At 46.1% G+C, this 52080-nt stretch overlaps 8 protein-coding genes, 1 long non-coding RNA gene and 1 pseudogene across 17 annotated transcripts; 4 read left to right on the top strand and 6 right to left on the bottom strand.

Moving 5' to 3' along the window:
* The window catches only part of LOC106865393, a 5190-nt pseudogene extending 64 nt beyond the window's left edge, over nt 1-5126 (bottom strand).
* A 12-nt stretch (nt 5127-5138) lies between these two features.
* LOC104583379 (wall-associated receptor kinase 2) lies at nt 5139-9576 on the top strand. Its single transcript, XM_014899637.2, has 4 exons — nt 5139-6203; nt 7125-7664; nt 7796-7951; nt 8058-9576. The coding sequence occupies exons 1-4, from the start codon at nt 5156-5158 to the stop codon at nt 9299-9301; spliced, it is 2988 nt and encodes a 995-aa protein (XP_014755123.2). The 5' UTR covers nt 5139-5155; the 3' UTR covers nt 9302-9576.
* LOC104582953 lies at nt 6538-10318 on the bottom strand. 2 transcript variants are annotated; one of them, XR_002963742.1, is made up of 4 exons: nt 10086-10318; nt 8965-9068; nt 7553-7656; nt 6538-7470 (listed from the first exon to the last, which is right to left on the bottom strand). It is a non-coding gene; the product is annotated as an uncharacterized LOC104582953 (long non-coding RNA). The 2 variants fall into 2 exon arrangements; XR_001406356.2 differs by lacking the exons at nt 6538-7470; nt 7553-7656 and having other exon boundaries at nt 8780-9068; nt 10086-10315.
* Nucleotides 10319-16774: 6456 nt separating this feature from the next.
* Nucleotides 16775-20197, bottom strand: LOC104582952. 4 transcript variants are annotated; one of them, XM_024458174.1, is made up of 8 exons: nt 20010-20150; nt 19802-19922; nt 19381-19719; nt 18436-18616; nt 18103-18325; nt 17406-17536; nt 17277-17315; nt 16775-17189 (listed from the first exon to the last, which is right to left on the bottom strand). In XM_024458174.1, exons 2-8 carry the CDS (start codon nt 19852-19854, stop codon nt 17100-17102), a joined length of 1056 nt encoding a protein of 351 aa, XP_024313942.1. In that variant the 5' UTR covers nt 19855-19922; nt 20010-20150; the 3' UTR covers nt 16775-17099. The 4 variants fall into 4 exon arrangements, with proteins under 4 accessions (XP_024313942.1, XP_024313943.1, XP_014753844.1 ...); XM_024458175.1 differs by having other exon boundaries at nt 19802-19916; nt 20010-20137; XM_014898358.2 differs by lacking the exon at nt 19802-19922 and having other exon boundaries at nt 20010-20197.
* Nucleotides 20198-22138: 1941 nt separating this feature from the next.
* Nucleotides 22139-24862, bottom strand: LOC104583378. 2 transcript variants are annotated; one of them, XM_014898842.2, is made up of 3 exons: nt 24636-24862; nt 23426-23816; nt 22139-23324 (listed from the first exon to the last, which is right to left on the bottom strand). In XM_014898842.2, exon 3 carries the CDS (start codon nt 23305-23307, stop codon nt 22297-22299), a length of 1011 nt encoding a protein of 336 aa, XP_014754328.1. In that variant the 5' UTR covers nt 23308-23324; nt 23426-23816; nt 24636-24862; the 3' UTR covers nt 22139-22296. The 2 variants fall into 2 exon arrangements, with proteins under 2 accessions (XP_014754328.1, XP_014754327.1); XM_014898841.2 differs by having other exon boundaries at nt 22139-23816.
* A 3061-nt stretch (nt 24863-27923) lies between these two features.
* Nucleotides 27924-30723, bottom strand: LOC112270530 (lichenase-2-like). Its single transcript, XM_024458163.1, has 2 exons — nt 30312-30723; nt 27924-29034 (listed from the first exon to the last, which is right to left on the bottom strand). Exons 1-2 carry the CDS (start codon nt 30406-30408, stop codon nt 28073-28075), a joined length of 1059 nt encoding a protein of 352 aa, XP_024313931.1. The 5' UTR covers nt 30409-30723; the 3' UTR covers nt 27924-28072.
* A 2087-nt stretch (nt 30724-32810) lies between these two features.
* Nucleotides 32811-34443, bottom strand: LOC100827257 (glucan endo-1,3-beta-glucosidase GII). The gene is made up of 2 exons (XM_024458193.1): nt 34292-34443; nt 32811-33955 (listed from the first exon to the last, which is right to left on the bottom strand). The coding sequence occupies exons 1-2, from the start codon at nt 34359-34361 to the stop codon at nt 33021-33023; spliced, it is 1005 nt and encodes a 334-aa protein (XP_024313961.1). The 5' UTR covers nt 34362-34443; the 3' UTR covers nt 32811-33020.
* A 684-nt stretch (nt 34444-35127) lies between these two features.
* On the top strand, nt 35128-38377 carry LOC104582951. 3 transcript variants are annotated; one of them, XM_014898244.2, is made up of 4 exons: nt 35129-35372; nt 35515-35699; nt 36536-36982; nt 37084-38377. In XM_014898244.2, exons 3-4 carry the CDS (start codon nt 36937-36939, stop codon nt 38124-38126), a joined length of 1089 nt encoding a protein of 362 aa, XP_014753730.1. In that variant the 5' UTR covers nt 35129-35372; nt 35515-35699; nt 36536-36936; the 3' UTR covers nt 38127-38377. The 3 variants fall into 3 exon arrangements, with proteins under 3 accessions (XP_010232802.1, XP_014753730.1, XP_010232801.1); XM_010234500.3 differs by having other exon boundaries at nt 35128-35372; nt 36541-38377; XM_010234499.3 differs by having other exon boundaries at nt 35130-35372; nt 36536-38377.
* Nucleotides 38378-39283: 906 nt separating this feature from the next.
* LOC104582950 lies at nt 39284-42793 on the top strand. The gene is made up of 3 exons (XM_010234497.3): nt 39284-39569; nt 39649-40018; nt 40900-42793. The coding sequence occupies exon 3, from the start codon at nt 40919-40921 to the stop codon at nt 42473-42475; it is 1557 nt and encodes a 518-aa protein (XP_010232799.1). The 5' UTR covers nt 39284-39569; nt 39649-40018; nt 40900-40918; the 3' UTR covers nt 42476-42793.
* Nucleotides 42794-43299: 506 nt separating this feature from the next.
* Nucleotides 43300-46220, top strand: LOC106866129. 2 transcript variants are annotated; one of them, XM_024459775.1, is made up of 2 exons: nt 43300-43727; nt 44448-46220. In XM_024459775.1, exon 2 carries the CDS (start codon nt 44450-44452, stop codon nt 45998-46000), a length of 1551 nt encoding a protein of 516 aa, XP_024315543.1. In that variant the 5' UTR covers nt 43300-43727; nt 44448-44449; the 3' UTR covers nt 46001-46220. The 2 variants fall into 2 exon arrangements, with proteins under 2 accessions (XP_024315543.1, XP_014754359.1); XM_014898873.2 differs by having other exon boundaries at nt 43303-43727; nt 44443-46220.
* The last annotated feature ends 5860 nt before the right edge of the window (nt 46221-52080 follow it).

The raw sequence follows: 52080 nt of genomic DNA, 5'->3' as shown, positions 1-52080 counted from the left end.
CTTCTCGGTCTCGGCCCCTGTCTTCCGGTTCTCGTTGAAGATAGCGAACAAGTAGGCATCGATGGCCCCAGGTCTCTTAGGCGTTCCCCCACGGACATGGTTGATGAGGTTCTGGTTGTACGTCTGCGTGTTAGCGACGGTGGCAGCGGTGCCCCCGGCGGACGGCCACCCGGTCTCGGAGATCACGATGGGCACGCTCGACCCACCGGCCTTCTCCACGGCAGTGTACAGAGCGTCCACCATGGCATCGAAGAGGTTGGTGTAGGTGAGGCCGTTGCGCGCACAGTGGTGGATCCGGGCTTGAAGAGCGCGTAGTTGAGATCGATGCACTTGGTGCCCGTGTAGGCGAAGTAAGGGTACACGTTGGCCAGCAATGGCGCCCCCGTGCTGGCCAGGATCTTGACGACCTGCGTCATGTAGGCGTCCCTGATGGCGCCTGTTGAGGGAGGCGAGGAGGCTGCGAGCACGTCCATCCTGACCGCCGTGGACACCTTGATGCCGCTCAGCCTGGCTGCCGAGAGCGCCGCGTTGAGGTTCCTCATGGCCGGCACGATGTTCTGCGTTGTGGAGCCGGTGATCTCGTTGCCGACTGCGATGTAGCGGAAGGCGACGCCGGGGTAGCGCTGGATGTTGAGCTTGACCCAGTCAGCGGCGACGGAGGCGGAGGAGGCGATGCGGGGCACGTTCTCGTCGGCGAACCCCGTAGCACACGCCGATGGATTGAACCCCTGCATATGCATGTCGTCGTCTCATCAGTTAACTCACGGCGCAAAATTAACTATTAACCAGGCAAATAATAGTACTTCTTAGCATGCATATGGTTCATATAGTTCATAGTTTCATACCAGTGATGGATGCAAAGACCCCGACGACGATCAGCATGGCTGCAAGCACAGAGGTAGCACCATCTTGCCGTGCCATTTTTATACGGAGAGCTGTAGTGCAGATCCAGTTCCTTTTGCTCCTTGCAAACTTGTGTATCTACCAAGCAGGCAACCAGGCCCTATTTAAGTATTTATACAGGATTCCACACTGGGCTGGGCCGCTTAGTTAATTAGTATTCCTAATTTGGTTCCGCTTGAGAGGGCTCAGGAACAGCTACACTGAAAACCTGCAGTGATCAAGCTATATTCAACTCATTTTCGTTAATTGCAAACTGGGTGAGCAGCAAAGGAATGAGCCAAGACCACGGCGGCAAAGCAGCCCAGGCCCAGGCAAGAGCACCCGGCTGCGCGCGGCAGTTTCTTCTTTTCGCTTTTAAAACTGAAACTGGACCCGGTGGCAGCTCCGCGCGCAGGGGTGCGGAATTTAGGATGTGTTTGGTTCAGAGGGTCGGGCCTAGTATTAAGAGCATCTCTAGCAGATACCCCATATACCTGATTCAAACTCCATATTCGGTTTTTTGCCAAAAATCCGTGAGGAACAGATCCCCAAAACAACCCTGCCCGCAAAACATGTGTTGGTTTACCCCAAAACCAGCCGAGCGGTCGCAAATATGCCTACTCAAGGGGCATATCTGGTGTCCACCCCCACTCACCCGCCGCCCAAATCCGCCGCCAAACCCTACCCCGCCACCCAAATCCGCCGCCCTTTCTCCTTCTTCTCCAACTGCGCTGGCAGGGAAACCCTAGCGGCGGCCGCGGCGGAGGGGACGACGATGAGGTGGTCCGCCGTCGTTCCATCGAGGCTTGGTGACGCGCCGCCCGCAAATGGGAGAAACACCGGTTTACCAGCTGTGTCGCTGAGCGCCGGTACCATCAATACCTGGCGGAGGAGACTGCGCGGGCGGTGAGACTTGGGCGGCGGGCGCACACCGCGTCGAGAGGAGGCCGAGTCCTCTAGTGCGGCCGTGCGCCGTCGCGCAGTTACGCCGACTCCCTTGCCCGAAGTCCCAACGGAGGAAGCAGCACCGGAGGAGGAGGAGGGGGCCCCGACGGAGGAGGACTCGGAGTTCCTCCAAGCAATGGCGAAAGCGGTGGCAGATAGCCTCATCACCAAAGACGACGAGGATCACCGCTGCAAGCGGGAGGACGAGGCGGACCCGAACATCCAACACGCGATTGAAGAGTCCAAGGGGAAGGGGAAAGCGCCGGCGCCTCGCAGGGAGCTCACCCGGGAGACACAGCTGGCTGCGAGAAGACAGTGCCGGCGGCCGGCGGCGACCACCAAGATGTATATTGCTATGTAGTAGTTGATGAACTTGTGAGATGGATGTTGAATACTACGTAGTATGAACTTGCCATGGATGAAGAATGCTAGTTTAAAACCGTGCGAAGCTGTTTTTAAACTTTTCAGTTCTCGATTCGGTTTCTGTTCTGCACGACGCGTTTCTAAACTGCATTTTCGGATTTAGTTGATCTGAACTCGCCGAATTTGGATCGGCCATATGGTGTATCTGCTAGAGATGCTCTAAGGTCTTGGATCGGATCGGATGTCTGGCCCATTTAGCTCAAGCACGAAATAGCTGAAATCTTCATGAGTCACAACTATTCAATGGCTGAAATATTCTCTATTATTACCACCGGCAGCAGCCGAGAAGATGAGGATAAACAGGAAGAAGATGCAGAATCAGCTTAGAGAAACTACCCGAGAATCTCATGAAAGGCTGCTAACCATTAGTTTTTTCCTCACCGAGCCATGCCGATATCGAGGTTCGCAACCTCTCCGAGGAATGCACAACCCATAGTTTGAGGAAATCTCTGATTATCTGCTTACATGGATCTTTGCTTATCGGTTGATCATGTGGTATCTGACAAAGTACATTATTGTTGTTCATGCGTTGCGTAGATTTGCGTGCTTTGAACATTTTTGTCTTCTCCAAGCACAAGTGTGCACTTCCATGGTTGGACCTCCAGCATATTTGGTACGTGGTAGCCTTAGCGTTATGATAAAGATAATCTGTCGCCTTGGGTAGAAGCATCTCATCGAGTTGGTCTGGGTGAACATTGACATGTGTGAGGTGCTGCTGCTTCTCTCCGTCAATCGCCTCTATCGCACAGTCGGCCTCACTTGCAGATTTGAGGTCCATCTCCCAAGAGTCATGAGGCAAGAATAGAATTCCGAGCTTCAAAGGTGGGAAGTTCTCCACAGGAGCAGACATGTCATTATAGCCAGTGGAAGTCTCGGTTGATGACATGGGTACCAAGTTATTGTACTCGGATAGTGAGATGTAACGCTGCAGAAATACTTGGTACACTGGTTCTGGAAATATGCTCGAGAGCCTCAAATTGTTTCCACTATCACTACTACCGCCTGCCCCATCGCTGTCACGTGCGCTACAAGATGGTACATTTCCTCGGTGCTCGTATCCTTGACAACATAATGGATCTGGACGAAACCATCCGTTCAAAGTTCTGCAGATGTTTTCCCACAACCTTGGCTTCCAATGGTCCATTTTGGCGTTCGCAATCTGTGACGGCACATATGCGAAATCTTGCGTGGGCAAATGGGTGATCTCCTTGATGACCACATCGGCCATGGATTTGAAGTGAGGCGTCACCAGTCGTAAACACTTTACTGCAGTTCCGATTATGTCTGTACTCTCTGAGAGACGCAACATGAAGCCGAGGCGAAAACTGTTCTCGAGCGCTTTGCGATCTGCATACACGAAGGACAACATGGCCTCCAGCCCACGCTCCTCAAAGTCCACCGGCCATATGATGAAGCACTACTGACCGCCCCGATGTGACACTTTATACATCAGTGAATTGCCTGCAAAAATATGCCCTATGAGAGGGTCGAAGAACAGATGCGGTCGACGTGGTGTTCCGCCGAGCTGCACAAATCTCATGAATTCGCCGGCACCATCCGCAAACCTCTCAAATCTTCTGACGGCGGCGGCGACATTGCTGCTAGCTGAGCAATGATCATTGTTGTTGTTGCGGCCGACAAAAGAGGAGACGAATGCCTTGGTGGCACCAGCGATCCGTCTAGGAAACGAAGATTGACTTACCAATTGTTCCCTCTCTTCTTCTTCGCGAGAGAGTTGCCTGCGTGTGCGTGCTGCGTCATCGCAGTCCCGGGCAGCGCGCTTCAACTTCTTCCGCCAGTGGAGTAGTGACACGTCGGTGATCTGCCACTTGCCGGAAGTCTCCAGCGCGGCTTCCATTTTGATGCGCGCCATCTCTAACCTCTCCAAGCCATCCCCGGCTATTTCTTGGTCTGATTTGTCCTCTCCTTTTCTGTTGGTTGCGGTAATACCAGAAAATACCAGGCTAACTGCTTCTCCTACAATAGCAGAACTAACAATCTCTGCCATCATGTATTGTGATTTTGTAAGAGAGACTGGCCGTAGTGCGCTAGCTGCCCAGGAAATGGTCTACCCTTTTGCTGCTCTTCACTGGCTCTCGCTTTGATTGCTTTTATACTACAGTACTCCTTCGGTGAATCAAGTGAGCGGCTGAAATATCAATGGGAATGTGCTTGACAGGACGGTTCGACACTTTCAATATTTCCAATACGACATCAGAGTCATCACTTTGCCAACATATTAGCATACAAGAATTACTCAAGGCCACTAATCTACTCGCAAATTAGCCACTTAGGAATTGGCACAAGAGTAAGATAAATTAGAATTGTCTCCTACTCCTCGTCAATTCTGTAGTACCATGATTCTTGTCTCCAATCTCAAAGCAAATTTAAATCCTTAACTGGTTGATTGAAATTCAATAAAATTTCAGGCAATTGTGCACTAGTACGTACTTGCATGCACGTCCAGGACAGGCAAAGTTGTTTACTTGTTTTTGCATGTATTTCGAAGACACTATAGCATGTTTTTACTACTCCCTCCGACCCATATTACTTGTCTCAAATGTGCTCAAATATGAATGTATCTAGCTTAAAAAACGTCCATATACATGCAATACCGGCCGGAGGGAGTATCTTTTCTCTTATTCCTCTGGCCTACGGTATGAATACTGATGAATACTGCTCCGTTTCTTGATGCCTCGAACTTCAGCTGCACTATACGACTACAGGTCGAGCCGTCTCTGTCTTCCACTACTCATTTTCCGTAATGAATTCGTGTCGTAGACAGCGATCTGTGGGTCAAAGAGCAACGCGTCGTGAATGTCAATATTGGAGTGAAGACCCCGGCGACGACCGGCCTAACAAACATCTGATGGGACTCTGCCTGCCCCTGATCAACAGTTGTTCAATGGGACTCTGCCTGCCTCTGATACTGCATTATTCAATCCTGAAACAAGCACGTCATACACTCACACTGAGTATCACAGAAAGAAGGACCGGCGCCGGAGCAGCCATGAGATCCACCGGAGCGTTAGTTAGCACCACCATGTTCTTCTTGCTGGTGTTCTTGGCGGCAGCCGGAATGGCCGGAGCGGATGAGGAGGGGATCTTGCATATCCCTTCCAAGGCCGAGCTGGCTCACTGCCCCTCTAGCTGCGGGTCAGAACGGGACCTTTCCTACGGCCCTATCCCCATCAGCTACCCATTCGGCATAGGCCCAGGCTGCTTCCGGCCAGGCTTCGAGCTCACCTGCGACAACACCACCGGGAAGCTCTTCCTGGGAAACAGTACTACTATTCGGATCTTTGGTGTTTCCCCCCAGGAAAATTCAGTTCGAGCAGCCGCTGTCCGCTTCGATGTCACAATGAAACCAGGCGTGGACGACTACAACGTCTCGTGGGAGGCCCCTGCCATGGGCGTCATCCGGGGAGGGAACTCTCTCTTCGTTGTTGGCTGCGATGTGGAGTTCTACTTGTTCGGCGGCCATGACACGGCTGTTCCCATCGGTTCTTGCATGACTATGTGCGTAGCTGACAGGGAAACCATGGAGAAGGCAAATGTGGATGGCGACTGCGCAGGCATGGGCTGCTGCGCCATTGCGTTGGCGCGGGACATGCCGGCATTCAGGTTCATTCTTAGCCGGCGCCACCATGCCGGCAGTAACACGGCAGTGCCCTCTGATGTCAAGGTTTTCTTGGCACAAAGTTTCTATTTTCATGACATCTACTCCAACCGGACAGACGATGCAAACAATACCGAATGGCCATCTTACCAGATTGCCATCACAGACCAGCCGAGCTGTGAGAGTGCGCAGAAGAACAAGGCAACCTATGCTTGTAACCACAAAAGCGAATGCCATGATCTGTTGTCTGGAGGAGGCTACTCGTGTTCCTGCCCCCCTTACTCGGGATTGATGGGACTCGGCAATCCTTACATCAAGGATGGCTGCACTGAAGGTATATCCATCTCTCACACTGCTGTATACTACTTAATAAAACTGTCTTTGCGTCAATGAAGTGAAGTTTTTCTCTGTGCGTTTTTTTTTTAAGTTTACTTAACTCAAAAGATAAAATAACCTCCACTGCAAAAGTTATTCTGAAAACAGTGACCCATCTTTCAAATCTTCCAGTATTATTTGCCAACCTATGAGCAATTGTAAAAAAAAAAAAGCTTCTGTTACTCCAGCAGTTTACAATGAGTTGATTCGAAGACTCAGCTAACACAAATAGGACCACTGCATATGGTTCAAACAAAGGAACATTGCATGCTTGATGTATATCCTGTTACCAGTGTGCAAAGGCAATATGAAATCTACCCGCAGAGCCTCACACATCTTTTTGATTCAAATTTTCAGTATAAATTTGTCTCCTGTGGAAGAGAGAACACAAAGTGCCTTTTGCACTTCCAAGTACATGATATGTAAAAGAATAATGAAAAATACATAGTTGCCTGCGCTTACAAGCTTTATTTCTGTTGTTCTGCTGGCTGATGTTTTTTCCAAGCTGATTACCTGTGATCTTTACTGATATTACCGTTTAAGACTCTGTTTGCAGACACCGTGTTTTGGCAGTTTCTCTAATAGAAATCGATGGGGACAGCCCATTGTTTTTTTTTACTTTATGTATTTGAATTATTTTCCCCAACATTGATATACCAAGAGTCCGTTTTTTTTACTTTACTTCATGTAGGCTGTAGCATGCTAATAAGTCTTCTTTTTTAATTATTGGGTCATTTAATTAGCAAATGCCCATGGTCCACCCCATAGGATTGGTTTACAACAAGCAGTACACACACTAATTTTATCCACTCAAATTCTATTTTTTAACTCCCATGCACCTAACCTTCCTTCTATCTAATGTCAATCTACCCGGTGAAAGATTACAACCCAAAACCAAGAGGAAGTTGTGAGAAAACATGTGGGAACACCAGCATTCCCTTTCCTTTTGGGATTGAAGAAGGTTGTTATGCTCTTCAAGAGTTTCGAGTGAACTGTACATCAGAAAACCTTGCTGTTCTTGATCGAGGGATACAATATGTCGTGGACAGCATTTCAGTAAATGAAGGGTATGTGAATGTCAGAACCGCGGAACAAAAGGAGACAACTCACACCAATATGGAGGTATCAACAATTTTCCCAAATGAACCTCTCGATGATCTTTTCTCTCTTTCTGAAGAATACCAAGTGAAGATGTGGACCATGTGGTGGGCTATTGCCAACTTAACCTGTCCAATGGCAACGAGTCAAGAAAAAAGGGCTACATACGCATGCCGCAGTCTCAACAGCACTTGTGTTGATGTTACCCACCAGGAAAGAGGACTGCGAAACTCAAGCGGTGGTATTGATCCGCAGTTTGGCTATCGGTGCAAGTGCTCTCGAGGCTTTGAAGGAAACCCATACATACAAGATGGCTGCATAGGTAAATTCACATCGCCCTTCAGCACATATTACTATATGCATGCTTTTCATGCATATGCCAGTAACCCTAGATAGAGTGGCTTTAACTTTTACACTCATCATTTTGTGCTCACGTATATGTGCAATTTGTAGATATCAACGAGTGTCTACTACCAAATGTATGCAACGGTTCATGCCAGAATTTTCCTGGAACCTATAGTTGCAAAAATTGCACTCATGGAGAAATGTTTGACCAAATAAATGGAAAATGTGTAACATCAGCCAGGAGATACCACCATGTTCTTCTAGGTAAGTCACATCGATTTTAGTCATTTGACTGCAAGGACTTGAATAGAACTCCAATTCAGAAAATGCATAGTTCTCTTGTAGCTATAAGTATATATTGCATGTATAGGTATCACAATTGGAACTGGTTCTGGCCTTGGTTCACTAATTCTTGCACTGGGTGCAACTGCACTCATCAAGAAGTGGAAGAGAGGCATACAGAAGAGAATTAAAAGGGCATACTTCAAGAAAAATCAAGGACTACTTTTGGAACAATTAATCTTAGATGAAAGCGCTACAGCAGATAAAACAAAAATATTTTCCTTGGAGGAATTAGATAAGGCAACCAACAACTTTGATGCCACTCGTGTTCTTGGTCGTGGAGGACATGGTACAGTTTACAAAGGAATTCTATCAGACCAACGTGTGGTGGCCATTAAAAAGTCGAAAATAGTGGAGCAAACAGAGATAGATCAGTTTATCAATGAGGTTGCAATCTTGTCACAAATTATACATCGCAATGTGGTGAAGCTTTTTGGTTGTTGTCTGGAAACAGAGGTGCCATTGTTGGTCTATGAATTTATTTCCAATGGTACACTATATGACCTTCTTTACACTGATGCAAGTATTAAATGCTTGCTGTCCTGGGATCATCGCATCAGAATTGCAGTAGAAGTAGCGGGTGCACTTGCTTATCTCCATTCAGCTGCTGCGATACCTATATTCCACAGAGATGTGAAATCTTCCAACATACTTCTAGATGGCAGCTTCACTACAAAGGTTTCCGACTTTGGTGCTTCAAGATTTTTATCACTTGATCAGACTCATGTGGTGACAAACGTACAAGGCACATTTGGTTACTTAGACCCAGAGTATTATCATACCGGTCAACTGACAGAGAAGAGTGATGTTTTTAGTTTTGGAGTTATACTCGTGGAACTTCTGATAAGAAAGAAGCCGGTCTTTACTAATGACCTAGGAACAAAACAAAGCCTATCTAGCTACTTTGTGGAAGCACTTCAGCAGGGAGTTCTCACTGAAATCATGGATCCGCAAGTCATGGAAGAAGCAGGCCAGGAGGAAATTGATGGTGTTGCCTCAATTGCAGAAGCATGCTTGAAAGCCAAAGGAGGAGAAAGACCTACCATGAAAGAGGTAGATATGAGGTTGCAATTCGTTAGATCTAGAAGATTAAAAATGAGGCAGCTTCTCCCAAGAAAGGATGGAGAGACTGAGCCTTTTCTATGCCCAATTACCAGTAGCCCTGTTGCACAGCGGAATTTTGTAAACAATGTTGATTTAAGATCAGGATGCATCTCTACAAAGTACAGTTTGGAGCAAGAATTTCTGGATTCGGCCAGTTTTCCACGGTAACAACATATGCAAGGTCACGATGGTCTACTTGCAAGGATCCATCTTAGTTACCTTATATATTCTATGGAGGAATATGTTATGTAATTCCGTTTACATGAGAGGATCTTATGTTGTTGCACTTCCCGTATATTTCTGTAGTATATTTGCAGAGCATTCACTTGTATGCTTTTATTGCCTATGATCACTATGAACCTGCTGAGTTACATCGTTGCAGCTAATTAAGCTATAGTGTTGAAAAGGGTAATCTACAGCATTATGAACATCTTCAGTCATAATTTCGCTCGCACCACCTGTTACCAATTGTCTTGCTTTGTAGAGGTTTCAATGATTGATTACCTAATTTATCCATATGATTTAACTGGTCAAGACAGGCATAACATGTTCTCATGGCATTTTAGCAACTGCAACACGGATAATTACTTCCATTGGATTGGGTGCCTTTGTATGACAATCTAGAATTGCAGGGTTAGAGACATCTTTTAAGCATGTGCTCACAGAATCGCATAGCAAAAATGCAAATACGATTACACGACTATAGCACTGCTCTTAGAACCTATACCGAATTTCGAAACAACCTCTGCTTTATTTTTGGGGACGACCTTGCCAAGTTTCAGATCGCAACCAGTTTTCCAACGCTGTGCGTGGGCCGTGGGAGCGTGGGTATGCCGCCTGTGCTGTGCCTAATCAAATCCCCCATTTTAGAACATACTAGATCGGCCTTGCTATCCACGATATGAGCTATGGCTAACTCGAGCAACAAATGCAGATCGGGAAGGGAGCGTACCGATTCCGGCGGATAGCAGGCGGCGAGCTCATGTTATGCGTCATGCGCCTCCCACCCTACCGGTACCGGTGGGCGGCAGCGACCAGATCAGGGCGCGGTGGTGATGGCGAGTATGGCTGGCGCTGCGGATCCCGGCGGTGGACGCGCCGGCGAGGCGACTCTGTTCTTCTTTCTTCTCCTTCTTCTTGTTTTTTTTTTCTTAAACGGAGACTAGTAGAAGGTAACCTTCCCGAGAGGCCCATTCCGGAACTATAGCCGGCCCAGGCCCGGCCAGCGTTTTAACAAGCTTGGCCCGGCCTGGGCCCCTCAGGCCCGCTTATAAGCGGCACGTGTCGTGCCCGGCCGCTACAGCGGAAAGCGAGAAGATGGAGGACGGCGGCGTGTGCCTCGCGAGCAAGCCGCTCATCGCCACCTGTGGGCATCGGGAACCCCAAAGTTCCTATTCTCCACATGCATTCTCGTCTTCTTCAACGGCCGGCTGTTCAACACCATCTCTCTTTCCCTCGCCGTCGAATCTCCTCATGTTTGGCACCCCACATGAGACACCTTGATTCAGGCCCCACCGACGTCGATGCCGTGCGGGCTTTGCCTAGAGATGGCGAGGGAGGGATAGGGAGGTGGCAGCGACTTAGGGTTAGTGGGAGGGAAAGGGAGCGCCATGATGTTATACATGACAAACGTCAAAACACATCCTAAGTCGAGCTTATTAAAGTTTGATCGAGTTTATAGTGAATTTACTAACACTTATAACTCTAAATTGATTTTATTAAGTCCGACGTGACAAATAATTTCATATTTTAGATTGTACCATATATTACTCCCTGCGATCCATAATAAGGAAGGACGAATTAGACTTTGTACTAAAACCCCAACACTTATTATGGATCGGAGGGAGTAGTATATTTTCCTATAGTCGTGGTCAAGCTTTGGGAAATTTAACATGCATGGAGCAAAGATAAAACATCTTATATCTAGGAACTGAGGTAGTACTATAGAACAACAAAATGGGTCAGATGTAATAGGATAGATTTTATTTTGCAGAGAGAGTATACAAATGATCGACCAGAAATTATATACGAAAACAACAAATTAGGCCATTGGACTAGAGAAAACCGAAATCGGTCGAACCCTTCCGTTGAGCAAATTTTTTTTTTGCCACCCACCGCTAGAAACCAACAAGACAAGAATGCATGCTTAGAAATTAGGCCATTTCATGAACGTCCCGGCCTCCAGCGAGCCTGGTTTATTATTATTATTATTATTATTCGAAAATAAGAAATTGCAGGTTCAAAATTGCGAAAAAAATGCATGCACATGTGTCTGTAAATTTTCATTAGAAAAATATTGTTCAAAACTAGAAGACACAGCTAATAAAATAAATAGCCTTGTTTGTCTTCTGAGACATATACGTTTTCATGCATGGACGGTTTAAATTGTAACTAGTAATGAACAATATAATAAACTGTGTAAACTAATTTATAAGCTTGCCTACAAATTGTGGCTAAATGAGATAGCGACAAAAATTAGTTGGTGCCGGGCATCCAGCTACTTAATTAGGAGCAGAAGATAAATAAGGTGCAGACTGCAGTACATCTATACTAATCCAAGAATGTAAACGCCAGCCACCGTCGGGCATGGACATATATATAGCAACAAGCGGAGTACTCTGATCTACTCATCGTGGAACCCGGTGCTGCGTGGACTGGTGGAAGACGAGGTCGGAGCGGCAGAAGAGCTCGGGGTCGTGGACGGCGAAGTGGGACCTGTGGAGGAACTGATCGGGGCAGTGGAGGACGACGGCAGACCGGTGGTGACAACATTAGTGGAGCCGGCATCAAAGGTCTGTACGGTGGAGGTGGTGGAGCCGACGAAGAAGCTCTGAGAGGCGGAGGCGCTAGAGGATGATCCGTCTTCCAAAGAGTGGCGGGTCGCAGATGGATTCATGAAGAAGGTCGAGTCATCGTCATGGAAGAATCGATGAATGCCGGAGGGACTGGAGAGCAATGAAGAGAATGTTGATCCGTCGTCGAAGTGAGGCGCCGTCGGAGCAGCGGAGGAGGTCGAGCCGACATCAAAGAACCTCGAGGTCGTGGGTGTCGACGAGCTGGGGCGGTCTTCAGGAGGAGTGGCAGCAAGAGTGTAGAAGCGATCATTGTAGACTGAGGTGAAATAGACTCTGCCGAACCCATTGTCGCCAAAACCAATTCCATGGCTGTTGGCCACGACCAACTAATCTCTCCCTGCTCGAACGCCAAAACCGACTATCACCCTGCATGTCTATCCGCGGTAGCGTCAGAGGATCGGGGCACATATTCGTATATTCCCCCTGCTCCAAGATTATCAAACAATCCACAATGTCGTATGATTCCAACTACGGGCCTTCTTTGCATGATCAACTCGGCTAACCTTGAGAAACTGACTCCATTTGGATCCTCATTTATTCCTTGCACATTCCGGTGGACTCGGTAACTCGAAATACGGAGACGGCGCTCGGCGCCCCCCCAAGCAGCGGACCGCGCAAGAACGCCGTCGCGCCTCAAGAGTTTCAGCCCCGTGTACTCCCTGAGGTATTCAGAAATCTGACCCGTTGCTGCCTGTAGATGTGTCTGCTGGGCCAATTTATGCCGATCTCTCTCTCTTAGTCAGCAACAAAGGATTCCACGTTGAAGGTGATGTCGGTGGCAGGCACCCTCCTCCTCAACTCCATCTCAGCAGCAAAGGTAAGGGCATGGAAAGCGCACGTATCTCCTTCTTGGTTGTGGATGGGAGGAATGGGATGTGTACCATCCAGCAGGGAATCCTCGTAATCCTCCTCTTCTTCTTCTTCCGTTTCCTCCTCCTCTTCCTGGCTGCTGCTCCCACCATCAGCAGCGTCGTCGCCGGACAAGACATGCTCGAAATCTTCCTCATCGGCCATTTCCTGTGATCCTGTCCTGCAATCAGCCAATCACCGGGTAGCAATTAGCAAGCTGGGGATCCTTATATGAATGAAATTCGAGTCCATGCACATGATAATTAACACAGTATATGAGTAAGGCGTTGGTCGCTTCCAAAACTGGACACAAGAAGAATAAAGGTGGCACATTTCTTTCACCTCCGTGTCGCCGGCGAGACACCGTAATCACTGCAGCCGGCCGGTGAGCATACATAACAACACAGAACAACTAAAGGAGTAAAGGTGGCACATTCCCTTTGCCGGCGAGTTACCTTCTCCCACCACCCGCGCCGTCAAACAGAACAACAAAGGCGGTAGCTTTCTTCTTGCGATTGCATCCCTAGCTGTACCATCGACTAAGGCAGAGCGCACAAGGATCGGCCGGTGAGGACGACGGGGTCATCGGCACGAAAATTAAAGGACACGCATTTCCTTTGCTGGCGAGCTATCTGCTCCGGCAGTCCGGCTAGCCGCGCCGTCGCGGAGAAGGAGAACACAACAAAACAAAAAGGCGGCAGCTTTCTTGCTCGCTATATACATCGATCACCAATCCATGGCAGTGCACACAAGGATCGGCCGGACACGAGAGATAAACGGAGGTCACTTGTTCCTCTCATGCTTAGGCAAAGTTCGATCTAAACTGGTCCGATTAAAGGTGGAAACAGGGAGATGCAGAGAGAGGAGAGGCGCTTGATGCAGACTGCAGAGAACTGAAGGAGGCGACATTACCGGAGTTAGCCGGAGCGCGCGGAGCAGATGATGGCGACGGCGGATGGCTGATGAGGGTTTCGTTCTTGGGCGGTGGAGTGAGTGCCTTGGCCCTTGCCGCTGGTCTGTTTTGGTCGGGGGGCACGGCCGCAGGGGAGACGGGACAAGACTACAGGAGAGTGTTGTAGTCGCCGAGGAACCTTGCATGACCACCCCTAACAAAATTACTATTCGCTCTCAAGTCCACGCCCAGCCGCCCACACACACTCAATAACCGAATTCGCAATTGACCCTCCAAAGATTACATTTTACAGCAACCATAGCAACCAATCCCCCTCCGCCGCCGCCCCTCAAAATCCCCAGTCTCGACGCCGGCGTAGACCCAAGGTGGAGCTTGCTTCGGCACCGCCTCATGGCGAGTTGAAGACGGAGGTGAATGAGGGCATCCATGCAGCATCTGGATAAGCAGCAGCAAGGCGACAATGTTGAGTTGTTGACAAGTGAGGTCGATCAAGGTTGTGAATCAACGGCCTTGCCGGCGGCCGGCCGTGTAAGAATTGGACTAGCTGTGGTGGGGATGCATGCATTTTGGTGTTCGAGGATGGATGCTTGGGCTGGGAGAGGAGTTGGTCTTCAGATCCTCTTACAATTGTGCATCTGTCTGGCATGAAGGCGAGAAACCTTCAACTTCCTGCAAATGCTCATGTTACTGAATCAGAACAACTCAAAGTTGCACCAGAGGCTACAATGACGGAATGGAACATGGGATAGACTAGTACGGAGTACTCCCTCCGATCCTAAACTATTGTCATGGTTTTAGTACAAGAATTTAGGATCCGAGGAAGTACTATTTTTGTTGGGGGGCTGCGTCAAGAGCAGTCATCACTGAGTGCAAGAAATTCAGAAGCCACGCTTCTGAGTGCAAGAAATGGAGCCTCAAAGCCAGGTTTCTATGGGCAAAAGATCCAAGATTTTCAGAACTTGGAGACTGCTCCTAATGCAAGAAATTCAGAAAATGCTGTAGCAGATTATTCCCTGGATGTCAACACTGAGGATTGCATGTTATGTGGAATGGATAGGACTTCGGTGTGCTGTGATTGCTGCCCATCGGCTTAATTATCACTCGCAGATATGTTTGTCCCAGCAAACCGTGCGTTACTACCCCAAGGTTGTGTTGTACCAACATCTTCAAGAATACTGTGAAGGCAAGAGGAGCCCAAAGCCACAAACTGTTCGGTTGTTATGTGCGGGAGGCTCTTCCTAGTATCCATCAACTATTTTTTGGTGCATCTTAATAATACACTAACTGGGGCTTATTAATCATTAATTCTGCATCTACAGTCTGCTATGATAAATACTTAAATTCATTCTGAACTCATACTAGGGATTTTTCTTTCTTTCTTTCTTTTCTTTCTAGAATGCATACTATATATACCTTTTTTCAGAGTAATAGATTCGGATATATTAAGTTAGCAGGGGAATAATCATTTCCTGTTGAACTTGACCATAGCTAAGATGCACAATAATTCCTCTAGTATCATATGGTCTCTATTTTCATGCAGTTCAGCAATTTGTTTCACCTTTACTCTTTCTCAATTATGTCGCTTATGTATCTTGTTCACGGCAGCTGACTCCTGATGCTCTGTTCTGATGTGTTCATAATAGTTTTGGTGCTACCCCAGCCCCATAAATATTTGCCATTTTCTCTCTTACCTGTCCTGGAATTTATTGTTGTTTTCATATATATTTTCTAAAATGTTAATTCTGTCAAATAATGCAGGATTGGAGCATCCAGGTCTTCCAAACAGTTGCCTCCGTAGATCCATGTACAAATATAAGAGAATGCCGGAGCACAATGGCAGGTAAAGAAATAGGCGAGGAAACTGGTGCAAGATATACTCCACAATCCTGCAATGTGAGATTGAAGTATTGGGACAACTTTCAAAGATGGTGGATCCAACAATAGTAGTGCTTTCTCTTGTACATGTTATCCTTACTTTTTTTTAACCGATGTGTAATGTCCTTTTTCCTCCGGTGATCACCGGGATGTCATCTTATTCTTACAAATTACAATACAAATGCAAGATGGGCCCAGCCTTGTTAGAAGAATTATGTCCAACTGCCTGCGACAGCTCCCAAAATGAAGGTGGAAACACGGAAAAAAATTGCCATCTAGTTTCAGCTCATAAAAATTTATTCTATTGCGGGCTTTAGCTGCTCTAGTGCCAACTTCTTTCAGAAAATGGTGGTTACTAAATGTTATTGGTGGAGCATGTCTGCAGGAGACTGCATGGTGTATCCTGGACCGCAGGATGGATTCTGCCAGTCTGCGGTCGCTCTCTCCGGCGATCTGGCTCTGCCACAAGCCCACAACACTCAGCTCCTCTAGGCGGCTTTGCCACTCCTCTGACCGTTGCGTGGTTGCTTGTTGGTATATTGTTCCATGATTCACTTTGGTCTGATGGTATCAAGGAAAGGAGTTGGTTTACTTCGCAGCACCTTGTTCTTCAGTTTCCTTGAATTTAAGCAGAAAAAGGTGCATATACTGGTTGTGAGCAATCCATTATGAGCATTTTGATTTCATTTCACTCTTCAACCATCTAACCATTTAAACATTTTAAGATATGTAAACTTTATTCTTTCTTATGTTGTTCAGTCCAGTGCAAGGATGTTTTTTGGTCTCTCCTGTGTTGAAATGAAGTTATTCCTTTGTACTGGAAGGGCCTAGTGCCAATGACAGATTCATCATCGTTGTCCACTATACTACTAAATTATTTCAACACGTTTTCTTGCTTGGTTGTACAATCAATAATAATGCAGTTGAGATTACATTTTAGTTGTGAATCTGTCTTGTTCGTTTGATATGTTGTGATAATTGATTAGTATCATGCTTTAGTTTGGAAAGAGTTCCTAACTGGTTAATCATGCAGACTTTGAATGTTTGCTTAACTGATTTCGAGAGTATTAATACACAAAAAGGAGGGGATTGTGATCCTCTGAGCCTGAGGGCGTTCAATTCGATGGCATGCATTCACAGAAAGATCCATTTTGAATAAGTCCTGTTATAATCCAAATTATGCAAACATTGTCAGCTGCATGCATCTACATGTTGGCTTTTGGAATTTAACAATCATTCTATGCGTTCCAATGCAGACCACTTCCTCCACAACGTCTGACAAATGGAATATGTAACAACCGAACAAAAGAAACATCTGATATGTAAACCAGATAGTCGTACATGTGTAGCTTAACCAGGTCCATCTCAAACCAAATTGATTTCTCGCAATGACACCCTGGAAGGTTAACATTATATTGAGTCGCTACAAGGGGCAAAGCGGTTGTGCCGTTTCATTCTGCCACCCTCCCTATTCTTATACTGGGGCGCCCTTCTCACTCTTGAGGCGTCTTTGTTCCTTCCTGAACCTCCTGAGTTTCTTCAAAAAGTGTGGATCATCATATTCCTAAAACGAAAAATAATACACAATCCAGGAATTAGAATCAATCAATTAACCAATATCATGTTATCGGAAAAATATGTCATTGATTACCTTGTACATTCTCCTTATCCTAGCCTCCTCAGTTTCCTCCTGTAGAAGAGGGGCAAGCACATGTACAATTAACAGTGTGGCACAAAAATTATTCAAAAAACACAATTGGCGGAAAATAAATCATCATACATCTTCATCGCTCCACTCTCTCTTAAACTTCATCTTTTTACATGCGTACAAGTGACCACCAGTGTATGCACCAGATTTGTTGGGGTGCTTCATATCAATACTTCCATAGGTTGTACAGCCATAGCAGTGGCCTTTATCAAAAAGAGAGAGAAGGGAATTTGTCGTTTACAGTCAGATAACCAATCAAACACAAACACCTAGCTAAATAATTTAAGGTAGGAAAACACATGTGTGCAGTCATTATTGGTTGTGCACGAACCAGTTTGAGATGTTGAAAATATAAAAAGCTCAGCGAAAATGAACGAGGCAATGGAAACATGACAAGAGGTGCAAAGTCATAGTAAGATATGAGCAGTGGCGGATTCATGCCAAGGGCAATCGGGGCTACAGCCCTAGGTGTGAGCTAGCTGCTACATGTATTATGCCATAGAGATTTGGCAAAAGAGACTGATTAACAATGGATTAGCCTCAGGCTTCCATACATAGCCTAGTTTAGCCATAGTCTGGACAATCCAGGATCTGCCACTGGATATGAGTATAAAATACCATTATCAATAGGCTTAATCATGCTTTCACTAAAATCATATGAAGATCATATACTGGTCTGTATAGTCAATATATAACCGACAAGTTTAGGTTAGTGCGAACCACAAGATGTATTTTAACAAATTTAATATATGATAAGAGTATAAAATACCATTATCAATAGGCTTAATCATGCAGAAACAGCTGACCACCAATTCTTCATGTTCTCCTTGTCGCTTACATTGCTGCACTTCAGCAAAGAATAGATTGCCACTGGTACCGTCAAAATCATCAGCTCCTTTATTCTTTGCCATGAAATTGAAATGCCAATACAACATATGTTTCTCAACAAATAATTTGTGATGCACAACATCTTTGAGTTCATATGCAATATCCTGAAATAAGAAACATAAATCAGATCAGTATTTCTGACATGAGTAAGACAATCAGACTTAGTACAACCCGGGTAGCAGGGCAAAGAGTGACAGCGGGAGAGAGAGCAAACCCCAAACAGGTTGTGATCCTTGTTATAATTGTCGACTAAAGCTTGAACAAATTGGCGGTTATCATCACGGATTTTCTCAATTGCATGAGATTGTGAACACTTCTTCCTTGTGCCATCAGGCCAGTACATAATTGTTCGTATAGCCATCTCCCTTTTAGAAACCTTTGCTTGTTCAATGCACCTAGTATAAATCAGAGCATGAAAAATAACACTAGGGTCATCATTTACAGGGTTAAGGTAAACTAGCATGTGCGGTAGGTTGTTGAATAAGGATCAAACAGCTGAAAAGTTACCTTTAACATAGCTCATGGTAGCAACAATCAACAAAAATACGAGAAAACAGAACTGCTTAGATGCGCACTGTAAGGTGTCAATGCATTTAAGGTATCCATCCTTTCATTTTCACATGCACAACTCAGTAGTTCTCACCATACTGTTTTGAACAGTCAAGGAAATTTATTGTTCAGGCTACCACCACTGTTAGTACTTAAGGAAACAGAGCTGTGTCTGTGTGGGTCTGCCTGGCTAAAGGCGAACCAGTTTTGCAAACTAGAATTTACAAAACAAAATATACCTACATACAAACTGGTAGCATATAATAGCATCTAAACGCACTTAGTTTCAGGTATGCTTGTGAACAGTGCACTATTTTGACAACTCCCTGACAAATATAGTTAGAAAATCAATATTTCAGTTAGCTCCAATTGGACAGATACAGGAATTGAAAAATAAATGTAGCCTGATATATTTTTATCAGTTTGTCGGAATTTTTCTATGTTCTAACTTAGGTCCATCATTTTATTTCCTGATTCACGCTTTACAACTGCGATTATTTCGCGGCCTGCATCATACGAGCATGCGCTGTTTGCATATAACTAATCACATGTGTGCACGCCAATCCAACATAAGTGACACAACTCTAAAAAGGAAGTTAAGAAACTTTACATTTTTGGAACCCGGCGAGCATCAAGATGGCGGTCGATAGCATTATTTGCTTCCTGTAGGTTCTGAAATGGCCCGCCCACGTCAGGGTATGTATGGAATGATCCTTGAAGATCAACCCTGATGTAAAACATCAAGCCCCAATCGTTTCTTCGCCGAGCCCAGAAGAGTGATCCATTGGAAGAGTTCTTTGATGTCTCGGTAGCGTCATGAGCAACTGCCTCTGCGGGCTGAGAGGATGAGGAAGTGGCAGCAATGGACGATCCCTGTTCTTGCATCGTTTGCGCAGAAGATGCAGCCTCAACGTTGCCTCCCACATGCCGCTCCTCCTCGCACCTGCTGCTGAAGTGGGATAATCTCGATCAGTAGAAGAAGAGTTTTATCTCAGCGTCTGTGGTATGGCAAGTTTACGGAGGAAAGGAACATTTTTTGGTGGGACATCCGCCAGCCCGGGAATGAAATCCGAGGTACATTCATCTACATCCCGTTTTTCTCCCCCATCGCCCCAAGGAACCAAATTCCCCATCGATGAACAACAACTGTATCTTTTTCTCAAAAAAAAAACAATCTATTATCATCTCGCCGGAACAGAAAAGGAGGGGTGAAACGAGAGAGGGGCGCGGAGGACGTACGGTGGCTGACCGCTGTAGGAGGAGGGGTCGAGTAGTTGGTCGGCGATCTGGGACCCGCTGGCGCTGCCGCCCCCACTGTCGCTGCTGTGCCGGCGGGGGCTTCCGCCACCGGCAGGGAAGGGGGACATTGGATACGGGGTTTTCCAACCTGGATGATTTGCTTTTTTTTTTTGAGCGAAACCTGGATGATTTGCTAGAGGGGAAAAGAAAATAAATGAAACTCCCGAGCCGCTCGGTTTGGGCCGCGCCTGGGACTGGAGCTGCTTGACCAGGCCGTTCGCTGATGGGCTGATCTGGGCCGGGACGGTGGGGTCCATACTTCAGCGACATAGGGCTTAACCTATTTGTTCCTCCACAACAAAATTAATCTGTTCCCCAAATATTCTAAAAAAAAAAACTGTTCCTCAAAAAGGAACAACTTTGGGATTCATGATACCAAAAGGGCCGACGCATAGTGTACCATGCCCAGAGACGCAGAAGCTGTTGTTGCGGCCTGGTAGCATGAACATGGTCTCGTTGGCTCGTTGCAGTGCCAGTTCTCCTGGACCCACTTGCACGCCCGTGGAGCTCCCGTTTTGAGCTGACAGTACAGGCTAACCGTGTAGTAGAAGCTGTTGGCCGTACGACACACGGAGTCCTATGTTCGGGCAATATAAAATCCTTAGCCATGTACAGTTTTCTCTCTATTTAATGATGCCCGTCAAAAAAATATAAAATCCTTAGGGCTCATATAAACCATTCGTACCAGTCTCAAACTTGAGCGACGATATAGTATTTTCAGCGACGATGCAGATACCATGTTATTTTTCAGCGATGATCTAGGATTGATGGAGAGATTACAATGTTGCCGCCGAAGTTATGGTGTGCAGATGAGATCTGACAAGTGTGTCGGCTTATATGCGAGATTGGATCTCTAGGGAGATAGTCTGTCCCGGAGGAGAGAGTTGTGAGTTGTTCTTCTTAGCTCCCCCTCCTGGTCATTTATATATGCAAGAGGTCAAGTCTTGGGTGGAGTCCAAGTCGGTTACAATAAAAAGATGTAATCTAATTGATCTTTTTTATCTTGAGTCGCAAGATTAGGCATCTGAACTCTTGGAGTCGTAGCAGGCCTTCGAGTGGGCTTCATGCTGGGCCGTAGTGGGTATACCAAAAATGAAAACCCGGTGGGTCACTCCCACGTCAGGGACCACTGTTGAGAATACTACTGAGATTTTTTCAGAGCACCGCCAAGAGTTGAGTATTGTACTATTGAGAGTAGTGCTAGAGTTAAGAGTACTGTTCACGGGCAGTGCGCAGTGTACTGCGTGTAGCTCCCTAGCTGCCTAGGTCTCCAGTGATCCTGTCAGACGTTCACTGTTTAAGATCCATAATTGCTGACGAGTGGCTAACTCGGCAATACCCAAACTAGAGGGCTTTCAACTAGGGAGAGCACGGGGTGCAACGGCAATCTCGTCGACTAACAAGGACCTAGGGGGCATGAAGATTACCCAGGTTCAGGGCCCTCGGTGAGGTAAATCTTCTACGTCCTGCTTTTGGTGTTTTGTATTGATGATGATTACAAAGAAACTCTGAACCTATGGTGCGCAGATGGGATCTGGAGAGTCGGATGAGAACGGCCTCTCCTTCCCGATTTCCCTGCCTAGTCTAAATAGGGGGCTAGGTCTCGGGCGTGATAATCGGGTTGGTTACAATTAGATCGGTACATTCTGGTATGTCTAGATTAAATTCCTTAGCTTTAGCCGCAGTTTCAGGTACTCAGGCTTCGTATGCCTCATGGGCCTTCGTATGGGCTTCATGCTGGGCTGTAGCAGGTATAAGAAAGTTGAGAACCCGAAGGCTTATTCCCTCGACAATTGGAGATTATTTGAATGGATAGGGTACGCGAGGTACCCACCCACTTGGTAAAAAAATCGGTCTCCTCCATATGGGATGCATTTTCACAGGCTAGTTTTCAATCATGAAATTTTCCACATGGTTTGACCATAGCCAACCTATGCTTAACCGGTTTGATAGCTGGTTCAGTTCAATACTAAACTTTGCCAAACAGCATATCAACATGTAATTGAAGAGCATCCTCATTATTCCACCACATACCATTTAGCATGTCACAGGACTACTCAAGAGGTATATACGAGTACAATACAATACTACCATTATACATACAAGAGGTACAAGTACACCACAACAAAATGCCCTGCTCGCCTTAGCACACATTAATTTCAAACAGACTCTGAAGGAACACTACGAGATCCCCGTGAAATTAAGACATAAACCAGTACTTATATCCTCATTGTTTGAGCCATGCCGTAAACATGCTCTGCAGTTTCTCGGAGGAACGAATGACCCAAAGTTTTAAGCATTCTCTTGCCAGCGTATTTTTCATTATCTCCTGCAGCATCTCAAGAAGCACCTTGCTATTCTTGTTCCTACCCTGTCCTGTGGAGGCCGTGGGTGCTCCTGAGATTATTCTCGCGCTCGTCTTGTCCACGCATAGGTGTGCACTGCCATGGTTAGATCTCCAACTTATCTCGTACGTCGTAGCCGCCGTGTTATGATAGAGATAATCTGTTGCCTTGGGCAGCAACATCTCGTCGAGCTGATTCGGGTGAACATTTAAATGTGTGAGGTGTTGCATCTCTCCATTGATCGCCTCTATCACAAAGCCATCGCCTGTTGACTTGGGTTCCTCGAGAGAGTCATGAGGCATGAGCAAAATGTCCAGCTTCAGAAGCGGGTAATTCTCCAAAGAAGACGAGTCATATCTAGCGGCTGACCCATGTAGGTTACCGTACTCGAATGGTGAGATGTAGCACTGTAAAAACACTTGAGATACTGGTTCTGGAAATATACTTGAAAGCCTCAATTTGTTTCCGCTGCTGCTTTTGCCGCCGCGACAGCAGGACAAGACGTTGTTCTCGTATCCTTGGCAACATAGTGGATCAGGGCAGAACCATCCAGCGAAAGTTGTGTTCATCTCGGTCCAGTAATGTTCCGCGTTGACATTCACAACCTCAAGCGGGAAACAGGAGAAATCTTGTGTAGGGAGCTGCATGATCTCTTTAATGACGACGTCGGCCGTGGACTTGAAATGAGGCGTCACTAGTCGCAAGCAATTGATTGTAGTTCCGATTATGTTTGTGCTCTCTGAGATATGCATCATGAACCTGAGGGTAAAACTATTCTTGGGCACATTGCAATCTTCGTATAAGAAAGAAAGCATGGCCTCCAGCCCACGCTCCTCGAAAGCTATTGGCCATATGGTGAAGAAGTGATATCGGCCTCCTGGACGCAACGCCATATATCCTACGAACTTTCCTGCAACGATATGCCTGATGAGAGGGTTGAAGAACAAGTGTTGTCGTGGCGTTCCGCTGAGCTGCACAAATCTCATAAACTCGGTAGCACCATCCGCGAACCTTTCAAATCTCCGGACAGCGGCGATGTTGTCTAAGCAATGATCATTGTTGCGGCCGACGAAAGAGGAGATGAATGCCTTCGTTGTATGTGCAATACGTCTAGGAAACGAGGATCGTCATATGATCTGTTCTCTCTCGTCTTCCTCCTGAGAATGTTGCTTGCATCTGCGCGCGGCGTCATCACAGTCCTGAGCAGCACGCTTCAGTTTCTTCCGCCAATGGAGCAGCGACGTGTCCCTGATCTGCCACTTGTTGGATGTCTCGAGTGCGGCCTCCATCTTGATGCGTGCCATCTCCAGCCTCTCTAGGCCACCTCCTGGTAATACTAGAAAAGATTCGGCTGACTGCCTCCCCAACAATGGCAGAACTGACCATCTCAGCCATCTCTGAGCTGCTCAAGAAATGGAGTATCATTAAATTTTGCACTGCACCGTATGATCCAGGTAGGCATGTAGCAAGTTAAATACATGGTGTAGCTAATTTCGTAAAAGAAATGAAGTAGTAGAGGTGGCTCTTCAGGTGCTGAGGAAGTTGCTGGTTCTTGAGCATGCATTCACTGATGGATGAATAAACAAAGGGAAGGACGCTTGAATATGATAAATCATGAAACTGAAATTTAATGATTTTACGTGACTTATTTTCAAGGTCTATCAATTTTTACTCGATCTCTAATGTTGCTGAACACTAGAATAAGATGTCTTAATTATGCCAAAAGCGTTGATAATATTTGTCAGGGCCATGGAGCCTGTGCTCCTCTGCAGCTCTTTACTGTCAGATGCTTCCTTGAATTATGAGCTACAAACTTCTGTTAAAAGAGGAGAGACTAATCCTAGAACAAGAATATTCGAATCACAGTGTTAATGGGGATGTAAACATGATTTCCTATCTGCATACTAAATCTGAAGAAAGAGGAGTTTACACGGAAGATTTCCTACTGCAGACTCCACACACTTGGAAATCCTCCCTATAGGCTATACTCTTCCTACTGCAGACTGCCAATGGAACCTTTCTCCCTCAGAGCTTCATAAATCTACAAATCCTAGTAAGATGCTATGGAAAATCTGTATTTTCTTTGAACTGAAGCAAAATCTGTATTTGAACTCCATGATTCAAATTCTGACAACAAAATTAACTTACAGATACGAGTAGTATCGAACAACAGATCTATGATGAACAACAGTAAATTTATAGTTGATAGGTGAGTGGATACCTGATGATGCTTAAACGGTGATCTTGTTGCTCGGTGTGATGAAATTCGGATGGAAGCCTGGATTTACTTTCCTTGTATGTTTCTTCTTGTTTCCTGCCGCTGCTGCATGGTTGTTGATCTACTCTTGCTATACTCTTGTTGCTCTCCCCTGGCACTCTTTGCTTCCCTTGGATGTGAAATGTCAGGCAGCAACCTTTCTTTGACAAAAACACTGATCGGTTAGAACTTTGACATTTTCTTTTCTTCAAGGACGTCCCTAACTTGACGTCTACGTTCTTTGAAAACTTGACGTCTGGGTTGTAGACCAGGCCGGCCGGAGTCAAAGCCGCAAAGGGAATTGGACTATTCTTCTGGCGTCTAGTGACGGTGTGATAAAAGAAAAGGAGCTACCTTCCGAATCGGCTGGACGCTGTGTTTGTTAAATTTGTTCCGTAAACTTTAAGGCTTTTGCTAATTCTCAGGCGACCTTCTCAGTCGACCTTCTCAACCGTCGGATGAGCTTCAAGATCCGTGCTGTGTGCATGTCTTTTCTTTCCTCAATTTCTGTCCGTGCAAGCGTGTACAGGCCCTGGGGCTGTGTGTAGGTTTGCTTTAGCAAGCTGACCGCATGTTGTTTCTTTTTCCCTATTTTTAATAAAGCCTGGAGTGTTGCTAGCCGGATGTGCAGCTTCCTTCTTCGTTTAATCAAGTTTCTTTTTATCATGTGTAGGTTTGTGTGTTTATCTGTTTTTTTAGATTTTGCTAAGTATAGATTGTTTGGGAAATAATTAGTGATATGCCGACTTCTTTTCATGTGCAATTTTGTTTTTTGGGTCGGTTTCTCATGCCTCGTATTAATGTGTAATTGAGATCGTTTAGCTAGTTGCACATCGTCTCTCTTGATGTGCAACTAAGATTTTTAGAGGATGAATTGCACATGAAGACAATTGATGTGCAATTTATTGCCAAGTGTAAACCGTTGAAAATAAATTAGTGATACGCCGATTTAACATTTTTATGACAGTTGCACAAGACTCATTTTTGTGCGTAATTGATTTTTTTGATCAGATACTCATGTCTCTTTTTTATGTGCAACTTAGTTTTTTTTTGTCGGTTGCACATCATCTCTCTTGATGTGCAATTTAAATTTTTTTTTATGAACTGCACATAAAAACAATTGATGTGCAATTCAAATTTTTTGTGTGATTTGCACACCGTCTCTCTGCATGTGCAATTTAATATTCTGAGAGTGGGTTGCACATTAAGTGACGTGCAATTGAGGGTTTTTTTTAGACCAACCCAAGATGTTTAAAATATATAATACATGGTAGTGCAATTGTCTAAAAAAAAGGGCATCAATTTAATACATCCATCGACTATTTCTCAGTCGTCTGGGCTATAGGCAGGCCCAAACTTTAAATGGACTCTGTTCTCAAGCAGATCACCCGAATCAAAATCTGGTTTCACCGTTGGTTAGATATATCTTTTGACGTCATTTTTTTTTTCATCCTTCACTTTATTTTTATACTTTGTTGTACACCATCTTTTTTCCACAAATTTGCACTGCACCTAGAAGCTACTGCCTACTGCTTTACGTTGATTTTCCTCTACGGTATTTTTACAGTAGTTTCCGTATCGATACCGGTGAAACCAATCCCCTCTTTTGGAAAAATCTGAAAGCTCCACCCTGATTTTCGGCCAGGACAAGACACGACAGGATGGTGGGGGTCGATGGATTGGGCCACGACTCCAGATCACAGAACATAAGAGAGGCCTCACAGGCATGCCCAGAGCGGCAAGCAAGAAGCTCTGAATGGCAGAGCGACCTCTTCGGCCCAGCGAAACTATGGATAGTTTTGGGCCGTTAGATGCTTGTGCATGGGCCGCTTCACACGCGCCGATGGCGTTCCCGTTTTTGCTATAAAAAAATAATCTCTTCTCCAGTTTTTTTTTCCTAAAAAAACTCTTCTCCGTTCTTTGCAAGGTGACTTTTCTCTCTTCCTTCCGCCCGCCCACTAGCGTTGCATGTATCTAGACGCGTAAATGCATATCTAAATAAGATTGCGATACTCATTGTTCATTTGAGGGGTGTTTAGACAAATGTGGTGAAAAAACACCATGGTGTTCAATATAAACCCCCATTTATCCTTCTCATGAGACTTTGACATTTGAGCCAGGCGGACAAGAGGATAAGTTTTGCACAAGTGAACACTCTCCATTATCTTTTCAAATTTGTGGAAGAAATGAGTGAGATGGACAAGTTTGGACAAACTGGGGTCTTCCTTGAGTTACATTTTTCTCCATAAACTCACAAATGGATAATCGGGGAAGATTTTGGGATTGCCTTAGAGATGCCCTTAAGTTGCCCAACATAGCGTGATGTTATAATATGGATGTGAGAACCAGTGCGTGGCTGGGGTCAGACCCTGTCGAGCTGTTGGCCGTGTCATACAGGGAGCGTAACAAATTAACAATCCTATGTTCGGGTTATCATTCGAATTTGTTACCGGGGATCGTTATATATAGATTTATTATCTTACGGGGGATCGTATTCGAATTACTCTTTGAAGCCACGAGACAAAATGGTCTGTCACCTTTCGAATTTGAGTGAACCTAACACGAAGGAAAAATTCTGGTGCAAGGTATGGCAAAAACCAACAGCTTTGGAATTCATGATACCAAAAGGGCCCACGCATGCAATTCCCAGGGACGCAGAAGCTGTTGTTGCGGCCCACCATGAACATCGATCGTCTCGTTGCAGGTCGCCCGGATCCACTCGCCCTCTCGCTCCTCATAACGCGAGACCTGAAACGGCCCATACACGGCGTAGCTCTTGATATCGTGTTCGCTGCTCCTAATTGATAACGGGTGAATCGAGCGGTGATCTCGGTCTGTCTTTGGAAGCGAACCTAATTTACGAGGGTCACGGAAGAACGGGAACTGATCTGACCATCTCATATCTACACGATCCGGCCGTCCGCGTTACGTGGTGATTGGCGAGGAGGATTGTGATCTGATTTGAATTTGTGTAGATTCATACAAATCCAAGTCACTTATTTTCGGACGGAGTGATTTCAAAATACTAACTCCGTTCCTGAATACTGGTCGAACTTGAACTAAAACAACGACAAGTGTTTAGGAACGGAGGGAGTACAATAGTTTTTGAATTGACCATATAATTTGTCTTCACCTTATATATTTTTCGAAACAAGATTTTTGTTTGTGCGTGGAGTCGTGGACTCCCTTTCTTAAAGACTTAAACTAGAAGCGGGATCTAAGCAGAGGAGAGTCTCCTCCTAGTAGTAGATGTTCCGAAATCATTTAATAACATTGGACGTATAAATTAAATGTAAAAATGGCCGTATTACAAACGCTCACCGAATATACACACACACACACCGTATACCGTATTACAATACGCACCACCATGGCGCCCTCGTACATGAATGGAATGGACTTCAAGCGCCGAAGTCGATGGGGTAGACCCGATCGGTGCTGGGGTAGAAGAGGCCCCAGTTCTGCTCCACGCCACCTTCCTTGAGATTCTCATTAAACATGGCGAACAAGTAGGTCTCCACCTTCCACGGCCGCCTTGGGGTTCCCTTCCTCACATGGTCCACCAGGTTCTGGTTGTACGTCCTCGCGTTCTCCACCGACGCCGCCTCGCCCCCCGCCGACGGCCACCCGGTCTCCGACACCACCAAGTTAACGCCCCCAGATTCCCCACCCAGCAGCTTCTCCATGGCCGCGTGCACAGCGTCCACCGTGGCGTCGAACATGTTGTGGTAGGCGTACTCCCCGTCCTGCACCACCGGCCCGCCCTGGTACTCCGCCGTGAACAGCGCGAAGCTCACGTCGATGTCGCCGGCGGCGCGGTACGTGTAGGCGAAGTAGGGGTAGAGGTTGGCCAGGAGCGGCGCGCCCGTGCGCGCCAGGAACTGCAGCACGGGGAGCAGGAACGGCTTGCAATCCTCTGCGAACGCCCCCGCCGAGGGCGGCGTGTGCACGGCGATCGTGGCCTGCGAGATGGCCGTCGTGACTTGCACGCCCATGCCGAGCCCTGCGGCATTGAGAGCGGCAAGCACGTTCTCCATGGCCGGGACGAGGTGCTGGGTGTTCTCGCCGGATATCTCGTTGCCGACGGAGAGGTACTTGAAGGAGACGTAGGGGTGGGCCGCGATGTTGTCGCGGACCCAGGACGCGGCGAAGGAGGGGTTCGTGGAGAGGGAAGGGACGACGTCGTTGGGCGCGCCCACGACGACGCCGATGCCGGTCCCGGCGAGTGCGGCGAGCGCGGCGGCGTCTGGGGCGTAGAGGCGGACCGAGGTGAAGCCGTTGTCGCGGAGCATGCCGACCACGGTGCTCGCGGGCGGCAGGTTGTTGCCGCTCATGCCGTAGCACACGCCCACCGATGCCGCTCCTGTACAAGTAGCAGAACCCATCGAACCAGGCACACACCAAATCAAGCTAGGTACAGATTCAGCAGTGTATATATATACGTGTGGAATTGTAACCATGCAGATCAAAAGATCAATCAAATGTGTGCACTAGCTTGTGTGTTTCCTGCAGGCCGGCTGCAGCACGTATGAATTTATATTGCTCCTTGCTCCTCCATTTACATATACAGATCCAAACCTTACGCATGGTCATGGACACAAAAACGTACATGTGTGGTCGCTTGCAGAGATGGAACAAGATACAAAAAAATTCAAGGAAGAAACAAGCACATGCATGATGTACATATTGATATTGGCAGGCATGCGTACAAGGATCCGTTAACTTTGGTTGTTGGTTATCATTTTTAATTGTTGTTTGCAGGAAAATTGAAAATGGTCCGTGGTACAACGTGCTACTACCACGTATACGTATATTAACCATGAAGCGTGCATCCACTAATGTACTTAATTCCTCGATGAAGTTTTAGATACGTGCAAACGGTGCAAGTGCAAATTAAGTCCTACGTGATCTAAATCTAATAAAGAGGAGTACAGTAGTAGTTACCATATCACTTCACGGTAACCATGCACGCATGCTGATGCATGTATGAGACAGACCCCATAGGAATTAATTGTTAGCTCAAACTAGCTCGACTTTAATGAAATTTGAAAGTGCGTTGCTAAAATGAACTAGTACTATATCGATCGAAGCTAATTCTATTCTAGCGTCTGCAGTGCGGCCGCTAGATCGTCCACTTCGTCCCCATCTCGATCGTATGGACAGAATGCAAGCAGCACGTATATATCCATTTAACTTAGCTACAGCTTAGCTGCCTGCTGGTATTATGAACGTACACAGAGAGTTCACCTAATTAATTAAAACGTACTATAACTCTGAAATTGCATCAACATGCAAGCACGCTCGAGCTACGCATTCATCGTTTAAATTAACTGATTTCTGTCCATCACATGATAAGCTCGTTTAAATTATCAAGTACTCTAGTTAGCTCTTGCGTAAAGCGAAACGGTTACTTCTGATCGACGGATTGACCTCTCTGCCACACCAATCTCGATGCAGTACGCTCGAAAACTTTCGTACAATCGTACAATCATACGATGTTAGACGGGAACTCGAACATCAAATCATCAAATTAAGCTTAAAATCACCAAAACAAATTGAACCAAAGAACAGAGTAGTGTATCCTAGAAAGAAGCAGGGCAGTAAACCATGCGTGTGAGTGAGAGATAGAGAGAGCAGTACTTGCAGGGATGGAGGCCACGGCCGCGAGTCCGAGGAGCAGCGCCATGTGGATGTGGAGCACCGCTGCAGCTGGTACGAGGCCTTGCGCCATTGCCATTCTTCAAGCTTCACTTCGCGAAGCTCACACGGCTTCACCCCCAAATCGATCCACCGATAGATAGATAGAACACCGAAAGCTCTAGCTAGCACTCAACAAGCAGCTAAGCTACGGTGCTGAACTGCTGCCACTGATCTCGAAGCTGCTGGCTGCCTGGCTCTATATAGAAGAGAAGATTAACACATAACAGGAGCAGATGCATGTACATATGGATATGGAGCCATGGAGGCCAGCCATCATTTTATAACAGGTCTTTCCTGGTCAGAGATATGGTATCTGTTTGCATGTCCCGCGTCAATCAACGTCCGTCCACGGCTCCCAGACAACAACTTGATCCAAGGGACGTACGTCCTTGCAGGTTACAAAACGAGAAGAAGTGTCCTCTGACCTCTGTAATCTGTTTCTCGAAGCAGCACCTGCTCCACTTACATCCGATGCATGACGCATCATTCTTTCTGAAAAGAATGAAGTGATGTTATCTTTTCGAGAAACTGGCAGAAGCGACCTTTTGTCTTTCGGTTAAGACGAGGTTCGACAGTTAATTACAGGATGGTGAACTTGTTTTTGAGTCGGACAACATATAGCCTAGAACTTGTAATTCTTGTGCAGGCACTATAGATCAGGCCCATTACTTTTCAACAGTTCAGATATTAGTTTTGTCTTCAGAATATTTTCCCATGTAGGACTCTGCTTTCAGGTTCTAACAAACAGTCGGTTGACTGTTTATCCTGAAAAGGCTATCTTGGCGAGCTCTATGCATGCAAAAAGGCCATTTTGTACAGCGTACTGCGTGCTTTAATTAAAAGGCCTAAACCCTAAACGACACACGCATTAGGTGCACCAAATGGCTTTGGCACACCCTGCACCCTATCCAATTAACACTTGTGCTGTTGCTGGAAAGAAAGCCCAGGAACTGTCAGCTTCCCCTTTCTTATGAACACTTTTTATGAACCAGACATTAATTAGAACAGCCAAAACTTTAGTTATCCAGTAAATTTATCCTTGAACCCATGTACTTAATCCAGGTGAATAAGAATGTACTCTCCTGCATGATAATATCAAGTATCAGGGCTATGTATGGTTGGAATTGGCTGATTTTCTTGTCTTCTCCAGAAGAATCCAATTTGCGTGCAAAGTGTTGGAGAAACCTCATTTTCTTTCATTTTCAATTCACAATCCATCAATCACCCGTCAGTTTGAACTACCTTTCTTGACGTGTATCATTTGTTATACGGAGTACATTATATTATTTTTCTCTGATTTCTGCATATTTTTTCCTTTTCCCCCCCATCCTGCTGCCTTAATTACGTGGGCTCCACGGAGCTGTTGGAGCCTCCTGCATGCTGGAATTTGCTTTCTTCTCGCCTTTAGGTATCAGACGATTTTCATATCTTTCAGTACGATACTTCTGTATATATTGTCTAGTAATGGTACTTTGTTGTTATCTGACAAGTCTCTGTTGTCAGGCTAGATTTTTTTTTCATAGTTAGGTTTCATCTGTTAATTGCGGCCTTTGTGCCTGTACACCTGTCTATATATCATCATGCTTGATGAGAGAGTTGAAATATGATTACATCGTTGCACAAAATTCAAATATGGTTTTGTAGTTCTTTTAGAAAGGTGTGACCGTGAACGTGTAGTTGGAAAATGGTGTTCAGAACTTCAGGTTACTTTCTTCCACTGCCATCCGCTTTTTACTTCAGGGGAAGGCCGCCCATTTCCATTTGTAGCAGCGCCTATATTGTGCCGGTTCAGCCCAGGTACTGGTCTCGTTGGGCCAGCATAACACATACAGCATGGGCCGTCAACACGGCCAGTTCTGCTCGTCTGTCTATGCCCAGCGGTCAAGTGCGCCAGGACCCGAAAGTCAAATACGGAAGCCCAGGACGCCTGCATTGCAAAGTTGGCGTTATCTATTGGGAGTGGCCCGTGTGTTTGGTTCCAAAGTTCCAATCCGTCAGCTTGTACGAAAAACAGAAATGTGTGGTTATATTTAAGTTGTCTGATTTTTTTTTAAAATTCAAATCTTCCTCTTCCCTCCTTACTCATTCCTTAGGCCATGTTCGGCAGGGACTGAAAAGGGATTTAGCGAAAGATGAACTAAAATTTCACTCATCCCTGTCAATTCCTATTCCACCGGATTGGGCCCACCAGCATCGCCTCTCCTTGCAGCTCCATGAGGGAGCCGCTGCAGCTGGACCGCAAGAAGGAAACTCATTTTAGTAAATCTTCTCTTTGCTAATCCGGAAACTCATTTTAGCAAATCAAAGTTTTAGAAATCTGCCGAAAATGTTCTTAGTTAGATACATGGCTTTATTTTGAAAAGGACGTGTGCTTAACCACTTGACCCAGTGTCCAACCCTGTGCGTTTTCTTGCGCAGAAAAATATTGATCCGCAAAGATTTCATACGGAGTATGTAACTCTGTTTATTCATGTTGATGTATCAACTCACAAAAAGTCCACGGATGCACTTAATTACTTCCATGGACATCGATGAGCATGTACACACGCTATGATTGTACCCACAGCTTATTTAGGTAGCGATATCGATCGATCCTTACTAACACGTACGTATATTTATGTGCGACGCACGTAGCCACAAGCCGTCTAGCTAGAACCGGATGTCGTAGGCCGGCGACTTGTCCGGCTTGAACAGCCCAAAGTTCCTCTCCACGGCATTCCCATCCTTCTGGTTCTCGTTGAACATGGCAAAGATGTACGCCTCCAATGGCCCGGGCTTCTTCGGCGTCCCCTTGCCAACATGGTCAATCAAGCCCTGGTTGTAAGCTCTCGCGTTGTCGGCATTCGCCGCGAATCCCCCATCGGACGGCCAGCCGCTCTCGGACACCACCACCTTCACTCCCCCCGCCCCGGCCTTCTCCATTGCGGCGTGCACGGCGTCCACCATGGCGTCGAAGAGGTTCGTGTAGACCAGCCCGTTGCCGTCGTCCCTCACCTGCGTCCCGGGCTGGAACGTGGCGTAGTTGAGCTGGATGGCTGACGGGGAATCCCTGTAGGCGAAGTAGGGGTACACGTTGGCTAGTAGCGGCGCCCCCGTGGACGCCAGCAGGCGCGCCACGTCGGACATGTAGGCGTCCTTGAACACGCCCTTGGAGGGAGGGAAGGAGTCGGCCACGGCGTCGAACCGTATCGACGTGGACACCTTGATTCTGTCGCCGAGCCCGGCCGATGCCAGGGCGGCGTTGAGGTTGCGCATGGCGGGGACGATGCTGCCGGTGGCGCCGCCGAGGATCTCGTTGCCCGCGGCGATGTACTTGATGTTGACCGCCGGGTAGTAGGGCTTGACGTTGTTGTTGACCCAGGTGGCCGCGTTGGAGGCGCTGGAGGCGATGCCCGCGAGGTTGTCGTTGCCGATGTCGAGGATGAGCGCGATGCCGGAGTTGCGGAGCGCCGAGAGGGCTTGCGCGTCGGCGAAGTAGATCCGCATGGAGTTGATGCCCTTGGACCTGTAGAGATTCACCACGTCGCCCCGGGACGGGAGGTTGTTGCCGATCACGCCGTAGCACACCCCGATGGATTGCACGCCTGCACGCAGATTTAATTAGTGCGTAGGCATGAAACAAGGTAAGCAATTACTCCTACGTGGTTGGAACAAAAGGACAAATGTAAACTTTACGGACATGCATCTGGTTCGATCACTAGTAAAATGCACCTTTCTGATTAATTTTTTTTTTCTGAACCAGACAATGATTTCGGTGTAATGTATTACAAATTCCATTAACAAATTAACCAAGGAAAATGATAGTATTCATGCTTTGCATGCCTAGTACGTAGCACTAAACAGTACTGATAGAGCAACGTACGTAGATACAGCTAGAGCAGATAAAAAGGGAAGATTAAGAGATAATGGTAATTAAGTACTCGTAGGAACAGAAGCAATTAGTGCTCCAATGAGGAGAGCAACAACTGCAAACATGGAAGCAGAAGCCATTGCTGGTAGATGCTCCGGCCTATATGTGTTTGCTCTTCAATGGGATGCGATATGATATGTTATACGTACGCTAGCTTTTGGTGTCCTTATATACAAGTTCCCCTGCCCGTCTGCTCACGTCGTTGCAGCGTACGTATACAGGCCCTGCGTACGTACTCCTGATTAGCCTAGCTATTTTGACTCGATCGTAACTGAAAGGGCACGCCATGCATCGATCAATGCATGTGCATGTCGCTCTCCGGTGCAGCCTAACTCTGGCCCTTCCGTTCTTCTTCCACGGAGAAAATGCTAAGATAGCGGCCAGAAAAGTCCAGGGATTGTGGAAAACGGGCCTCTATTTTCCTTTCTATACCCGACCAGCTGAGCTGTGTGCATGTTCTGGCTTGATATACTGCAATAGAATAGAATTTCTTTTTTCCCCTCTAAATAATCAGCATGGCCTTTTTCTTCTGCTATGTGAGCATGGAATTCTTGTCTCTCAGCAGTGACTAGTTTGGCCTTTTCAGTTGTATATCCACTTCGCATTGATTTCTTGCGTATGTATACGTACGCTACTGCGTATCTTGACCAGTACTTGGAATTTCAGGTTTGGGGTGCTAACTGATTGGAACCGTTTTCATCTAAAAACTGATTGGAACCGTGGCTTGTACCGTAGCGGGCCTTCCACGTATGCCCACTTTTATTTCGTCAGATTTATCAGTATTGATCATATATCGCTGAAAAAAATAATCTGAAAAAATGCTGCATTATCGCTTGCCATAGCAATTACCACCGCACGATCAAATCTCCCGCGGGCAAATAACCCCAATCTCACATCACGAATTTCTCAAATCGCCTCAAGCACAGAGCAGATCCCCACACAAGCGGACGGCCTAGTGCCCGGCGTGGTTGTCGTGTCGTGCGCGAAGGTCGACGGGCGAGGAGGGCGCCGTGATATATATTCTTCTTCTTGATGCTGCGACGACTCCGGCCGGCGGCCTCGTCTCCAACCCTGACGTGAAGTTCATTAGGGTCAGTTTACTCTTTACCGACTCCCTTGAATCTTGATCAAGAGAAGCAAATGCCAAAGTTCTATATCTTGATAGTGCCTTTGTCAAAGAGAGGCTGCTGCCTGACATTTCAGTAGCTCATTTCATTTGATCCTCCACCGCAGCGGGCCAACGGAAGCAAGGAATGGGAATTAAATAGAACCGAGAGCCAGGGGAGGGCAACAAGAGTATAGCAAGAGTAGATCAGCAGCGGCAGGAAAGACGAAGAAATACTCAATGAAAGTAGATCCGGACTTCCACGCGAATTTCGTCGCATCGAGCAACAAGATCACCGTTTGAGCATCATCAGGTATCCACTCACGCACCAACTCTAAATTTAGTCATACGTAAAGTATAAATTCATCATGTAGATCTTTTGTTACAATACTGCTCGTGTCGGTAAGTTAATTTTGCTCACAGACTAGCGTCATGGACTCATGGAGCTAGATACGAAATTTTGCATCGTACTAGTATGTGTAGATTTATGAAGCTCTGAAGGAAAAGGGTTCTATTGTCAATCTGTACCCTAGGAAGAATATTGTCTATAGGGAGGAGTTCCAAGATGGCGGAGATGGCCATTTTTGTGCAGCCTCTCTCTTTTCAGAACTAATATGCGGATAGAAAAATCATGCCAATTTACATCCCTTTTGACATACTGGGATTCGAAAATTAGTTCCAATTCAAGGATTAGTCTCTTCTCTCTTAACATAAGTTTGCAGCTCATATCCCAAGGAAGCATCGGATGGCAAAGGCCTGTGGAGCAGTGGCTCGGTCCATGGTCCTGCTACATTAAGACATCTTATTCTAGTGTTCTGCAACATTAGAGATCTAGTAAAAATGGATAGACCTTGAATAAAAATCAAGTATAACCATTAGTTTCATGATTCATCATATTCAAGTGTCCTTCCCTCTGTTCATTCATCAGTAAGTGCACGGTAAGAAACAGAGCATAGCTGCTGCCTGTAGCGCCTCTGCCTCAGCACCTGAAGAGCCACCGCTGCTATTCCTTTTCTTAGAGCAGAGCAGGGCTAGCTCTCTTACGATATTACTAGCTACATCACATCTATTTGCTAGTAGTTGTTACATGCCTGCATCGGTGTACAGTGGAGTAAAAAAAAATCTAATGATACTCTATTTCTGGAGCAGCACAGAACTGACTTCGAGCTCGTAATCAATGGCTGAGATGGTCAGTTCTGCCATTGTTGGGGAGACAGTCAGTCGAATCTTTTCTGGTATAACCGGGAGCAAAGACCCGGAGAAAACGGATGAAGCCATAGGAGGTGGCCTAGAGAGGCTAGAGATGGCACGCATCAAGATGGAGGCCGCGCTCGAGACATCCAACAAGTGGCAGATCACTGACACGCCGCTGCTCCATTGGCGAAAGAAGCTGAAGCGTGCTGCTCAGGACTGTGAGGACGCGGTTCGCAGATGCAGACAACATTCTCAGGAAGAAGACGAGAGAAAACAGAATGTAATGCATTCCTCGTTTCCTAGGCGTATTGCACATACGACCAAGGCATTCATCTCCTCTTTCGTCGGCCGCGACAATGATCATTGCTCAGACAACATCGCTGCTGTCCGGAAATTTGAGAGGTTCGCGGATGGTGCTACCGAGTTTATGAGGTTTGTGCAGTTTGGCGGAACACCACGACAGCACCTGTTCTTTGACCCTCTCATTGGGCATATCTTTGCAGGCAAATCAATACGATATATGGGGTTGCTTCCAGGAGCCCGGCATCACTTCTTCTCCTTATGGCCGATTGCTTTCGAGGAGCGTGGGCTGGAAGCCATGCTTTTTTATGCATACGAAGATTGCAAAGTGCTAGAGAATAGTTTCGCTCTCGGGTTCATGATGCGTGTCTTGGAGAGCACGGACATAATTGGAACTACTGTCAAGTGCTTGCGACTGGTGACGCCTCACTTCAAATCCACGGCTGATGTTGTCACTAAAGAGATCATGCAGCTCCCTACACAAGATTTCTCTTGTTTGCCGCTTGAGGTTGCAAATGCCAATGTGGAACAATACTGGAACGATATACACACAACTTTTGCTGGATGGTTCCGCCCAGATCCATTATGTTGCCAAGGATATGAGCACAATGTCGTGCCTTCCTGCCGCGGCGGCGAAAGCATCAACGGAAGAAAATTGAGGCTGTCAAGTATATTTCCAGAACCAGTAGGTCTAGTGTTTTTACAACGCCACATCTCACTATCCGAGTATAGTAACCAGCTGCAGGGGTCAGCCACTAGATATGTCTCATCTTCTTTGAAGAATTACCCACCTTTGAAGTTGGGAATTTCGTTCGTCCCTCATTACTCCGATGAACCAAACTCCACAAGCGAGGGCTCCGTGACAGAGGTGATAGATGGAGAGAAGCAACACCTCACACATGTAAATTATCAACCGGATCAGCTCGACGAGATGCTGCTGCCCAAGGCCATAGAATATCTCTATCATAACACCGAGGCTACGTCTTACGTGATAAGTTGGAGGTCTAACCATGGCAGGGCAGACCTATCCGTGAGCAAGACGACGATCGCGACAAGAATATCAGGAGCACGCATAGCCTCCACAAGACAAGGTACGAGCAAGAGAAGCAAAATGCTGCGTGAGATACTGCAGGGGCAGACGAAAAATTTGCAGTGGAAAGAGATAGCCAGGCGTTACTTAAAACTTTGGGTCGTTCGTTCATCAGAGAGACTGCAGAGCATGTTTACGGCATGGCTCAGTCGGTGAGGAAATAACCAGTGTTTTATGGCTTAACTTGACGGGAATTTGGTAGTCGTCCTGCAGAAAATCTTTGAAGTTAATGTGTGCCAAGGCGAGCAAGACGTTTTGTTGCGTTGTACTTGTACCGCTTGCAATGTACTACATGGTATTACTTTATTGTAGTCCTACGTACTTGTTTATACCTCTTGAGTAGTCATGTCATATGCTAAATGGTATATGTAGTGCAGTTAATAATCAGGATGCAGTTTACATGTTGATATGTCGTTTGGCAAAGTTTTTTTAGTGGCGTTTACCAGTAGTATAATCTGATGTTTGCACTTGACATGCGAAATGAAGATATACATATGTTTCCCTCTCGGTCTCACAGGTTAATGCAGTACGCCGCGGCCACTTTTCCGGATTGAACAGCCCCCAAAGTGCTTCTCGCTGTCAGCCCCTGTCTTTTGGTTCTCGCGGATGCTGGCCTCGGTGAGCACGCCGGCCAAGGTTTATTCATGGCCAGGACCCAGGAGGATGTTCCTCTTCTCGGTCCACCCCTCGATGGTGCCGACGCGTTTCGTAACTGAAAGGGCACGGCCATTGATCCATCAGTGCATGTGCATGTCGCTTTCCGTTGCAGCCAAACTCTCCTTCCGTTCTTCTTCCACGGAGAATGCTAAGCTGATAGCAGCCAAAAAAAGTCGAGGATGGTGGAAAACCGGGGACGCACTAGCCCATATTTCTCCTCCCTCCTTCGAGTTGGCCCAAGTAGATTTTTTTTTATCCGGAAAAAGTGGCCCAAGTAGAATTTTAATGCCCGGGAATGCCACGCCGCATGAAGGAGCTCGCTCAGGAGGCACTTCTTCAACCACTCCGTCGGCGATCCTCAAACTTAATTTCTATCGTTTCCTCGATCCACGCTAGCTCCGTCGATTCCTCTCCAGGGCAAACCAATTTTACATGCACTTAATTTCTGTTTTTCCATCGATTCCAAACGTCCCTTTTACATGCGAAATAAAATCACAAGGGTTTCATTGGTAACCAGAAATTTACTCATGTATGCATCTAACGGGTGGAATATTTTGCAAAGCTCCCAAGCAGGGCCACACCGGCCGGGCATGCCTGTAAGGCCCTTGTGTCATGTGAGCCCAATCCACCAAGGCCCACCTAATTCCCTTGTGCTGGGCTCCTGGCCGAAACGGTTGGTTTCACCGGCGTCGACGCGGAAGCCGGAAACGAACCGCAGCCTCGAGGCGGCGGCGACTCGGGGAAGGGCACCGGCGTGGTCAGTGTGACTACGTCGAGCTGGCGAAGGCGGATCCGGAGGCTCGAGTTCGCCGGAGAGGAGATCGGCGCGGGGGCGATGGCCGGTCGGAGCCGGGGAAGACGAACGAGGCGGCGGCGATACTCAGCGCAAGGCGTCGATTCCTTCCGTAGGGAGTCTCAGGAAGACGCAGCGAAGCTTCATCGGTAGTGTTATTTCTTTTTTTTTAATCACAGCTTCACTAGAGTAGAAAACGAGAGAAGAATAATCCAATCCCCTTTGCAGCTTTGACTCCGGCTGGCCTCGTCGATCTCCAACCCAGACGTCAAGTTACAGCCCAGTCTTCACCGACTCCCTTGAAGAAAAGTACAGTACTCCGTAAGTGCCAAAGTTCTATCTGGCTAGTGCTTTTGTCAAAGAAAATCTGCTGCCTTGGAAACCTGGCATTTCACAGCCAACGGAAGCAAAGAGTGGAAATGAAATAGGACCGATAGCCAGGGGATGAGGGGAGGGCGACAACAGGAGTAGCAGAAGTAGATCAACCAAGTAGAAGCGGCAGGAAACAAGAAGAAATACACAAGGAAAATAGATCCGGGCGTCCATCCGAATTTGGTCACTCCGAGCAACAAGATCACCGTTTAAGAAGCATCATCAGGTATCCACTCACCCATCAACTATAAATCCAGTCATTCGTAAAGCATGAATTCATCGTAGATCTTCCGTCTCCAATACTACTCGTATGTGTAAGTTAATTTTGCTCCCAGGACTTTGCGCCATGGAGCTGAAATATAGATTCTGCATAGCATCGTACTAGTATGTGTAGATTTATGAAGCTATGAGGCAAAAAGACTGTCAGTCTGCACTAGGAAGAATATAGCCATATCAGGGAGGAGTTTCAAGTGGGTGGAGATTACCATTTTTGTGTACCCTATCTGCTTTAGATGTAGTATGCAGCATGCACATAGAAAATTAAGTTTACATTCCTTTACCATACCGTAACTCTTATACTCTTCTTCTAGGATTACTCTCCTCTCTTAACAGAAGTTTGCAACTCATATCCCAAGGAAGCATCAGACTGCAAAGGCCCGCAGGGGAGCAGTGGCTTCATGATTCTGCCAAATATTATAAATATACTGATCAAAAAAGCTTTTGGCATAATTTTAGAGATCTATTAAAAATTGATAGCCCTTGAATAAAAAATCAAGTATAACCATTAATTTCATGATTTTTCATACCCAAGTGCCCTTCTTTCTATTCATTCATCCATGAGTAAATGCATGCTCAAGAACCAGCGCATCTGCCTCAGCACCTGAAGAGCCACCGCTGCAGCTGCTACTAGAGCTGCAAATTTTTGACCCTCAGGGTACCCTTTGACCCTCCTTAGTTCAAACAAATGAACTAGTTTGCAGCTCTAGCTGCTACTGCTTTTCTTTTAGGAAATTAGCTACACCATGTCTTCTACTTGGCTACTTGCTACATGCCTACATCTATTGTGGAGAACAAAATCTAATGATACTCCATTCTTGAGCAACGCAGGGCCAACTTCTTGTAATCAATGGCTGATATGGTCGGTTCTGCAATTGTTGGGGAGGCAGTCGGACGAATCTTTTCTCGTATTACCAACAGCAAAGGCCAGGACAAAACGGATGAAGCCACAGGAGTTGGCTTAGAGAGGCTGGAGATGGCGCGCATCAAGATGGAGGCTGCGCTCGAGACATCCAACAGGTGGCAAATAACTGACACGTCGCTGCTCCATTGGCGAAAGAAGCTGAAGCGTGCTGCTCAGGACTGTGAGGACGCAACGCGCAGATGCAGGCAACATTCTCAGGAAGAAGACGAGAGAAAGCAGATGGCAATGCAATCCTCGTTTCCTAGACGCATTGCACATACGACCAAGGCGATCATCTCCTCTTTCCTCAGCCGCAACAATGATCATTGCTCATACAACATCTCTGATGTCCGAAGATTTGAGAGGTTCGCGGACGGTGCTACCGAGTTTATGAGATTTGTGCAGCTCGGTGGAACGCCACGACATCCCCTGTTCTTCGACCCTCTCGTCGGGCATATCTTTGCAGGAAAATTCATACGGTATATGGTGTTGCATCCAAGAGGCGGATATCATTGCTTTGCCATACAACCGGTGGTTTCCGAGGAGCGTGGGCTGGAGGTCACGCTATATTTCTTATATGAAGATTGCAAAGTGTTCGAGAATAGTTTTACCCTTGGGTTAATGATGCGTATCTCGGAGAGCACAGACATAATTGGAACTACAGTAAAGTGTTTAGGATTGGTGACGCCTCACTTCAAGTCCACAGCTGACATTGTCATTAAGGAGATCACACAGCTCCCTACACAAGATTTCTTCTGTTCGCCGCCTGAGGTTACGAGTGCCGATGCCAAAAATCACTGGACCGAGATGCACACAACTTTCAGTACATGGTTCCGCCCAGATCCATTATGTTGCCAAGGATACGAGCATGACAGTGTGTCTTCCTGTGGCGGCGGGGAAAGCAGCAGCGGAAACAAATTGAGGCTTTCGAGTATATTTCCAGAACCAGTATGTCAAGTGTCTTTACAACGCTCCATCTCACAATCTGAGTACAGTAACCAGCTGCAAGGGTCAACCACTAGATATGACTCGTCTTATTTGGAGAATTACCCGCCTTTGCAGTTGGGAATTACGTTCATGCCTCATGATTCTCTGAAGGAACCAAAGTCAGGCGAGGGCTCCACGATAGAGGCGATAGATGGAGAGAAACAACACCTCACCCATGCTGTTCACCCGGATCAGCTCGACGGAATGCTGATACCCAAGGCTATAGATTATCTCTATCATAGCGCTGAGGCTACGACATACGAGATATGTTGGAGGTCTAACCATGGCAGTGCACTCCTATTTGTGTACAAGACGAGCACGCTGTCAAAGTTTGGAGCACGCACGGCCTCCACAAGACAAGGTAGGAGAAAGAGTATCAAGATGCTTCGTGAGATACTGCGGGGGCAGATGAAAAATGTGCAGTGGAAGGAGGTAGCCAAATATTACTTAAAACTTTGGGTCGTTCGTTCCTCGGTGAGACTGCAGAGCATGTTTACGGAATGGCTCAAACGGTGAGGAGATTACTAGTGTTCTATGCCTTAATTTCACGAGAATTTGGTTGTCTTCTTAAAGAATATGTTTGAATTGTTGTGCTGTACTTGTACCTGTTGCATGTATCATGCATGGTAGTATTGCCCAGATTAGCAAACAATTAACCAATATATATTCTGTCTTCGATAGTTGGACGAGCCCTGTCTTGTTTTCCTCTGTACAGCTGGGAATATCTACGTCCTTCTAGTTCTCTTTACTTGGTTGAACTCTGTTTTTTTCTGCCGTACCTTTCTATGTAAAGTACCAACAAATTGCAATAGAATGTTTCTTTGGTTCTGAACATTTTGATGGCTTATGTTGCAAAAAAAAAAAATAGTACTATGTGCTGTTTCTGTCGACCACAAGATTCTGTACAGATCAGGATTAACAATGTCCCGTATGCCTTTCTGTACTTGGATGAACTCCGTTTTCGTGTGTTACATTTAACTGAACCACTTGCATGTACGGCTGAATGCCTGCATCTTTCCGCTCACCAGTTAACACGTACGAATACGATACGCACAATCTAGTCGCTGACATGGGAACCTATGGGCTATGGCGGCGAGGACGGAGGATGAGCACTCGCTTATGCTTGGGGCGCTGACCTAATCTTCTCCATGTCCGACGAATGCGGGCATGGCTGAGTGACCAAATTGCCCTTCCTTTAGAAAAGATGAGTGATTAGTGGGGGTTAATCTAATCCCAGGCGCTTGATTAGCTTTAAAATTGGTGACTTTTTTTCTCTGGAAAGCACAGAAGCACTCCTCATTATATTAACGGATTCCGATAATTAATTACTGAAGGTAGTTGGTGAGGGAAGTGGGTGGGACTTGGGAGGCATGTTACAAAACAAATTTAACACAGGACAGCGTTCATCTAATTCGGAAGGTAGCTTAGACCTTACTGTATCATCATCACAGCGTCTTTGACAACTCCGGCCGGTCTCGTCTCCAACCGGCCAGATGTGAAGTAAGGGTTAGTACCCTTGAAGAAGAGTAAGTGCCAAGAGGCAAGAGCAAGGGTTATCTAGACAGTGTTTACATTTCATTTGATACTCAGCCGCAGCCGGCCAACGGAAGCAAGGAGTGGCCAGGGAAGGGCAACAAGAGTATAGCAAGAGTAGATCAAGCATGCAGAAGAGGCAGGAAACAAGAAGAAATATACTGTAAATTAGATCCGGATTTCCACCTGAATTTCGTGGTACCGAGCAACAGGATCACCTTTCAAGCATCATCAGGTAACCATTGACCCATAAACTGTAAATTAAGTCATTTCATCAAGCATGAATTCACCATAGATTTTCCGTCCCAATACAGCTCGTATCTGTACTGTAAGTTAATTTTGCTCTCAAGACTTTCCGTCATGGAGCTAGAATACAGATTTTGCATCGTACTAGTATGTGTAGATTTCTGAAGCTCTGAAGGAAAAGGGTTCGTTCTATTGTCAATCTGCACTAGGAAGATTATAGCCTATAGGGAGGAGTTCCAAGTGGGTAGAGGGGATTACTATTTTTGTGTAACCTCTCTGTTTTCAGGATAAGTATGCCTTGGTTCAAATATTAATTCTTACTTACATCCCCTTTAGCATACCTTGGTTCGAATATTAATTCTTATTCTAGGATTAGTCTCTCCTCTCTAAACAGAAGTTTGCCGCTCATATCCCAAGAAGCATTGGACGGGAAAGGCCTGTGTGGAGCATTGGCTGATCCGTGGTCCTGCCAAATATTACCTATATACTCGTCAGAAAGCTTTTGGCATAACTAAGACATCTTATTCTAGTATTCTGCGACATTAGAGATCGAGTAAAAATTGATAGATATTGAATGAACATCAAGTATAACCATTAATTTCATGATCTATAATGTTCAAGCGTCCTTCAGTAAATACATCCTTAAGAACCAGAGCATCGACCTCTAATGTTTATTCAATAATGATACTCCATTTCTTGAGCAGCGCAGAAATGGCTGAGATGGTCAGTTCTGCAATTGTTGGCGAGGAAGTCAGCCGAATCTTTTCTAGTATCACCACCAACAAAGATCAGGATAAAAGGGATGAAGCCACAAGAGGTCGCCTAGAGAGGCTGGAGATGGCACGCATCAAGATGGAGGCCGCACTCGAGACGTCTAACAAGTGGCAAGTCACTGACACACCACTGCTCCATTGGCGAAAGAAGCTGAAGCGTGCTGCTCAGGACTGTGAGGACGCAGCCCGCAAATGCAGACAACTTTCTCAGGAAGAAGACGAGAGGGAGCAGATGGTAAGGCAATCCTCGTTTCCTAGACGTATTGCACATACGACCAAGGCATTCATCTCTTCTTTCGTCGGCCGCAACAATGATCATTTGTCAGAACATATCGCTGTTGTCCGGAGATTTGAGAGGTTCGCGGATGGTGCTACCGAGTTTATGAGATTTGTGCAGTTCAGCGGAACACCACGACAACACATGTTCTTCAACCCTCTCATCGGGCATCTCTTTGCAGGAAAATTAATACGATATGTGGCGTTGCGCTCAGGAGGCCGATATCACTTCTTCACCATACTGCCGATGGCTTTCGAGGGTCGTGGGCTGGAGGCCGTGCTATCTTTCGTATACGAAGATTGCAAGGTACCCAATAATAGTTTTTGCCTCGGGTTCACGATGCGTGTCTCGGAGAGCACAGACATAATCGGAACCATAGTCAAGTGCTTGCGACTGGTGACGCCTCACTTCAAGTCCACAGCTGACATTGTGATTAAAGAGATCACGCAGATCCCTACACAAGATTTCTCATGTTTGCCGCATGAGATTGGGAGTGCCAATGCAGAACGTTGCTGGAACGACATGCTCACAACTTTTGTTGGATGGTACCGCCCGGATCCATTATGTTGCCAAGGATACGAGCATGACATTGTGCCTTCTTGTAGCGGCAACGGAAACAAATTGAGGCTTTGGAGTATATTTCCAGAACCAGTATGTCATTTGTTTCTAGAGCGCCGCATGTCACTGTCTGAGTATAGTAACCAATTGCAGGGGTCAGCCACTAGATATGACTCGTCTTCTTTGGAGAATTACCCGTCTTTGAAGTTGGGAATTCTCTTCATGCCTCATGACTCTCTCGAGGAACCAAATTCCACAGGCGAGGGCTCCACGATAGAGGCAATAAATGGAGAGAAGCAACACCTCACACACACAAATGTTCACCCGGATCAGCTCGACGAGATGCTGCTGCCGAAGGCTATAAATTATCTATATCATAACGCTGAGGCTACGACGTACGAGATATGTTGGAGGTCTAACCATGGCAGCGCACACATATGTGTGTACAAGACCAGCATGGTAAGAATGTGGGGAGCACGCACGGCCTCCACAAGACAAGGTAGGAACAGGAATATCAAGATGCTTCGCGGGATACTGCAAGGGCAGATAAAAAATGTGCAGTGGAAGGAGTTAGCCAAAAATTACTTAAAGCTTTGGGTCATTCATTCCTCGGTGAGACTGAAGAGCATGTTTACGGCATGGCTCAAACAGTGAGGATATAACTATTGTTTTATGCCTTAATTTCACGAGAATTTGGTAGTAGATCTTCCCGCAGAATTTGTTTGAAATGGTTGCGTTGTACTTGCCTGTATCATGGTAGTATTGTATCGTATTCTTACTTGTACATACCTCTTGAGTAGACGTGTCATATGCTAAATGGTATTTACTGTAATAATCAGAATGCAGTTTACATCTTGATATGCTGTTTGGCAAAGTTTAGTCTTGAACTGAACCAACTATTGAACCAGTCAAGCATAGATTGGCTATGGCAATTGGCAAACCACGTGGTAAGCTATGTCAACAGAAAAAAATTGACATAGTCAAAAGATGGCTTATGTTGCACAAAACATAGTACTGGGATGTATAGATCAAGATTAACAATGTATAAGTAATATGTATGCCCTTTCTGTACTGGGATGAACTCTGTTTTGTTGCGTTACATTTAACTGAAGCACTTGTATGCCTGAATATGCTTCCACATGGCATTGCATTGGTACGTATCAGAGAGCTAACAAATTCCGCCGACATGGACTCTGATCGATCATGCGACAGCTTCCAACTCCCTCTGGTGCTTCCATTCAAACCAAGACGGCTCTCAAGAGCACTGCATTTCCATTGACGTTTGATCCTTCTTCCTTGTTGCAACAAACATAAAGCTCTCTCTTCCTGTCCACTTGTGTCAGAATTCATGCTTCGCCCTATTTCGCCCGTTGAACCATTTGCTGGCTGCCTGGCTGGTTCGCCTTGCCTGCCTTTCTACGCTTCATTGCACTGCTCTGTTTGTTAGCAGCTTCCCAGACTCATGATTACTAATCGATCTAGCCGTTTATATTTTCAGTTTGAATTGAACTGGAACTTGTGTTGCTAATACTGCTTCTGAACCCTGTGCCCCTTGGCCATCAGCACGACTGGTGCAGCTATGTCTGGAGGTGAGAATGTTGAACCCCCGCCAGTGTTGCGTTGTTGTCCACTCCCAAATCAAAAGAATTCCTAACATTGGAAATCTGATGCAAGTATATTCCAAAAGTGTTGCGTCGTCCTGCTCCTGCTGCTTACTCTAGACTTGCAGAGCTGCTTTTTTTTCCTCCGGATATTTTTCATTACAAGGTTGGTCAAATATTTTAAGCTTGGCGGTCAACAAAAGTTATATCTGCCAACTGAGCGTAGCGGTTGATTTAGTTCCTTGTGGTGACAAAATCTGAATACACATTTCCCACCCATTCACTATTCGGTGAAGTCAACAGAAAACCTGAAGGACGAACATCAAACCTTTGAAGCTGCAATGGTCTAACACCTTCAAGGAAGAATCAACGTGGAATCGTCAAGATCTCTTTCTATCGTGTAGCCCTGTTCCCTCTTCACCTGACTCTAAGAAATCTCGGGGTCGAGATTTTTGTAAGGAGGGTAGATTTATAACATCCCCAATTTAGCCACTAGTTAAACGGGAGTTGTATTGTGCATCATGAGCATGGCATCGCATCATGCTGAAACCTGAAAATGAGGGGAATTTAAAACCTCGGTTTAAAACGCTTGAAATCAACTCCACACTTGCAACTCAAGATGAGTGTCCTTCAAAGACTCTGGATTTTTATGGAAGCTTTTTTTTCCTGTTACAAAGCTCTCTGCAAAGTTTCAGAATTTTTGAAGCATTGTTTGAATTCAAAAGGAACAACAAAGGAAAAAGAAAAGGGGAAACCCTAACTTACCTTGTGGGCCGAAGCCAGCCCAGCTCGGCTAGCAGCTGCAGCCCAGCTCCCTTCTCCCTTGTCTTTTCCTCCTCTCATTGACATGTGGACCCCACATGTCAGTCTGGTCTTCTACCTCAAGCAGCTGCGTGGCGTTGCCACAGGCCGAGCCAGCCACGTCCTCGCCAAGCCGCCACCGTACGCCTCTCGAAGCCAGATCTTTCACCAGAGCGACCGCCTAAGTGTCCCTGAGCTTATCCCTTCGTCCGTGCTCTCTTCGACGCGCCAAGGGTGACGAAATCGTCCTCGAGCTTCTTCCTGGCTGCTTCTTTTCTCGTCCTTGGCGACGCCGTGAAACTCGTCGTCGAACTCAAGACATATCCAACGAGACCTCCTAGCCGCGCCGCATCTAACGCCGCAAGCCGCAGCTCCTAGAGTGCTTTCTGCAGGCCGGAACGCGAGCGGCATGCCACCGTGTCCAGAGCGCGCCCGCGCAGCGCCGCTTCGCGCCGCCGTGGTCTTTCAGTTTTTCATGCATATTCACATCACAGATAATGAGGCCAAGCACGTGGTCTTTCAGTTTTTCATCTATTTGTTCCTGCGAATTTGCAATTTCTGCTGAATGTCATGTAGGCAAAGGAAAAATGAATAGAAACCTCTCCTTTTCAAAAAAAAAAAAGGACAAGAGGAATAGGTCAACTAACTACTCCCTCCATGCAGAAATTCTTGTCGCAGCCTCTTCAGGAGAGCAATTTTACAAAAACATCCTTGGAAATGTAAAAATTACAGATCTCATATTACAACATTCAAAAATTGAAATCCGTCGCCTCCGCCTCTCCACCCTCCAGGTCGCCTCCACCCTCCACCCCCCAGGTCGCCTGCTGCCCATCTCCAGGTCACCCCTCCAGCCAGGTCGCCTCCGCCTCTCCACCCTCCAGGTCGCCTGCTGCCCATCTCCAGGTCGCCCCTCCAGCCCCTCTCCAAGTCGCCTCCAGCCTCTCCCCTCTGCAGGCCTGGCGCCATCCCTCTCCACAAGTTTTCCTGCGGCTTCAGACCTCTTCCGGCTTGTGTCCAGCAGGCCTAGCTCTCTTGTGGCTGCCATATTTGAACTGATTTGAAGTGCAGTCCTGAGGATCACCATTTTCTCTTCTCTTCATAAGCATGGCCATACCAGACCTGAACTTGTGCCCTCCTGAAGATGATGCTGAAGCAGCAGGTAACATATCAGTGCCTGAGCAACTCCTGCAACAGAACAGAGACAGATTTGTGTTATTGTTCAGCAAAATACTCCAAATCAGAACAGAGCATGTGCAGTATAGATTTGTGTTCTTGTTCAGAATAGTTGTAACCATCACATGCTTAAATTGTTGAGAACCAAAAGTGAACCAACCCCTTGGACTGCTGCGAAAAACACCATCCGATTTCAAAGTAGCTCGATCTAATTCAAAAATTTCCCCTAATTGAGAACGCCTCGCATATTTTTTTACAGTAGCAGGATCAAAATAACTTACTCCATTAAGTTTGCCACCATAGAACTCTACCGTTACGCCTACTTGTTCAACACTATATTTGGATTCTGCTCTTCTAAAAGGAACGTTCATTAAATAAAGAACACAACATGATACGTACCCCATGCAATTGCTTCAGAATTGTCTATGAGCAGTAGATATGTTTCAACATGTACTCCATGCACACCCACACACGTGCACACACAGTTTCAGAATGTTCTTGTTCATAATTGAATGTTCTTGTTCAGAATAGAGCATGCACACAGAGTATGAGAATAGAGCAAGTCTAGCCATTAGTAGTTGTATGTGTGTTCTTAAATCTCTAATCACATAAATCGTTCAAATCACAGGAGCAAGTTAAACTTACAGTGATCAACCGCCAGGAGTACTATGCCGTCACACGCCGCTATCGCCTCTTGCCTGCCGTCGCCCGCAGACGAGCTACGCCGCCCGGCATCTCCATCGCCCATCTGCCTCTGCCATCGCTGGGCGTGGCGCAATCTCCCATCTGCGACAGAGCTCTGCCTCTGCCTTTGCTTGGCCTGCCGCCATCCCCCATCTGCAACAGAGCTCCGCCTCTGCCTTCGCTAGCATCCTACAGCCTCGCCATGTAGCGGTTCAATCAAGTAGCTGCCAAATCATGAAAGAATTTCATCAACAAGCAGAAAAGGCAAGAAGTGGAGGAACAAGAAGTGAAGCAGTGGAGGAAGAAGTTGTACATGAAGCACAATTCAATGCTGAAAGAGTATAGGAAGTAGATGAAGATATAGCTCGGAAAGAAGATGAAGATATAGCTCAGCAAGAACAGGAAGTACATGAAGATATAGCACAGCAAGAACAGCAAGTATATGAAGATATAGCTCAGCAAGAAGATGAAGATATAGCTCAGCAAGAACAACAAGTAGATGAAGATATAGCTCAGCAAGAAGATGAAGATATAGCTCAGCAAGAACAACATGAAGATGAAGATATAGCTCAACAAGAAGATGAAGATATAGCTCAGCAAGATAGAACTGCAGCAGGTAACGCAAACAAACTGCAGCAGGCAACATTTCTTATGCAATTTCAAAAAACATGCATGTTCAGTTTCAGATTTGTTCAGCATAGAGTATGTGCTAGTAGTTGTTCAGATTTGTTCTCCATCTACACACAACATGTAACTACAACAACTTCTCCATGTATAGACATCAAATTAATCAACGCATGTTTTATGAAATGGAGTACAGTACAGAAAATAGAGGTGTTATATGGAGAATAACTTAACTTCTGGTCCTTTAAAGGTGCTCAACAACAACGACGTATGGACCTACCAAATGAACACAGGTTTGGTGCTTATATTGCATTGAAGGCACTAAGCATAAATGGACAGATACTATTAAAGGACAAGGTTCATGTTGCCAATCTTTTGGATACAACTGTTAGAACGGTGGAGAGAATATGGAAGCTAGCACAAGAGCAGATTGCCCAAGGTTTACCCCTTGACCTTTCTAACAAAAAAAAGGCAGAGCAGGACGCAAGAGAGCTAATCTTGATCTATCTAGGATTGCTGCAATACCACTAAACAGAAGGAGAACAATAAGAGGACTAGCTAGAACTTTGGGTGTTAGTTGTACATCGCTGCACAGAAGGTTCCAATGGGTAGATATTACACGCTGCACTAGCACCTTAAAGCCCACACTAAAGCCAGCAAACAGAATAGCAAGATTGAAATTCAGTGTCTCCATGTTGGATGAAGAAACACTAGGAAATGCAAGGCCAACCTTTAAAGATATGACCAACATAGTGCATATTGATGAAAAGTGGTTTGAGATGACCAAGAAGAAAGCCACCTATTACCTCTATCCTTTAGAAACATGTCCCTTGCGCACTGTCCAGAATAAGAATAGCATAGGGAAAGTAATGTTTCTAACGGCAGTTGCAAGACCTAGGTATGACGAAGACGGTGCTGTAATCTTTGATGGCAAAATAGGAGTGTGGCCATTTGTGAAGGAAACTCCAGCAGCTAGGAGTCAGAATAGAGAGAGGGGAACATTGGAAATAAAGTCAATTAATGTGAACCGGGAAGTGATGAGGCAGTTTATGTGTGGAAAAGTTGTTCCAGCTATACGGGACATGTGGCATGATGAAGATGTTGGAAGAACATTTTTTATACAGCAGGACAACGCAAGAACTCATGTGCTACCTAATGATGAAGCTTTCCTACAAGTTGTACAGGAAACTGACCTAGACATTCAACTGATGCAGCAGCCGACAAACTCTCCGGATATGAATGTGCTAGACTTGGGATTCTTCAGATCTATTCAGCCCTTAACAGATTGTCGAGTACCTACAACTATTAAGGAACTAATAGAAAATGTGGAGGAAGAATTTAATAATTATGACGCGAACAAGTTGGCTAGAGTTTTCATCACACTCCAGTCATGCATGCTGGATGTTATGAAAGAAGAAGGTGGCAATGGATACAAGATCCAGCACCTCAACAAGGATAGAATGCAGAGGGAATGAAACTTATCTGCTTCTCTAGACTGTGATGCTGAATTGTACCAGAACACTTTAGCACTGTTGAACCAGTGATGAGAAGAGAAGAGAAGAGAAGAGAAGAGAAGAGATGAGATGAGAAGCTGCTGGACTTAATGATGAGAAGAGAAGAATGGTTCAGTCAATGATGAGAAGAGAAGAATGGTTCAGTTAATGATGAGAAGAGAAGATATGGTTCGGTTAATGATGAGAAGAGAAGAGATACGGTTGAGTTAAAGTGCAGTTAACTTTCAGTTTAAGTTCAGGTTCAGTAGTTCAGGTTTAGTTAAAGTGCAGTTTAAATTCAGTTAAAGTTCAGTTAACTTTCAGATAAAGTTCAGTAAAGTCATTGTTGTCTGGATGT

The sequence above is a fragment of the Brachypodium distachyon genome, chromosome 2, assembly GCF_000005505.3.
Source record: "Brachypodium distachyon strain Bd21 chromosome 2, Brachypodium_distachyon_v3.0, whole genome shotgun sequence".
Classification (NCBI taxonomy): domain Eukaryota; kingdom Viridiplantae; phylum Streptophyta; class Magnoliopsida; order Poales; family Poaceae; genus Brachypodium; species Brachypodium distachyon.
The sequence above is the reverse complement of the archived record's forward strand: the minus strand, read 5'-3'. Positions and strand labels throughout refer to the sequence as shown.

What these genes read in the sequence shown, in the direction of transcription:
- LOC104583379 (XM_014899637.2), top strand. Translation starts at nt 5,156, where the DNA reads ATGGGACTCTGCCTGCCTCTGATACTGCATTATTCAATCCTGAAACAA. An exon ending in CAAGGATGGCTGCACTGAAG is followed by an intron (nt 6,204 to 7,124) that starts GTATATCCATCT and finishes ACCCGGTGAAAG; the next exon opens with ATTACAACCCAAAACCAAGA. An exon ending in ATACCACCATGTTCTTCTAG is followed by an intron (nt 7,952 to 8,057) that starts GTAAGTCACATC and finishes TTGCATGTATAG; the next exon opens with GTATCACAATTGGAACTGGT.
- LOC104582952 (XM_014898358.2), bottom strand. Translation starts at nt 20,137, where the DNA reads ATGTCCCCCTTCCCTGCCGGTGGCGGAAGCCCCCGCCGGCACAGCAGC. An exon ending in GCTCGCCGGGTTCCAAAAAT is followed by an intron (nt 18,617 to 19,380) that starts GTAAAGTTTCTT and finishes GATTTATACTAG; the next exon opens with GTGCATTGAACAAGCAAAGG. An exon ending in GAGAGTGGAGCGATGAAGAT is followed by an intron (nt 17,316 to 17,405) that starts GTATGATGATTT and finishes CCTCTTCTACAG; the next exon opens with GAGGAAACTGAGGAGGCTAG.
- LOC104583378 (XM_014898841.2), bottom strand. Translation starts at nt 23,400, where the DNA reads ATGAGATTTGTGCAGCTCAGCGGAACGCCACGACAACACTTGTTCTTC.
- LOC112270530 (XM_024458163.1), bottom strand. Translation starts at nt 30,408, where the DNA reads ATGGCAATGGCGCAAGGCCTCGTACCAGCTGCAGCGGTGCTCCACATC. An exon ending in CGTGGCCTCCATCCCTGCAA is followed by an intron (nt 29,035 to 30,311) that starts GTACTGCTCTCT and finishes CTACTTGTACAG; the next exon opens with GAGCGGCATCGGTGGGCGTG.
- LOC100827257 (XM_024458193.1), bottom strand. Translation starts at nt 34,361, where the DNA reads ATGGCTTCTGCTTCCATGTTTGCAGTTGTTGCTCTCCTCATTGGAGCA. An exon ending in AATTGCTTCTGTTCCTACGA is followed by an intron (nt 33,956 to 34,291) that starts GTACTTAATTAC and finishes ATCTGCGTGCAG; the next exon opens with GCGTGCAATCCATCGGGGTG.
- LOC104582951 (XM_010234500.3), top strand. Translation starts at nt 36,564, where the DNA reads ATGGCTGAGATGGTCAGTTCTGCCATTGTTGGGGAGACAGTCAGTCGA.
- LOC104582950 (XM_010234497.3), top strand. Translation starts at nt 40,919, where the DNA reads ATGGCTGATATGGTCGGTTCTGCAATTGTTGGGGAGGCAGTCGGACGA.
- LOC106866129 (XM_024459775.1), top strand. Translation starts at nt 44,450, where the DNA reads ATGGCTGAGATGGTCAGTTCTGCAATTGTTGGCGAGGAAGTCAGCCGA.